The sequence below is a fragment of the Chiloscyllium plagiosum genome, unplaced genomic scaffold (assembly GCF_037043375.1).
Source record: "Chiloscyllium plagiosum isolate Xiang-an unplaced genomic scaffold, Cpla_swu_hap1 HiC_scaffold_11, whole genome shotgun sequence".
NCBI lineage: Eukaryota > Metazoa > Chordata > Chondrichthyes > Orectolobiformes > Hemiscylliidae > Chiloscyllium > Chiloscyllium plagiosum.
The window spans coordinates 55,317,408-55,389,496 of NW_028270149.1; the positions used below are offsets into that span (position 1 = coordinate 55,317,408).

Here is a 72,089-nt window from a genome sequence, read left to right on the forward strand (position 1 = left end):
AGGTAAACAAACTTTCCACATCTACTCTGTTAAGCCTTCTAAGAATCTTAGATGTTTCAATAAGGTCTCATCTCTTTCTTCTTGTATTGCTAGACTCCAGTAGGTATGAGCTCAATCTTAACCACTCCTCATACGAAAATCACTCTATATCCAAATCATCCTTGTGATACTTCTCTAAGCTTCTTCCAATGCCAGTATATTTTTCCTTAGATTAGTGGATCAGAACTCTTCAAAGTAATCCAACTGTGGTCTGAGAAATTTCTTATATCGTTTTACCAAGACCGCTTTTTTTTATACAACATTCTCTTTAAATTAAAGGCCTAAAGCCCGTTTGTCTTCACTCTTACTCTTTGGTACTTTGTTATGATTGATGCACTAAGACGTCTTCGAATTCCTCAATAATGCAGCTTTCAACAGTCTTTCCCCCTTTAAGTAATATTCAGCTCATCTGTTCTTCCTGTCAAAGTGCATAACTTCACACTTTCCCACATTGTACCATCTGCCAATCTTTTACCAACTCAATAACCTGTCCAAAGTTGGGGGCGGCACGGTGGCTCAGTGGTTAGCACTGCTGCCTCACAGCGCCAAGGGCCCAGGTTCAATTCCCACCTCAGGCAACTGTCTGTGTGGACTTGCACATTCTCCCCGTGTCCGCGTAGGTTTCCTCCAGGTGCTCCGGTTTCCTCCCACAGTCGAAAGACATGCAGGTCAGGTGAATTGGCTATGATAAATTTGCTCGTAGTGTTAGGTGCATTAATTAGGGGTAAATGTAGGGGAATGGGTCTGGGTGGGTTGCTCTTTGGAGGATCAGTGTGGACTTGTTGGGCCAAAGGGCCTGTTTCCTCACTGTCGTGAATCTAATCCCTGTGTCGACACCTTGTGCCATCCTCTCTATTACTCTTCACACCTATTTTTTATGTAATCCACAAATTTGGCAGTCGGACATTCACTTGCATCATCCAAGCCATTAATATATGTTGTAAATAGTTAAGGCCTCAGCACCCTGTGACACTTCACTGGAGAAAACTTAGAGGAGATTTATGGAAATAATTTTTCGTCCAGAGGATGGTTGGTTTCTGAAACTCAGTGCCATAAAGGGTGGCAGAGTCTAGAACTATCAAGACATTTAAGATGAGCACTTGCCCAAGCATACGAGGCTACAGGCCAAGTGCTGGAAAGTAGGCTTACAATAGGTAAACGCTTGATGACAGGCATGAACATAATGTGCTGAAGTGCCTTTCCTGCACAATAAAAACTCTATGACTCTATGTGAACCAGGAAAGAAGAAACTAACTTCAGGTTCCAGAAGTAAATTGAGTCCCGAGAAGGAAAGGTGAAAATAATTATTTTTATGGCAATATTGTGGATGAGGAAGTTGACAGAAGGCTGAAAACATTTCTTGGATTAAATGAACATTGTTTTCACTGTTTAATATTATATATATAAATTGCTGACAAATTCTTCTTAAAATATTCTTCAAACTGCCAACACAGTCCAAAGGTTCAAGACCTATAAGTTGTAGGTGCAAGAAATTTTACTGAATGTAATCATTTTGAAGATGAAACAAATTTTTGTTATACAAACAAAAATATTTTAAAAGTATACAAGTGGTTCAATGCCTGTGTTTTTCAGTTAAAAAGGGAAAAAGCAAAAACAATAAAAGACAGCCATTTTGATGCAGAGGGAAACTGATCAGGAAGAACAGTATAAAGGCATGAATCCTCAATCATAGTTCTTTATTTCACAATCTTAATTTGATGAAAAAAGTGTCAATTTAAAGAGTTTTTATAGTTTTCAAATATTTGAAAACTAAATTGAAATCTTTATTGTAAGACCATATTTACAATTTAAACCTCTTAAAAAGTTTCAAATATTTAAAAATTACAAAGATATAATTTTTAACACTGAAGGTGTTTTAATGTAACAGCTTATTACAATTTTATCCCTTAGTAATGGCTCTTATTTTACTGTATCAGTAATTAAAAATTTATTACAATTCCAAAAAATTCTTTACCACAATATTCTCCAATGAATTTTAAAGCAATTGAAATGAAATCATGCTTCAACTTAAAGTCAAAAAGCTAAAGATACTGTAGAATTTTATAAAAACTTAAAAAGCCTTCAGAATTTAGAGTGAGAAGTTTAAATTAAATAAATTAATGGAGAAAGTTATGATACCTCCAGGCAGATCCAAGGTTACAGATACTTCAGGTACAGAATTTTCTTGGTGAGCGTTGAAGAAATAATTCATGAGATACAGAATTCCTTCAGATAAATAAAACCACAAGCAGAACAAGTTAACACACTGTTTTGTTCTGTACCACCAGTAAACAGACAATGCTATTAACATAAAAGCATTTAAAAGGAGACTGATAGCTCTGATGATGTATTTATAGCATCTGACAACTATTTTACTTTGAGACCAAATTATAAAATTGAAAGAGTAAAATTCAATAAAGGACAAGTTTCCAGGATAATGTGTTGACAATTTCTTCAATGAAAAGATTCTTAAGGATGTTACCAGGATTGGAGGTTTGAGCTTTAGGGAGAGCCTGAATAGGCTGGGGCTGTTTTCCCTGGAGCATCGGACACCAAGAGATGACTTAATGGAGATTTATAAAATCATGAGGGGCATAGATAGAGTAACTAGACAAAGTCTTTTCCCTAGATTGGGAAGTTCAGAACTAGAGGGTGTAAGTTTAGGGTGAGAGGGAAAAGATTTAAAAGGGACTTGAGGGACAACTTTTTCACACAGAGTGTGGTTCATATATGGAATGAGCTGCCAGAGGAAGTGATGGAGGCTGAATACAATTACAATATTTAAAAGACATTTGGATGGGTATAGGAATAGGAAAAGTTTAAAGGGATATGGGCCAAGTGCTGGCAAATGGGACTGGATTAGATTAGGATATCTGGTCAGCATGGACTAATTGGACTGAAGAGTCTGTTTCTGTGCTGTACATCTCTATGACTCTGTGACTCTATAACTTTATATCCTGCCTGATTCTTGTGAATAGGGAACACCATAATCTAATTAACTATATAGAGACAGAACGGTCACCAAAATTTCTAATCCATCTCTTTCAGTTCTTTTACAATCAAAGGAAGTTCTTACACTGGAAAAGTCTATCAGGGTTGTGTTATCAGCTGAAATTCAGAAACAAACACAGAAAAATCTGAGGAATGGAAGGACAAATTTACTTCAGAGGATGATCAGAACTTATCAACTGTGTAAGGGCAAGCATTCTAAACAATCACACAACAAACCAATGCAAAGAGTGTCCAAATCCTTTGCTGCTGGGAGATACTGTACAAGATGTGGTACAAAGAAACCACATAAACAAAAGTTGCATTCAACTCTATCACAAGAATGTCACTTTTGTGAAATAGTGGGGAATTGTCAAAAAATGTGCAAAAACCAGGAATAATCTTTGAATAACAGAAACAGTGCTAGTTATGTCAACAAAAACGTAATATTTTATACCCAAAACCATTAGAAAATGTTGACTCTCATAATATACTTCCATTAGAACATTTTTTTTTGGTGAAATACATCCTTTAGAAGAAATGTTTAAGCCATTCCTATGGGAAAATAGGTGACTCATCTGAACAAGACATCACAGACCTCATCTATGTCAATAAACATCTAAGCTTGATGCAGGAGCAAGTTTCACTGTGTTATCTGACAAAAACCCTTGGTTGAAAAACATAAAACTTAACTTACTGATCTGATATTACGTAGACTATGTAGAATAACACCTAAGTCTGATCAGCTGTTTAAAGTTTCTTTAAAACATAAAAATCATCAGTTTGTACAACTTGTAAACGTATAACAATCAGCAGAGGAGACTGTGTGAATTTCTGTAGAGTCACAATAGAAGCTGGAGGTCCCCTGGACAATGGGTTTCAAGATGCCCTCGACATAGCCAGATGGGGGAGCACTTCAGCAGTCAAGAAAATTTGGCTTTGCCTCTTCGGGTGACCGTCCTCCAAGGCGGACTTCGAGAGACGCAACAACGCAGAGTTGCCGAGCACAGGGTGATAGCCAAGTTTGGTACCCATAAGGATAGCCTCAACTGGGATATTGGGTTCATGTCACACTACAGGTGAACCCACTACACTATACACACACACAGTTACAGACCCTTAAACCTCTAATGCATCGTCTGAGCTGAGATGTCACTTTTTTAATATACTGATAAAGCTGTAAGTTGTCTCGGGACTGTGACTTGAAAGAAGTTCTGGAATTTACATATTAATCAATCGAAACTTGCATTCCCATTCTTTTTTTTCTTTTTTTTACCCATGGTGTGTGTGAAGTCCCTGTTTATTTAATTTTTTTTCACAAAGTGCACGAATCTTTATTCAAATTCCACCACCAGGAAGATAGGAAAACACCCGAGTGGCCAGTGACAAGCACTGTCCTTCACATCAAAGGGCAATGCTGCGTGATCAAACAGTGAAGGGGAGGTCAGGGATTAAATCAAAATAGAGTTGGCATTCCCATTCTAAGTGATTAAAGACTTAACCGCAATCTAGATTTGTTCAATATATCACATCAGTTGTATGACACTTTGATCTCTTACTATAATTTCTGTGACCTATGATCCTGCCCCACTAGTTACCTGACGAAGGAGCAGCGCTCCGAAAGCTTGTACTTTCAAATAAACCTATTGGATTATAACCTGGCGGGGTGTGATTTTTAACTTTGTTGTCCAGCACCCTCACCTCCACATCAAGAACCTAACAGACAGATAGCCTCTTCCTCACGTACCAGGATAAAATTCCTCCAAAATTGTAATTATCAATACAAATGATAATTAACATTATGTATTTTCAATTTCCTCTACATTGGGTTAATCAGATTTTATCATCTGCATTTGCTCAAATAGCTTTATTGCGTATTGTTTTAATAAATTCTGCATTGAGGACTCCAGCTGTGTCTCAACTGCAGGGTGTGATTGGCATTATGCGTCAGTAGATGGTGGTGTGTGCGGAGTTCTCCATGGTCTTGTCGTGGTTCTTCTTTCTCCTGCCTCTGTTGTTGTCCAGGAAGAGGAGCTGCTGCAAAATGAAGTGAGTAGGAGATTAAATTGATGTAGTTACTAGTTTAACAAACAGCATCACTAAAGAAAGCAAATTCCCCGTCTGGTATGGCCGTAAGAGGTTTCTCTGAGGTGGTAAATGAGCAGTGGCAGGATCTTTCTATTTTAAATGTCCACCGTTTCTGAAAAAAAAATAGAGCCTGTTTTCAGCACAATTCGTTAATTCTTGGATTTATTTTTGGTAAAAGACTAAAGACAATTACTGACAGTGGTTTGATCGGAATAAAAAGTTACCAAAGGTATCTGAGCTGAATTGTTTGTCAACAGAAGTTTGATCATGATATGAATCAGTCGTTAATAAAACTGTGGAAAGATTAATAACTTGGAATGACCACAAATGTGAATAAAACGTTAGTTGTTGCTTTGTCAGCCACTGTGTGGCCTTTGGAACACCCTCTGCCTTGACATCTTTCTTTCAACAATCTCCCAAAAGCCTTTCTGACTGTTTATGTTTCCTGTTACCCTTCCCCTTTCCATCCTCATTATCTTTTCCTTTCGCATGTGAAGCATTTTCATGGATTTTCACATTATGTGAATAGTATTGTAGAAATGTGGATTGTTAAATCACGAGCCAGTTGGTCTGGTCAATAAAACAACACTCAGCACTAATTTAGTGGGGTTTTGGAAGGCTTTAAAGATGAAGTACAGAGCTTGGTAAAAGTGGCAAACAAAGCAAAAGGGATAAATGCAAATCCAGTGGAGAAAACAGTGAGCTTCTTCAAGCTGGGCACTTGTGGAAGAGAAGTAAACTAAAACAAAAGGAAGCTCATTTAGGAATTCAAAATAACATCAGAAAATGTTGGAAATAGTTCTGTTTTCACATTTAAAATGCAAGTGAAATGTGCCATCAACTTTTTGTTCAAGAACTCTTTCATTTTGAAATGAAGATAGTTGCACCCAAATCAACTGGACAACTCTATTATAAATGTTAGTTGTTTAAGTGCATATAGTCTGGGAAACGCCAATCAGCAGTCTGTACTCAACCGAGCAATGTTCAAATACCAGTTTGGGCAAATAGCCACTTTAAATGAATATGTTTATAATAATTTATTTCTGGAAAAACTCAGCATCTGTGGAGAGAGCTTCAGTTCTGAAAAGGTCACTGGACCCAAACGTTAACTGATTTTTCTCCAAAGATGCTGCCAGCCCTGAGTTTTTCCAGTAATTTCTGTTCTTGCTTCTGATTTCCAACATCTGCAGTTCTTCATTTTAAAAAAAAAAGCTGGTTGTAGAATCAGAGTGTAATCTATGGAAATTTCCTTTGTTAGAATGTGTTTTTCCCTTTCAGTATGTGCAAAAATGCCTTTCATTCATTCATGGGATGTGGGAATCCCTGGCTAGGCCAGCATTTACTGCCAATCACCAAATGCCCTGGAAAAAGTGGGAGTGAGCTGCTTCCTTTGACTGCTGTGCTTCTTCGGGTTTCTTCCACTCCACCCCAGTGCTGAGAAGGTGTAAATTCCAGGGCTTTTGACCATTGACAGTGAATCAAGAGTGTGGTGCTGGAAACGCACAGCAGGTCAGGCAGCATCCAAGGAGCAGGAGCATCAATGTTTTGGGCAAAAGCCCTTCATCAGGAAAGGGCTTTTACCCGAAACATTGATTCTCCTCCTTGGATGCTGCCTGATCTGCTGTGCTTTTCCAGCACCACACTCTCTACTCTAATCTCCAGCATCTACAGTCCTCACTTTTGCCAATGGCAATGACTGTTACATTTTTCCAAATCAGGATGGTGTGTGGTTTGAAAGGGAACATCCAGGTGGTGTTCCCATGCGTTTACTGCTCTTGTCCTTCTAGATATTAGAGGTCAGGAATTTGGAAGGTACTGTCTAAGCTTTTTGGCAAGTTGTTGCAAGTGCATCTTGTAAATGATACACACTGCTACAATTGAACATCAGTGGTAGAAGAAGTGAGTGTTGAAGATGTTAGATGCGGTCCAAATCAAAGAGGCAGTATTTGGACAGAGGCTACCTCCGTGTGAGGAGTTGCAAACAGTGCTGAAATTGTGCAATCATCAGTGAAGGATCTGACTTCTGACATTTATAATGGAGAAAAGGTTATTGAAGATGGTTGAACCTGGGATGCTACCCTGAGTAACTCCTGTGAATGAGTTGATTGACCCTAACAACCGCAACCACATTCCTTTGTGCGAAACAGCAGGGAGATCCCCCACCTGATTCCCATTGATTCCAGTTTTACTGGGGGTCCTTAATGCTGCACACAGTCAAATGCTGCCTTGATATCAAGTGAAGTCACCCTCGATTCCCCTCTGGAGTTCAGCTCTTTTCTCAATGTCTATTGGAGCCCAAACTGAGCATCAATGAACATATTGTTGTTGAGTAAGTGCTTTTTAAATCACTGATGATGACAGTGCTTTCTATCGTTTTGATTGAGGATAAATTGATGGGGTGGAATTAGCCGGGTTGGATCTATCCTTCTTCTGGACTGGATGGAGCTGGGAAATTATACACATAGCTGGATAGATCCCATTGTTGTAGCTGTACTGGAGGAGTTTAGCTAGGGGTGCTGCTAGTTCTGGAGCACAAGTCATCAGTAGTACTGCTCAAATGTTGTCCAGACTAATTTCCTTTGCAGTGTCCGGTAACCAGTTGTGTTTTGACATCATGTGGAGTGAATTGATGCTCCACATGATGTCAAAACTGGCACATGTAATGCTGAGGACCTCAGGAGGAAGCCAAGATAGGTCATCCACTCCATATTTCTGACTGAAACTGTAGGCAAATGCTTACCCTTCACACTGATTATTGGGGATGGAGATCCTGGTGGAGCTGCCTCCTCCAGCGAGTTGTTAAATAGTCCACCCCATTCATGACTGGATGTGGGAGACTACAGAGCTTAGATCTCAAGATGGATGCACGTACTTCAGCCTTGTCTTTTCCTGAGTCATTGTCCCACAGTCCAGTTGAACAACTGCTTGATTCTCAATTTCAGTTCCAACAAAGAAGAGACAAGGTGAGGTAAAAGTAACTGCCCTTAACATCCACACAGCATCTGACCAAGTATGGAATTAAGCATCCTTGGAAAATCTGGAGTCAATAGGAATCAGATGGCAAATGTTTGCTGGTTACCAATCATATCTGGTTGTTATAAGTCAAACATCACAGACTCAGGGCATTTCTGCAGGAATTCCTGATGGGAGAAATTTACTAATCAATGTGTTCATACATGTTATTATATGTCTCTGGAGCAGATGAGACTTGAATTCCTGAAGGTAAACATTTTAATCAACTTGTTCAGGCATGGTATTACACAATTTGGGAGCAGGCAGGACTTCAACCCAGGCCTTCTGGTCCGGTGGCAGGGTCACTTCCACTGCAGCACAGGAGCTCCCAAAGATGATGAAGGTCTTTTCTTTCTTCCTTGCTAAATATTTTTAATCAGTCAGTCCAGAGATACGATTATACATCCCTGGAGTAGGTGAACTTGCACCTGGACTTCCTGGTTCAGAGGTACGGGCAGTACCACTGCACCACAAAGTGCTAATTACCGAGGTTGGTGCCCTGAGCCCAGCCACCTTCAGCTGCTTCATCAATAACCTTTGCTCCATCACAAGGTCAGTGGTGGTCATGTGCAATCATCAGTGTTCCAATGTTTAGCACCTTTCAGCACACTTCAGATACTGAAGTGTCCATATGCAACAAGATGTCAACAATAACCAGAGATGGACAGATAAATGGTAAATAACATTGACACCACAAAAGTATAGGGCAGTGACCATCTTTGACAAGAGAGGATTCAACTTTCTCCCCTTGACATTCAATGGAATTCTCTCAATGACTGCCGACTATCACTATCCTGCAGATTACCTTTGGCCAGAAGCTAAAGCAGGTCAGCCAGTAAATACTGTGGCCATAAGAGCGGGTCAGACACTAGGAATTATGCAGAGAATGTGATGGAATACTCTCCAATTGTCTTGTTGAGTGCAGATCAACTACACTCGAAATGCTTGACATCAGACAGTATGAAACAGCAAGCTTGATGAACACTCCATTCATCACTGCCAACATTCACTCCTTTCACCATTGCACAATGGCAACAGTGTCGACCAGCTATAAGAAGCACTACAGTAACTCATCAAGGTTCCTCTGGCAGCACTGTCTAAATCAGTAGCCTCTACCACCCTGAAAGACGAGGTTAGCAAATACATGGAAGCCGTGCCAACTGCAAGTTCCCCTCCAAACCACACAATATCCTAATTTGGAAATGTACTGCCATTGCTTCACAGGATCAAAATCCTGGAAATCCCTTCCTAACAAAACTTAAATATCCCTACAACTTTAGGAATGTAGCAGTTTATGAAGGAATCTAGGGATGGACATTAAATGCTGGCCAGCCAGCAATATCTCACCCCATGAACAAATAAAAGGAATACATGATTTTTTAAAATCAGACTTTGTAGAAGTTAAATACAACTTGCTTGGCTATTTCAAAGAGCATTCAGCATTATATTGCTGAGTTAATGTAGTTTACGGAGGGAGGATGGCAGATTTTCTTTCCCCAAAGTACATTGGTGAACCAGATAGAGTCACAGAGTCATAGAGATATACAGCATGGAAACACACCCTTCGGTCCAACCCGTCCATGCCGACCATATTTCCCAACCCAATCTAGTCCCACCTGCCAGCACCCGGCCCATATCCCTCCAAACCCTTCCTATTCATATACCCATCCAAATTCCTCTTAAATGTTGCAATTGTACCAGCCTCCACCACTTCCTCTGGCAGCTCATTCCATACACGTACCACCCTCTGTGTGAAAACATTGCCGCGTAGGTCTTTTTTATATCTTGCCCCTCTCACCCTAAACCTATGCCCTCTAGTTCTGGACTCCCCCACCCCAGGGAAAAGACTTTGTCTATTTACCCTATCCATGACCCTCATAATTTTGTAAACCTCTATAAGGTCACCCCTCAGCCTCCGACGCTCCAGGGAAAACGGCCCCAGCCTGTTCAGCCTCTCCCTATAACTCAAATCCTCCAACCCTGCCAACATCCTTGTAAATCTTTTCTGAACCCTTTCAAGTTTCACAACATCTTGTCTGATAGGAAGGAGACCAGAATTGCACGCAATGTTCCAACAGTGGCCTAACCAATGTCCTGTACAGCCACAACATGACCTCCCAACTCCTGTACTCAATACTCTGACCAATAAAGGAAAGTATACCAAACGCATTCTTCACTATCCTATCTATCTGCGACTCCACTTTCAAGGAGCTATGAACCTGCACTCCAAGGTCTCTTTGTTCAGCAACACTCCCTAGGACCTTACCATTAAGTATATAAGTCCTGCTAAGATTTGCTTTCCCAAAATGAAGCATCTCGCCTTTATCAAAAGTAAACTCCATCTGCCATTTCTCAGCCCATTGGCCCATCTGGGCTCGATCCTTTTGTAATCTGCGGTAACCCTCTTCGCTGTCCACTACACCTCCAATTTTGGTGTCATCTGCAAACTTACTAACTGTACCTCTTATGCCAGCATCCAAATCACTTATGTAAATGACAAAAAGTAGAGGACCCAGCACCAATCCTTGTGACATTCCACTGGTCACAGGCCTCCAGTCTGAAAAACAACCCTCCACCACCATCCTCTATCTTCTACCTTTGAGCCAGTTCTGTATCCAAATAGCTAGTTCTCCCTGTATTCCATGAGATCTAACCTTGCTAATCAGTCTCCCATGGGGAACCTTGTTGAATGCCTTACTGAAGTCCATATATATCATATCTACCGCTCCGCACTCATCAATCCTCTTTGTTACTTCTTCAAAAAACTCAATCAAGTTTGTGAGACATGATTTCTCACGCACAAAGCCATGTTGACTATTTCTAATCAGTCCTTGCCTTTCCAAATCCTGTCCCTCAGAATTCCCTCCAACAACTTGCCCACCACGAACGTCAGGCTCACTGGTCTATAGTTCCCCGGCCTGTCCTTACCACCCTTCTTAAACAGTGACACCACGTTAGCCAACCTCCAGTCTTCTGGCACCTCACCTGTGACTAGTGATGATACAAATATCTCCGCAAGAGGCCCAGCAATCACTTCTGTAGCTTCCCACAGAGTTCTAGGGTACACCTGATCAGGTCCTGGGGATTTATGCACCTTTTTGCGTTTCAAGACATCTAGCACTTCCTCCTTTTGTAATATGGAAATTTTTCAAGATGTCACCATCTATTTCCCTACAGTCTATATCTTGCATGTCCTTTTCCACAGTAAATACTGATGCAAAATACTCGTTTAGTATCTCCCCCATTTTCTGCGGCTCCACACAAAGGCCACCTTGCTGTTCTTTGAAGACCCTATTCTTTCCCTAGTTACCCTTTTGTCCTTAATGTATTTGTAAAAGTCCTTTGTCTGAAGAGATGGAACTGAGATAATAGAGTGATTTCCAAAGTTAGAAATAGGTCGTCTGGTGATCAATATACAAGTAGTTAGCCCAAAATGATCTATCATGTCCTTTGATTCAATTGGTATGATAAAAGCTTCTATCATTGGAGATGTTCCATCAAGTAACATTTGCAAACACCAATACCAAGGCAACAACCATTTCCAATAAGGGACGACTACCCCTTGATATTCAATGGTGATACCATCCACCATTAACAACGTCTTGGGGGTCACCATTGGTATTGAATTGGACTTCCCACATAAATATTGAGGCTGCAAGAGCAGGTCAGAGGCTAGGGATACCTTGGCAAGTAGCTCACCTCTCAACTCCCCGCAGTCTGTGCACCATCTACAAGGCGCAAGACAGGAGTGCGATGGAATATTCCACACTTGTCTGAATGAGAGCAGTTCCAACAACACTCAAGAAGCTTGACACCATCCAGGACAAAGCAGGCCACTAGATTGGCACCACATCCACAAGCACTCTCTTCACTATGGTTCAGTAGCAGCAATGTATACTATCTAAGATCCACTGCAGAAATTCTCCAAAGATCGTTAGACAGCACCTTTAAACTCACGATACTTCCAACTGGAAGGACAAGAGCAACAGATACATGGGAACACCATTGCAAGTTCCCCTCCAAGCCACTTGCCATCCTGACTTGGAAACATGTCACTGTTCTATCACTGGGTCAAAATCCTGGAACTCCCTTCCTAACCGCATTCTGGATCTAGCTGCAGCCCATGGACTGCTGTGGTTCGAGAAAACTGCTCACAACTACGTTCTTCAGGGTAGCTAGGGACAGGTAATAATACTAACCTAGCCAGCAAAACCCACATCCCACAAACTAATTTTTGAAAGAAGAGCACTTGGACATGGTAAATTTTTGTTTTATTCAAGCACAATAATCTTGGTACACCTTATAATCAAGTTGTTCTGTTTTTCTACCCCTGCATTTAGTCCACTCACAAAAGTGAAGCTCATCAATGAGCTAAATGCAAGGGAGGCGGAGTTGGGAGTTCAAGATAAAGTGTCCTGGCATTCAGAGTACAAGGACAGTGCATGGATCTTTCTGGGTAAGTGAAACCTTTTCCAGGTTCCAATTGTCTTTGTTTTAGAGGCTCTTGTAACCTTGTGTCCCATAGGATTGCTCATTTAAAATCTAAATGTGATTGGATTTCTTTTATTTGATACCGGTGAACTTCAGGTGTACCAATTTTGTTTTAAATTCCAAAGCTGAGTGGGCAGGACTGAAGCAGATTTCCTATATAAGGAGATTAATAGTAATAGAGTTTCTGTGTGATGGGGGTTACTTGTTATCTTTCCCTGTGCACTACGATTCTGAATATGTAACTCCGTTTCAGGCACATTTGAGCACACTCTTCATGTAAGGCCGCACTCCTGATTTCACTCATGAACCTCCACGCAGACAGTCACCCAAGCGTCGAATTCAACCCAGGTCCCTGGCGCTGTGAGGCAGCAGTGCTACCCACTAAGCCACTGTGCTGCTCCAAATTTCCTCTGTGTTATCTTTAGAGAAAGTGTTTACTTCCTGTAATATGACCAGACCAAATAAACAACTTCAGCTGTGGCCAAACCATTCTACTATATATTTCCATCAATACATCCCTGCTCTTGTATTCAGTGCCAGTAAAGGAAAGCACCCATTTGCTTACTTTACCAATTTATCCACTTGTCATTTCACCTTCAGGAACCTGTGGACATGCATTTCAAGGTCCCTCATTTATTGTTTATTTCCTTCATTTGTTTGGCGTCTCCAAATGAATTAGCCCCCACTCCTCGAATTAAATTCCACTCACTACTTTGTGCCCCGTCAGTCAAACCATTAATACCTTCCTGCAGTCAACAGCCAGCCTCTTCACTGTCAACTACATGGCCAATTTTTCAGTCATCTGCAAATTTCCCAATGATGCTTCCTATATTTCAAGTCTAAATTATTAATATATACCACAAACAGCAAGAGACCGAAAGCTCAGCTCTATGGAACACCATTGGAAACAGCTTTCCATTCGCAAAACCATCCGTCGACCATTACCCTTTGTTTCATGTCACTGAGCCAATTTTGGATCGAACCTATCACATTCTGCTACATTGCGAGGGCTTTATTTTTTCTTAGTAGTACCATGCAAGACTTTGTTGAATGCCTTACAAAGCACTGCACTGCCCCCATCAATCTTCCTTGTTACCTCTTCAAAAATTCAATTACATTAGTAAGGCAATAATGGCTATCCCTAATCAATCCATGCCTTTCCATGTAACAGCTAATTCTGTTTTTTTCAATATTGATTCAAGTAAGCTATCCACCACAGAGATCAATTTGACCAGCCTATAATGATTTGGCTTATCCATTGCATCTTTTTTGAACAATAGCAATATGTTTGCAGACCTCCAATCTTGCAGTACCTCGCCTGCATCATGAGAAATTTAGGATATGATCGTCAGAGCATCCACCACTTCCTCCCCAGTTCCATTAACAGCCTAGAATACAATTCATTCAGACCTGGATAAATATAATTTAGCAATTAGCTTAACTTTAAAGCCTTGGGGGGATTGTAGTTCCTTAAAAATGGTAATTATATGTTCTCTATTAAAATATTTGTTATTAATAAAATGGCTAAAGTTATTTTGGTTACAGAAATGGTTGTACCATTATAAACTTTAATTCACTTCTGCAGTAATCTGGTCCTATCTGTTTCACTTTGCGATATTAAAAGCATTTATTGCTTACTTCTTCTGTACCTCTTTCATTTCTCCTCAATTTTTTCTAACTATCCCATCCATTTTTTTATAAACTTATATAATATTTCTCATAATTCTAAAACATTTTCTGCTGGATTAATTTGTCATGACAAGCTCTAAATGTCTCTCTGAAATAAACAAGATTCTTTTTGACTTCTCCAACCAAACTTCTTTCTCTGCTGAAAACAACCTACTTCCTTGACCAATTCTAATAATAAAAAGAGCCAAGGCACATACAGCCTTTCTAATACCATACAGTCAAAGGCCTTCACAAATTTACCTGTCAATCAGTTCTGCCCCAAAGTTGGAATCCTTCCATTCTAGTCCTAGATAATGAAAGTTCTTCAACTCTTGTTGAATCTAATGGAATTAGCTGGGTCATGGGTTGATTTCTCCGAGACTACAAAGAACTCCTTTAAGATAATTGAATGGATGGTGTCTCCTTGTAAAGAATTACTGCTGACAGTGCAACTTCTGTGAAAGGAGAGTTTTTACTGCTGTTCACTGATGTCAAAAAGTGTTCTCAGTTTAACAATTTAGATGCTTAGCAATTAGAAGATGGTTTAAAGATTGAAAATCAAAACTGGATTTAAATATTTACTTCGCTAACAGTTGCTTTGTTCTGATCCTGCACTTGTATATGGCTTTTGTCATCACGTTTAAAAGTGTGAGTATTATTAACCCCATGGTAGTCTATATATTTCACTCCTTGCTGAATCTTGCTGAATCCAACTCTGGTGTGCAGAAGAACATAAGAAATAAGAGTGGGTAATGCCATTTCACCCCTCAAATCTACTCCTCCCATTCACTTAGATCAAGGCAGACTTTTTTATCTCAGCTTCACTTTCCTGCTTGATTCCCATATTCCTTAATTCCCTTTTTAAGGATCAAATGCAAATCAAAGTAGCCTTGAATAGAAATTTTAAATCTAATATCAATATTATAAAAAAAGGAGCAGGCAAGGTGAGGATTTATGAATACTGGCCTGCCCCTATTTCCCTACTACCTGCTGTGCCAGCTAGCCCACTCCTTCCTTGTAAAATTCCATGTTCCTTGCCTCTTGGCTGCTCACTGGCATCTTTGTAATACTATCTCTTAATCAATAATTTGCAATAATCATTAAAATAGAGGCAGGTAGGAGGAGAAAACAAAAGATAATTTGTGAGCTGCCATAGGAGTGTAAGTGGTAATGGGATCTTAACCATTCCTAATGCAGAACAGCACTCCTTTTCGTAGGCATTAGGGCTTTGGTGAGGTTCACAGCCTCAAGTACAATAAAGTGCAAAGAGGGTTTGGTAACATTATGAAACAGCACTGATAGAGCTCATTCTTGTTAAGAGTTAATTCTTGAAATCCATGCCATGACCCACATTTTGTAGGTGAAAGGGAGGACTGCAGATGCTGGAGATTAGAGTCGAGCGTGTGGTGCTGGAAAAGCACAGCAGTTCAGGCAGCATCTGAGGAGTAGGAGAATCGATATTTCGGGCAAAAGCCCTTCATTCCCTGGGGTGGGGGGAGTCCAGAACTAGAGGACATAGGTTTAGGGTGAGAGGGGAAAGATATAAAAGAGACCTAAGGGGCAATGTTTTCACACAGAGAGTGGTACATGTGTGGAATGAGCTATCAGAGGAAGTGGTGGAGGCTGGTACAATTGCAACATTTAAAAGGCATTTGGATGGGTATATGAATAGGAAGGGTTCGGAGGGATATGGGCTGGGTGCTGGCAGGTGGGACTAGATTGGGTTGGGATATCTGGTCGGCATGGACGGGTTGGACCGAAGGGTCTATTTCCGTGCTGTACATCTCTATGACTCTATCATTTTGTAGCTCACTTACTGGGTATTGCTTCAGTTGGGCTGAGTGAAGCATTCTTGGAGAAGGGGAAAGTACTGAACATTGTGCGTTTTACAAAAATGCTTAAAATATTCTGAAGTGTTTATTGCTTTGAGTGAAAACTACTAATGTATTTGGGAGATGGATGTAAGGATTCAAATGCCAATAATAAATCAAAAATAATCATAAAGTTAGATTTTGTATATTGGAACTATAAGACCATAAGATTTAGGAGCAGAATTAAGCCACTCAGCTGGTAGAGTTTGCTCCCCCATTCGATCGTTGTTGATATGTTTCTCAACCCCATTCTCCTGCATCCTCCCTGTAACTCCTGATCCCCATACCAATCAAGAACCCAAATACACTCAATGACTTGGCCTCCACAGCTTTCTGCAGCACAGTGTTCCACAGATTCACCAACCTCTGGCTGAAGAAATTCCTTTGTCTCAGTTCTAAAGGGTCACCCCTTTACTGTAAGAGTGTGCTATTGGGTCCTAGTCTCTCCCATTGATGGAAACATATTCTCTATGTCCACTCTATCCAGGCCTCTCAGTATTCTAAAAGTTTCAATTAGATTTCCCCCCCATTCTTCTAAACACTGAGTACAAACCTCAGAAATGCTTCACGGATACTGCTTCTTATAGTGCTGAACATAATCACTACAAAACCAGTCACTGTGGGCTTCTCTGTTCAATGTCACAGGTGGAAAACATCTGCCAGTTAGATCTAGAGTCATATACATGAGCAAAATGTTTTGAATATCTTCATGTATTAACAGCCTGGACTATGTAATCAATTGGTTAAATAATATAAATTTCTATTGGAAAATGTGTGTGACTAACAACCTGAGATCTTGTACTTATTAAACTGTGTACAGTACTGAATATATAAAATTCTTGGTTATGGTAGTGCCAGCATTAAATGTAAGAGTATGATTTTCCATGTAAGTATGCTCTGTTTTCTTTTTCCTAGGTGGCTTGCCCTATGAATTAACTGAAGGAGACATTATCTGTGTGTTTTCACAGTAAGTTTTATGTTTCCTTGCCAATTTCGCTGATGTTAGATACTATGCTGATTGGAGCTTCTCAAGTATGGCTCCACTTGGGTTCCTCAACTAAGTGACCAGGCTATTAAACCATGGGTGCAGCACCTCTAAATTCAACCAAGTCATTTTTAATATTTACCCCATACATTCACAGCAGAATCTGTTGGCTCATGGGGAGTAGAAACTCTTAACCAGTTTCTCTCTCTCAGAGGAGAAAGTGAGGTCTGCAGATGCTGGAGATCAGAGCTGAAAATGTGTTGCTGGAAAAGCGCAGCAGGTGAGGCAGCATCCAGGGAACAGGAGAATCGACGTTTCGGGCATAAGCCCTTCTTCAGGAATGAGGAAAGTTTGTCCAGCAGGCTAAGATAAAAGGCAGGGAGGAGGGACTTGGGGGAGGGGCGTCGGAAATGTGATAGGTGGAAAGAGGTCAAGGTGAGGGTGATAGGTCAGACTGGGGTGGGGGCGGAGAGGTCAGGAAGAAGATTGCAGGTTAGGAAGGCGGTGCTGAATTCGATGGATTTGACTGAGACAAGGTGGGGGGAGGGGAAATGAGGAAACTGGTGAAATCTGAGTTCATCCCTTGGGTTTGGAGGGTTCCTAGGCGGAAGATGAGGCGCTCTTCCTCCAACCGTCGTGTTGTTGTGGTCTGGCGATGGAGGAGTCCAAAGACCTGCATATCCTTGGTGGAGTGGGAGGGGGAGTTGAAGTGTTGAGCCACAGGGTGGTTGGGTTGGTTGGTCCGGGTGTCCCAGAGGTGTTTTCTGAGACGCTCCGCTTCTCTCTCTCAGACACAGTAGTGTGGAGACCAGTTGTATTAGCTGAGGCCAACTAGCAGTGCACACCACTGGAAATTGAACCTGAAACCTTGACAGTCTATTATAAGAGCTTACTGGAGGCAAATGGTCTGCTACATTTCCAACATCACTTTATACTTCAAAAGTATTTCATTAGCTTTAAAGTATTTGGACCACGAAAGGCCATTTATATTTGCAAGCCTTTTTTCATTTCTCAAAAGCATTTTCATGAACACATGCTTGATTTTAGTTTATTATTTCAGGCTGGTTAAAAGTATGGCTTTGTGCCAGTAGGTGGCATAATGTTACAGCTTTAGCATCATCATGCAGTTTGAGCGCAATGTTGTGACCTGCAGGACCTTGGAATCCAGGCGAGTACATTAGGGGGTAACACCAGAGTTCACCAAATACTGAGAGAAACTGAGAACATTTAGAATAGTGTGAGAAGACACACAAAACTAGGTTGTATTTGAGGTTTATTTGAGCTCACAAGCTTTCGGAGCAGTGCTCTTTCATAAGGTAAAGCACTCTGAAAGCTTGTTATTTCAAATAAACCTGTTGGACTATAACCTGATGTCATGTGACTTTATCCACTCCAGTCCAACACTGACACCTCCACATCATGAGCATAGAGAGTACTAAGTTAATAGGTGGAGCCGGAGTAAGGGAGAAATTAAAATATTCTGAATCAGCACTACACGGCATATACATGAGAGTTTAGTAAATAAGGTTGGCAACCTATGCCCGTACCTCACCAATTTGGAATTATGTTGTGGCGATTATGCAGACCCTGTTGAAGGAAGGGCAGGACATAGGAAACTAAGTAAAGGTTGGTGATCTTGGTTAAGGAGAGCATTGCTGTATTGGAGAGATAGATGTCATGGACGGGTCAAATACAGAATCAGTTGGTTAGAGCTAAGGAACAAGAAGGGTGCATTGCTTAATATAAACTACAGGCCACCAACTTATGGAAAACATGTAGAGGAACAAATTTACAAGAAAATTACAATGAGGTGCAAGCATTGTAGAATGGTTAGAATGGGGAACCTTAATTACCTATACATGGACTCGGATAGTGGGAGTGCAAAGAGGGAAAAGTGTTTTTAAATTGTGTACAAGGGAATTTTCTACAGCAATAATTGTTAATTCCAACACAAAAGGAAGCAATATTGGACCCGGTTCTTGGGAACAAGGTACTCCCAGTAGATCAGGGGTCAGTGAGGGATCATTTAATGGATAGTACTCAATGTATCATAAGGTTTAGAATGACAGTGGAAAAGGACAATGGACCATCAGAGTAAAAATTATTATTAGGCAGAACCTTCGGCGAAGCAAGAACAGAGTTGGGTGATGAAGTCTAAGATTGCCTGGGGAACCTGTAGCTGAACAGTGAGCTACCCTTGGAGGAGATGGTTCGGATACTGTTCATATCATTATGTTTTGCTTCGATGGAGGAGAAACTTGTAGAAACACTAATTTGGGAAGGAATTAATAGCTACATGGACAAATTTGGGTTACTTAGGGAGAATCAATATTTCTTCATGAAAAATCATTTTTAACTAACTTGCTGGAGATCTTTGAAGAGGTAACAGAGAAAGTTGATAAAAGTAATGTTATTGATGAAGAACAAAGAACTGCTGGAGATCTGAACCACAAAAAGAAATTGCTGGAGAAATATAGCAGGTCTGGCAGCATCTGTGGGAGGAAAGCAAGCTGTATGTTTCAAGCCTGGTCACTGATGTGCCATGCAATAGATTTGTTAGAAATGCTCAATCTCATAGAATAAAAGGGGCAGTAGCAACATTGATGCAAAATTGGATGAATGACAGGAAGCTGAGAGTAATGGTCAATAGATGTTTTTCATGCTGGAGGAAGATTTGTAATAATGTTCCACTGAGGTCAATTCTAGGATCCTGCTTTACTCAATTATGTATGAATGATCTAGATCTTGGAAAGGGGGGACAATTTTAATATTTGCAGATGCTACTAAACTCGGAAACATTGTAAACTATGAAGAGGACAATGTAGAACTTCACAGCAGCATTGACAATTTTTTGGGATGGCTGGAAAGGTGAAGATATGAGAGGTGATGCATTTTGTTGGAAAGAACATGTAGAACAGTACAAACTAAAGTTTTCTACTTTTAAGGGTGTGGAAGAGCAGAAAGACCTGGATGGAATATGCGTGAGTCAGTAACGGTAACAGGACAGAAACAGCAGTTAATAAAGCAGACAGTCTCCTAGGGCTTTATCAAGTGACCAGAGATATTCAAGACTGGAGATTAATGGGGAGAAAAGGTAAAAGAGGCTGATTCCTTGTGAGAAAGCTGAGCTGCTGTTTTACTAAACAGGAGAAGAAATATTTACAGATGAGATTGCAGTGGAAGATCTGGTTAGTAGCAACCTCTGATAAAACTACCATAAGAAAGATGGCTTAAACTCAGTAAACTATTAACATTAATTTGATAGGTATGGCGAGATTGTTAACATCAATTTAGTTCGAGATAAGAAGACTGGAAAATCAAAAGGCTTCTGCTTTATCTGCTATGAGGATCAGAGAAGCACCATTTTGGCTGTGGACAACTTTAATGGAATCAAGGTGGGTATGAAAGTAGACAATGGAATCATAGAAAGATGAACAATAGGAGTTGTCTCACCTCTTCCAGATGACCCATTTGCAAAAGCTGATGATATGTTTACTTTTTTGACTTTTGGTAAGTTGGCCTGTAAATTGAAGTAAATAACAAGACCAAAGTACAACGGATTAAAGTATCCATTTATAAAATGAAGACCACCTTGTGAGCAGAATGTTAATTATAAAATAATTACATTTAGAAATACATAAAATCCAAATGAGCTTTTGCATATATCACAATACGTTAGTGCTTTGCCTAATTTAGTGAATATATGTCTGCTTTTCTTGTAACACTATATAAAAGAAAGTAAGAATGTGTAAGGTGCCACCAAATGCCCCGTTCCTCCTAGTTCCTGCAACTGATCATGTAGTTCTACTTGATAAATTCTTCCCTTCACCTCCCCACTTTTAGATGAATTTTCCTCATAATTCTAGAGGCAATTGACTCAGTCTGGCTTGTTCAGAGGTCAGTGGCACGTTCAAGAAGCTTTTTCCAAGTGGCCATTGTATCTGTGATCCTTGGTACGTAAAATAGAGGTTGACCTTTATCTTCATACACAAGTCCTTCCAATGGCTGACATCTGGATACCTGAGTGAGCCCTGGCTGAGACCAATTATAGCTCCTCTGTTGCCACTCCAATCAGCTAACTCATGGTGTTATGATCAAGTGGATCAAACTTGGCACCTTTTTGTTGATTGAATGCATAAAGAATCTGGATTCAAATATCCACTAGAATTTGAGGCTTCTGAATTACTGTTTTTTTGGTTTGTACATATAGTGTGTTTTGAAATGGATTGGCAATGCCACCATGGGACAATACTTGTTTATAGTTATAATCTATCGATTTTGCAGTCTCATTACAAGACTTTTTAAAATGAAATTGAAATCAGTTCACCAATACATTGACATCTATTTTAATAAAAGTGTCACATGTCAGCATTAATACAAGGAGAAAGTTGTTTTTATTAGTTTTTAAACATATTAAGAGTTTCCTATCCTTTGTAATTAAGGAGGTAACAACTGTTCATTTCTTCTGTTACTGTTTAAATAATCAACTTCAATTTATACGTAAACATTCTAGTATGGCAACCTAGAAATCACCATACTTTGAGACCAGATACACAAAAGGTTTGGGATGCAGTAAGCAATATACCTCTATTTTTCTGCCTTCAGCATTCTCCTTCATCAGACACCATGTTCTATTTTGTTGATACTATTATGAGCACATTTCTTTGAACTTCCTTTTTCATGTAACTCCATCTACTGCATCTACCATGCTCTTTAATCTCTTTCTGTTGGAATGGAGATTCATTGCAAGGCTATTGTGTAGAATTTTTCTTTCAGATTGTTACATTGAAATATGATTAAAGCTGATGTCATGTGTTATATAACATTTTTGCATGGTGTCTTCAACATCTTGAACTTTCCTGTGATTCATGTCACATACTGTGGCTGTGTATTTCAGTGAAGTTTTGTAAACTTGGATTGAAAGAATATCTTTTTGCTATATCCCACTATTATGTGGGGGTTAAAGAATTTAATAAAGTTCTTGCTGTTTTATTACTATTTCAACTTTTATAATCCATCACATGATTGTGTTAGTATGAATAAGAGTATTTTTTTCTATGTTCAAATCTGCTGGTATTCTAAGTACACAAGGGGTGATGTTCTAGTTCAGCCAACCATGTGGAATGACCATTCTTAGTTGTGAAAGAATGGGCTAGAATAAATGGAAACAACTTTTTTCCAGTACTTAAGTAAACAAAAAGCCATAGGCACTTGAAAGATTTTGGGAATGTGGTAGGTAAGTAATCAAGAAGAGAACTCTCTACTATATGGACTACTTTGTTTGTGTAACTTGTGTCTATCTCCTGCATTTAGATTAAGGGAAGGACCATCCGTGTTGACCATGTAGCCAATTACCGTCCTCCAAATGATGGAGATGATGTTGATTCTGTGACTAAAAAACTGAGAGATGAAGGCTGTGCACCTAAAGCACCTCCATCAGCACCAGATTCCTCAGAGTCCTCTGAAGAGGATGTTAGCTCAGTGCCAGCTAAGAAACTGAAGAAAGGTATGGGTCAGCTCAGGGGTTGGGATCTTGTCAGAATTTTGGGTTTGAGCATATTAGATGATAGATGTTTGGATTACTAATTTACAGAAACACTGTCACTGGTGTACCGGTTTTATTATGTGGAATTGTTGTAACTGCAGTCTGAAATTTGAAGAATGTCAGTAGAGTTATAACACTTAGAGATTGGATTGATTTTGGAATTAGGTGATGCAACGAATTAGTAGCTCAACTTTTCACCACTAGATTGCGTCAAAATCCAGTCTAAACATGGGATGAAAATCCTGTGGTAGCACACACTAAGAGACCTGCATCAAATATATTTGGCCAGTCCCAGTCAAAATCCAAGCCAAATGGAGCACTGCACAAAAGAATGCTAATTCAGCGTAAACTAGCAACCTCGGCCAGAAAGGTTTAAAAAATGATCAGCGTGAGAAATGAAATGCATATGTTTGGTGGACTGCTGAGGTTGGCACACATTGTACATTTTCTATGTGTTATCCCCTATCTGAGAGTCCTTCATACTAATTTAGAGAGGTGCTTAGAACGGAGTAAGTCGATCCCTTGAAATTTAGATTATCCCTTTTGGTGAGCCTCAATTCACAAAATGTTATTTATTCTCCAGAAAAGAAAAAGAAAAAGAAAAAGGAAAAAAAGGAGAAAAAAGTCAAGGTAAAGAAAGAAGCTGCCTCCAAACAGTTCATCAAGAGCTCTGGCCGAAACCAATCACCTCCACCCCCTGTAAGAATCAAGAGAGAAAGAGAGGATGTGGAGTATGAGAAATATGCCAAAATGAACCATGACATTCATTGGGATGGCAGTGTGGACCGCAGGAATGAAGAAAGAGGAAAAGGAGATGCAAGGAAACACACAGATGGAGCTGATGAAATGAGAACCAGAGAGAAACACCGAGAAAGGAGCCGACCTAGAAACTCCGAGAGAGAAGAAAAGCGAAACGATGATCAAAATGGTAGAGGATCTGGCAATGAAAGGTCAGAGAGAGACATAAGACACACACATGGTGATGGGAGAGAGTTGAGATATGATGAGGAAAGGCACAGTGGACAAGAGAAAATGCGAAAAGAAGACAGGATTGACAGTAAGAATGATGATCGTGATAAGTACAAGAAATACAATCGCAGTAAGAGAGAAGAGCGGGATTCACATTGTGACAGCATGAAGCATAAAGAGTGGAGATTTGAACATGACAAAGTCAACCTTAACAAGGGAAGATACAATTACAGAGACAGTGACCATAAAAGAAACTGAGCAGTTGGACGTTTTCTACAGTTAAACCCAATACACCTCCCCATCTGAAATCTATGGACAAAATAAAGTCCCAGCAGTTAATTACCGAAATAAATATTCTGAAATTTGCTGCTTTGCTGCGGCTTTTTCTCCAACTATTTCTTTGTATATTTGGACTATTTTTGCAATGGAGAGTATTAAACAACTTGTAATGCCTGTTTTAGCCACTGGTGATTTTTAAAAATAAATTTTCAATATGCTTATTTTGTGCTTATTTCGAAGATGTCAAATGAAACAGGGTTTTGTTCTTATTGCATATAGCTTGCTGTTCTTCGTGCAAAAGATTCATCTTTGAGTGGTGACAGCCTTTTAAATTGTGGCAGGACATCCAGCCAATCCCACGCCTGTTCTTGCTCCATGTTCTCAAGCAGACACTTTCCAGCAGCAGGCACAGGATAACAAGTGGCAGTGGGAATACTAGCTGATTTTCTTTTAGCATTTTTCCCTGCCTTACATGCAGGAGATAATGAAGCAATTGTAGTTTTGCAACAGCCAAATCAACAAAGACCTTGGCATTGAAACTGTTCCTTGGTCGACATGGCTCTGATCCCCACTATCTGTGCATTTATCTGTCTAGCTTTGTATATTTCTAATGTTATTTTAAGGTGACATTCCTGATATTCAGAATCATCAATTTAAATAGAAACTTTTTCCATGTTTTATTTTAAGTGGGGATATCACGACTTACCTCAAAGGTTCCTAGTTGTGCAGCACATTTTTAAAAAGAGAATGAAAGGAATGAGTGGATAACATTAGACCTGACAGTGCAAGACTGTCAATTAATTGTTACTGATTCCCTGGAATTCTCTTTCAGTTGTCATTATTGATCTGTTTTGGGGAAACTCCAGGGTGTAGAAAGTTTGGAACAACGGAAGCGATAGATTGGCCGATGAACTTACTGTAAGAAGAGCATTATTAAATAAATTAAATTTACAAGCTACTCTGAGCAGTGGATTGTTTGTCAAAAGATGCTGCCGACTGCACTCATGAATTTAACTTAAATTACATTTTCAGAATTGTTCATTATTCTTTTCCTTCTCCAGTAGGATTCACTACCTCTGCCTGTTACACTGATGCACAGGTCATGTGCTTGCCTTCCCAAGCTGAAGAAGGGTTTCTTTGTTGAATAAAGAGTGGTGCAGTAATGGTGTGTGAAATAACCCCACAGAGGCCAGTATCCTGTCACCAGGTTACCTTTTATTTACACATGGTGAACCCTTGACACTGATCCAGCTTCCTCAGAATGAATAGGATGTCTGACAGTCTTGTTCTTATCTGTCAGATAGGGCTCCCTGATTGAATCAGATTAGCTGCCCCAATCAGGGAACTAATAATCTATGAGGTTGACCTGGCTGACCTCACTACCATCACCCACAATGTGGATCTCTTGTTTAAATGCTGCTCAACACTTAATTTGAAAGTATATTGTTTAAGATGTATCTGTTTAAGCTGAAGTTCCACTGGATAGCTGCTGATCTGCAACTTTGAGCAAGTTTTCTTTTTTATGAACCTATTACTTTAATAAAAAGCCCTGTTGCTCAAGTTGGAAAGCAGTGTGTTCTCTCTGTCTTCTAAGAGGAAGTAAAAACGTTGTTTGATTTGAGATTCCAGTAATTGGCAAGTTGTAGGCCCGTAAGCTTTCACTGTCCATGACTGTCACTAACCTCATCTCATCTAGGATTTCCACCTCCTCCCAACAGCATTCCAAACTCTGTAGAGGTCCATTGTTTCTGTAGGTTCCTGCCCCACAGAATTTATTTATTCCTACTTTGACATCATCTTTTGTCCCCTTGTCTGGTCCCATTTACAGCCATGATCCTTCTGCCATGTTATAGTGGTTTGAGTATTTCCACTTTGCAGCATAAGCTGCCCCCCTTCACCATGGATGTGCAAACCCTCTACACACCCATGACCCATTAGGAAGGTCTCAGGGATGTCCAGTCCTTCCTTGAAAGAAGATCTAAAGCATCCCCATCAACCATGACACTGCTCCACCTGACCAAGATTGTCCACACTTTGAGCTACTCCTTTAACTGATTACACTTTCTTCAGATCAAAGATGTGGTTAGGGATATCTATTTCAGCACGAGTTATGCCTGTCTCGTTGTGGGGTATGTGGAACATTCCTTGTTCCAATCCTACTTGGGTCCATCCTCATCACTCTCATTGACATCATTGGTGCAGCTTCCTTCTCATATGGAATTAGAAAAAAATAAATTTCTCTACCAATTTCTATGCTTACCACACTTTTTCACCTGGCTCATTTCTGACTCCTCCTTCCCCTTAGTCAACATCTCTGTTTCCATTTCTGAGGCTAGGCTATTACAAACCCACCAACTTCCACAGTTACCTGGACTGTACATCCTCACACCCTGCTTCCTTTAACAACTCCATTCCATTTCCCCAATTTTTCTACCTCCATTCTGCATGTGTTATAATGATGCCACTTTATGCAAAGAGGCCTCAGAAATGTCCACCTGACAAGGGCAGCATTTATTGCCCATTATTAAATGCCCTTCAGAAGGTGGTGGTGTGCTATCTTCTTAAACAATGGAAATTCTTGAGGGAATGCTTTGGTTGGGATGAAGAGTAATTTGGATTTGAAACACTAACTCTCCCTTCTTCCCACAGATGCTGCCACAGCTGCTGAGTTTCTCCGGAAATTTGTTTTTTTTTGTTCATTTCATGATCTCGCAAACACAGTTTTGTTTCATGTTTTTATGTCAGCTTTTGTGTTATCAGGGACAACTGTGTGACATCTCCCGTGCCAAATAGCGCTCATTGAATATAAAGTGTCTATCCTTTACATGAGGAATTGTCCTAATCCTATGCCCCTGCCCCCTTTCCATGTCACATTATTCCAATTTCCTTAAATTGCTTGCCTAACATATTTTTAAATGCTAACACAACCTCTGATTCAATCATTTACTTTAGTAGTGCATTCCTCAGCTTTGTAGCCCTTTAATCAGAAACATTGGGACACATTTCCAAGGAATGGCAATTAGATTGCCACATGTTGCTCCTACGTTAAGGAAGAGCTCTGTGTTTTTGACAGGAGATTCTGATCAGGGCTTCTTCAGGAATGTAGAGGGCCATTGTGTGCAGAATAGTCAGAGAAAGTTAAATCATGCCTCCTTTTCACAGCAGTCATTTGCCGTATTCTGTAACTTAAAGGTCAAGCACAGGCACTTTGACACAATGTACGAAAAGGTAAATACATAGGATAAGTATACATTCAGGGCACTAGGGTGTAATGTAGGAAAGGAGTCACATAAGTGTGGAGTGTTTTGGGTGGATTGTTATACTTTTCATCAATCTCCTGACTTCTATTTATGTCTATTAATTTTACCACTGTCTTAAGGATAACAGCTTGAAATTTTTGCTCAACCATTCTGGTTTTCACAAAACATTTTGTCCAATGTTGGTGTAACCAGGTAAAATATTACAAGTTTAACTATAATTTGCCTTCAGTATAACTTGATTTTCTACAGTCTTTTGTACAAGTTTCTAAAACACGGTGCTAGAAGCAGGCCTTAATTCTCAACCATACGTTGATTGCATCCTGAGGAAGAACTAATCACTGTTGGGAGGTTTCACTAATTCTGCTCATTTGCAGAATTTAAGGGAGGCTTTAAAAATTAAATTGGTTCTCCTGGTTGCAAAATCATTTAAGAAAGATATGTTTTAACGGCTTTTAAATAAGACAATTATTTTAATTTACTAAGAAACTAGAATGACTATACTCTAAATATACTGTTGTTTAAATCATACTTCATTCAGTTTCCACTGACAAATAAATTTAGGAAATTTCTTTAAAAAGTCAGATTTTAAAGAAAGTACATTTTGAAATATTGCCCAATTGTACTGGTTTATGAAAAAAATTACAGTGGATTATGATGGCATTCATTAGTCTTGCGAGACCATGGATCTATACCTGGGAAGTCGTGCTTCAATCTTTGTTGGTAGAGCAGCATCTGTTGTGGCTGTTGAGGCCCAGACAGGAGTGCCTGTCTCGGCTGCAGCAACTGCACTTGAAGGTGCTGTCCTCCAGTGTTGTCTTGGTGCTGTTTTGTCGACGGATTCACTTTTCTTCAGCAGCAAACCTCAGCTCTTTTTAGATGTCTGCGTAATTCCAGCCTCCAACAAGAGCAATTGTTTGCAATGTCCTCTCATCTCTCAACATTCATGTTCAGTGACTTCATGTCTCTCTTGCAGACATCTTTGAAATGAAGATGGGGCCGCCCTTGTGCTCTCTTGCCAGAGGCCAGTTCCCTGTACAGCAGGTCTTTCGGCACCCTCCTATCTGACCTGTAGTGTACGTGGCCCAGCCAGTGGAGACGGTGTTTGAAGCAGGGTGAAGACGATGGGTATCTGGGTGCGGGCCAGGACCTCATTGGTGACTCGGTCAGTCCACTTTATGTCCAGGATGCGTCTCAGGCTGCGAAGTGGAAGGCGTCAATTTTGTCTGGAGTAGAGGCTCCAGATCTTGCTGCCATGAAGCAGCGTGCTGAGGATGCAGGCCCTGTGGACTGGGACCTTGGTGTGTGTTGTTAGCTTTTTATTCTCCCAGACTCTCTTTGTCAGCCTGGCGAATGTTGACGCTGCAGGTCTGATCCGTCTGTTGATCTTGGAGTCTAGGGAGAGACTGTCCATGATGGTGGAACCAAGGTATATAAACTTGTGGACTACCTCCAGCTCGTAGTTGTTGATGGTAATAGCAGGGGTGTGCTCAATGTCTTGACCCAACATGTTGGTCTTCAGGCTGATGGTCAAGCTGAAGTCCTGGTAGGTTCTTGAGAAGCTGTCAATGAGGCATTGCATTTGCTCTTCTGAGTGTGTTCCAGTGCCACATAGTCTGCAAACAACATGTCCCTGATGACTACTTCATGAACCTTGGTTTTCACCCTCAGCTGGTACAGACTGAAGAGCTTCCCGTCTGATTTGGTGTGGAGGTAGACACCATCAGTTGATGTTCCAAAGGTGTGCTTCAGCATGACTGTGAAGAAGATGCCGAACAGGGTGGGGGCAAGCACACAGCCCTGCTTCACACCGCTGCGAATGTTGAAGGCCTCCGAAGAAGAGTTGTCAAACTGAATGACGCCCTTCACGTCTGTGTGGAATGACTGAGCTATCCTGAGAAGCCTCGGGGGACAACCAATCCTGGCAAGGATTTTGAACAGGCCGTCTCTGCTCACAAGGTCGAAGGCCTTCATGAGGTCAATGAAGGCAATGTAGAGTGGTTGTCTTTGCTCTCTGCATTTCTCTTGTAGCTGTCGAAGGGAGAAGATCATGTCGAATGTGGAACATTCTGACCTGAAACCGCACTGAAATACAGGATATACTGTCTTGGCGATTTTCTGCAGTCTGTTCAGGACCACGCAGGCAAAGACCTTCCCAATGCTGCTCAACAAAGAGATTCCCCTGTGGTCCTTACAGTCACCTATGTCCCCTTTGTTCTTATATAGGGTGACAATGTTGCAGTCTCTCATGTCTTATGGCGCTGCTCCCTCTTTCCAGCAGTGGACTCTAAATGAAAATTTCAGGAAGGTGAAGCACTTTATAAAACTAGGCAATTTGCGCTTGAATCAGCAGTTGCACTTAAAGCAGAGATTTTGCCCCAAATTACTTAAAATTAATATGGCATGGTGTTTCACATTTCTTAACTGACATTTTACAACCGAGGCAGGAATTCATTGTTTTCTAGCAACTTTCCTCCACAGATCCCAACAACTTGAAATTGAAACAGGTTACTATAATGCCAATTATATAACACTCAGACTGTCAGGTTCAGTATTAAGAATAAGTCAGCCAGGTTTATTAAGTCAACAACAAATAAATGGCTTAACACCAAAAAGAAACTTAAACAATAATGCAAAGGTTATTGACTAACAATTTGGATGAAATAAATATATACATCCACTCTTAAGAAACTATCACAAACAGAAATGTGAGAACAAAAAGAAACTGAAGGGTGTTAACTTTAAAATATTTTCACCAAGTAATCGTTAAACCCGTGAAAGAAAGATATGCCCAGGCTTATCGTAAATGGTGATCTGACTCTGCTGGTATTCAGCTATTGGCATTGGAGTGTCTTCATGAACCTGTTGTAATTGGCTGAATTTCCTTCGCTTCAGGTGGTTGAGTAGATTACAAGAAAATTCTCTCCCTGAGAGCTAAAGATGACCTTCAATGGATTTTCAGCTCAGTTCTGTTGGGAATAGTAACAGAGAGAGAGCATTGAGCTGTTGGTCTTCAGCAGATCAATTTTTTCACTCAATTCAAAAATGCAATAGTCTTATCCTGCTCTGATACTGGGCCATGAGCCCTCTTTTTGCAAAGACTGTATATCTCAAATGAGCTCCTTGCAAGTGCAACATCGATGCTGTTGTAGCCAATGAATCTTTAGCCAAGTATTCTGTGTCTATGGATTCAAAATATATATTTATATGAGTCCATATAAATTTTTTTTTTAAATTTGGATCAAAATTTTATAACGTTCAAAGCACTCAATGCAGTTCCACAGATTTTGAAAGACCAGTATTTCACTTAAATGGCAGCTGCTTAATTTTCATAAGAAGATAAGAAATGGATGTTGAAGAAGACCATAAAGCCTATGGAGCCTGCTTTGGCGTTCAGTTTGATCATAATTGATCCAATACTTAAATTCTATGTTCAGCATCTGCTTTCCATATTCCTTGCTTCCCTGAGAGACCAGAAATCTGTCTAATTCAGCATTAAATATATTGAATTCACAACTCTTGTTATAGTACCCCAAAGATCCACAGTCATTTCACTGAAGAGGTCACTCCTCATCTGCATCTGAAATAATCAGACCCTTAACCTCATTATGTCTGCTTGTTCTATGTTCCCCAGCCAAGGGAAGCAATGACTCAATATCTACCCTTTCAAGTCTCTTCAAAATCTTTGCTGTTTCAATGCAATCTTATTCTTCTAAATTCCAGAGAATAAATTTATTCAATGTTTCAGCAGAGGCCAACGCTTTCATCCCAGCAACCAACCTAGTGAACCTTTGCTATACTTTCCCTGATGCAGGTATATTCTTCCATAAATATGCAGGGCAAAATTGTACATAGTATTGCGGTATTCTTGCCATGCAATCATAACAGAACTTCTTTATTCTTATGCTCCAATATTCTAGCAATAAGAAAAAAATTGGCATTTGTTATCCTAATTGCTTAATGAGCTTTCATTCTAACTTTCAGTATGAGTACAAGACTTCCTGAATGTCAACATTTACAAATTCCATACCTTTTAAAATACTCTGCTTTTCTTACAATGAAAGTGAATAACTTGCAGCCTTCACCTTGTTTCCCACTCGCTAACCCTGACCGTATCTTTTTTGCAACCTCCCCTCACAGCTTATATTCCCACCTGACTTTGTATCATCAGCAAACTTAGATATATTGCACTCTGTCCCTAATCGAAGTCATTAACATAGATTGTAAATCACTCAGGCTCCAGCATTGATCCTTGCGGCACTCAGCTCGTCGCAGTTTGCCAATTTGAAATGCCCCATTTATCCTGTTCTTCCATTAACCAATCCCAGATTGAGTCTTTATTTTATATATTATTCTTCTGCTATTTAATTTTTTACTATAAATTCTGTGTCCTGCTCCACAAGCTACCTGACAAAGGAGCAGCGCTCTGAAAGCTTGTAAACCTGTTGGACTATAACCAGGTGTTGTGTGATTTTTAATTTAATCATTTGTATGGCAACTTATTATGAAAATCCAAGTATCTCTTTAATCTTACTAATTACATCCTTAAAAACCTCTAATAGTTCTTTCAAACACTTTCTCTTTTGTAGAACCACATTGACATCTTATAATCAAATTTTGCTTTCCTTACATTGTTAAGATTTTCAAAATAGTAGTTTCCAGTGTTTCTCATTGACTGAATAAGACTACCTGGCCTATAGTTCACTGCTTCAGAAAGCCAAAATGTGGCATTGAGATAGAAATAGCAGGCTTGAATGGCCTGGAGATGGAGTTGCTGCCTGGCTTGCTATGGTCTTCCAGCCTCCTGCTTGTCTACCTTGAATTCCAGCATTTGCTTTTTTTTTTCATCTCTACTCCTATTCCTAGTTTCTATGTTTTCTGTCTGCCTCCTTTCTTCAGTAAAATGTTGTATTTGAGAACTTCCAAACTGCTGTGGCTAGTCAGAATGCCTGGGAATTTTGGAAAATCATATCAGTGCATCCACTGTCTTTTTATTACCTCTTTTAGAACCTTAGGTTGTAGGCCATCAGGTTCAGGGACCTTATGGAATTTTAGTCCTTTGTATTCATCCAGTATTTTTTCTCCACTGATACCAAATGTTCTGTCATTACCCTTTATTTCTGTGAAGAATAACAGAATAATTGTTTATTCTCTCTGTCATTTTCTCGTTCTCCATCTTTCTCCTGTCTCCTTGTCCCATTTCTCACTTTTTTTTAGCTACTAAACACAGACTACCTACTGTTCTGTACAACATTATAAGCCACTTCCTTTAATCACATATTATCCTTTCACATGCTTTGTAAGTCATGGATGGATCTTCCTCTCTGAGATTTTGGCTCTCAATGGAATGTGTTTTGTTAAGCATTTAGTCATTTTACCCAACCAACAATGGCTAGCTTTCCCCTCATATATATATATATGTTCTTACATTCTACATATATATATATATATATAAGTACTGGGAGCTGGAGGAGGTAGTTCAGCCCCATGAGCCTGCTCTGCCATTTGATACAATCATGGTTGATCTCACCTGGGCTTCAACTCCTCTTTTCCACCCACTGTCCATAACCCTTCAGCCTATTACTAATTAAGCATTTGTCTACCTTTTCCTTAAATTTACTAGGCGTCCCAGTATCTACCACTCTCCGGGTTACTGAATTCCAAAGATTTGTGACCTTTTGAGCAAAATAATTTCTCCTCATCTGTTTTAAATCTGCTACCCCTTATTCTATTGTTTTAGATTGTCCCACATGAGGAAAAATCATTTCTAGGTCTATTTTGTCAATCCTATTTCGCACCTTATATACTTCAATAAGATCTCCTGTAATTATTCTTAACTTCAGAAAGCATAGGTCTAAATACTGCTCCATCTCTCTTCATAAGACAAACCCCTCATCTCTGGAATAAATCCAGTAAACTTCCTCTGAACTGCCTCCAATGCAACAACATCCCTCCTCAAGTAAGAGGACCAATACTGCACCCAATATTTCAGTTGTTGTCTCACTAATGATTTGTCCAATTAAAGCATCATGTTCCTACTTTTATACTCTATTCCTTTAGCAATAAACACCAAAATCCCATTTGCCTTCATTATTACCAGCTGTACCTGCATGCTAGTTTTCTGTGATATGTGCATGAGGACATCAGATTGAAGTTTCTTTCCATTTAGATAATAAGTTGCCTTTCTATTCCTTTGGCCAAAATGGATAATCTTATACTTATCTATGTTAAAGTTCATTTGCCAAATTTGACCCATTCATCTAACCTATCCTTTTCCATTTGTAAATTTTTTTATTTCTACTTTGCAACCTAATTCCCACTTACTTTAGTGTCAAATGCAAATTTGGTTTTCTTTTTTATAAGCACCAATAATTTCTTGTTTAATGCTCTGTCCAACAATATAACTCCTGTTAGGGGGTCTATAAACTTGCTATTCTTAATTTCCACCCATACCGCTTGTACTTCCTGATTATGTGTTCAAAGATTCTTTCTCATAATGTTCTTATAATCACTTATGTCATCCTTTGTTATTAGGGCCACCCCTCTTCCTCTTCCATTCTGCATGACGTGTCAACATGTTTTATAGTCTAGAATATTTATTTTGCATCATTGTCACCTGATAACAATGTCTGTATTATGGTAACTGATATAAACCATTTATTTATTTATTATTTCAACATCTGACATTCCTGTTTGTTTTTTTCAGTGAACAGGATGTCTGATACTCCTGTTCTTTTTTTAAAATTTTTTTTTCTACCCATGTGTGTGTGTGTAGGTGTGAGACACAGTGAGAGACACAAGGTGCACAAATCTTTATTCGGTTTCCACCACCAGGAAGAAAGGAAACACGCGAGTGGCCAGTGACAAGCAGTGCCCTTCACATCAAAGGGCAATGCTGTGTGATCAAACAGTGAAGGGGAGGGCAGAGATTAAATCAAAATAGAGTTGGAGGGGGAAATGATGCACTACACTCCCTGCGGCACCCACCTCTCCCTGAACAACTCCAGGGGGTTGGTGGACACCGCGTGCTCCTTCTCCAAGGACACCCGGGCTCTAACGTAACTGTGGAAGAGGGGCAGGCAGTCGGCCCTAACAACCCCCTCCATGGCCCGCTGCCTCGACCTGTTTATGGCCAGTTTGGCCAGGCCCAGGAACAGACCCACAAGGAGGTCTTTAGACCTGCCCTCCCTCCTCCGTACCGGGTGCCTGAAGATCGGGAGCGTGGGACTGAAGTGCAACCAAAAGCAGAGGAGGAGGTTTCTGAGAAAATCAAAAAGGGAGTGCAAATGCCCACACCCAATATATACATAGTCCACTGATTCTACAGCACCACAGTTGGGCTGGGAGTCCGTAAACCACCGCAATCTGTGGTTGCAGGGGACCGCTGCGTGCAGTGCCCTCCACCCCAGATCCCCTAGAGAAAGGAGGAGGACTCCCATGTAGAGAGCCCTCCACTGGGGATCCCCACCTCTCTGAGGCAAATGGGCACGCCAAGGCGTGTCCGGGCAGTGGATTAGAGAGAAAAGGTGGATGGTGTGCAGCAGCAGTCAATATAGGGCCTGCCTGTTTATGTCCTTAAAAAAGGGACAAAACTAAAATTCTGGAGTGGGCCACAGGTTTCCGGGGGGGTGGGGGAAAAAAAAAAAGAGGAGGTGGCCTTACTAGACATCTACTGCTGCCGTGCTCGCTAGCCACTCAAACCCGCGAGTACGGAGGTGCGGATTCTTGAGCAACGGCTCCCTGATGACAGCCGCTATTCCTGCCGGAGGGTAGGCGCGACACGATTCAACCATGTTCCAGACAGTGATCAGGTCCTGGTAAAAGACAGGCAGCATCCTGAGGGCAACCTCTAAACTGTCACGGTCGACAAACAGAAGCTGCATGTCATAGTTGAGGTTACACACCTGTTGGAACACACGTGTCGCCAGGGCACACCACATAAAGGCATCGCTGCAAGGTCTGAAGGCGGAACGTCGCGACCTGGGTGCGGACACACACCAGCGACTGGCTGCCCTCCTCAATAGGGAGACTCAGAACCTGCGCAGCGATCCAGTGCATCTTTTTGTCCCAGAAGAAGTTGATCAACATTCTCTGGATGTCAGCGACAAAACTAGGAGGAGGGACCAAAGTGACCAGCCGGTACCACAGCACAGCAGCCACCAGCTGGTTTGTGACATGCACTCGACTCCTGTAAGATAGCACTCGGAGCAGTCCTGTCCAGCGGCCGAGGCGAGCCGAGACTTTGGCCTCCAGCTCTTGCCAGTTGGCCAGCCAGGATTCCTCAGCCGGGCTGAGGCAGACCCCCAGGTAGAGGAGATGGGTGGTACCCCAGCTGAACCCCCGTAACTCCTCCGGCAGAGAGTCCACCCACCACGGACCGACCAGTAGTCCGGAACATTTGGCCCAGTTGATCCTGGCGGAAGACACTGCCGAGTACACGGCCTGGCACTCGCGCATCCTCCCCAGGTCAGCCGGTTGGGTGAAAGTGAGGAGCACGTCGTTGGCGTAGGCCGAGAGGACCACCCCCGTGCCCGCGCCGCACAGAACCAGCCCCGACAACCTCCTCCGCAAGAGGCGCAGGAAAGGCTCCACGCACAGGGAATACAGCTGGCCAGATGGGGGCAGCCTTGACGTACTCCTCTCCCGAAGCGAAGGGCACCGTCAGGGACCCATTAACTTTAACCAGACACTCTGCGGCGGCATACAAAAGTCGGATCCGGGTGATGTACTGCGTCCCGAACCCGAATGCCCGCAGAGTCTCGAGCAGGTACTCGTGATCGACCCTGTCGAACACCTTTTCCTGGTCGAGAGACAGGAAGGCACTCGGCAGACCATCCCGTCGATAGAAATGAATCAGGTCCCGGACCAGGTGGACGTGTCGTGTATCCTCCGGCCCGGGACCGTGTAGGACTAGTCCGGGTGAATCATGTGGGCCAGCACGGAAGCCAGGCGAGAAGACAACACCCTGGCAAAGATTTTGTAGTCCGTGCTGAGGAGGGAGAGCGGACGCCAGTTCTTCAAAGAACGAAGGTTCCCCTTCTTTGGCAGCAGGACGATAACTGCCCTGCGCCAAGAAAGGGGCAGCTCTCTGGCATTTAGTCACTCCCCCAGGACCTGTGCATAGTCGCTCCCAAGGACATCCCAGAATGCCCTGAAGAACTCCAGTCAGCCCATCCAGCCCTGGGGACTTGCCCTTCGAGGGCGCCGGTCAGCTCCTCTAAAGTGACAGGAGCATCAAGCCTTCCGGCGTTCTCCAGGCCGAGCTGCGGCAGGTCCTCCCACAGAACTCTGCGAGCATCCTCGCTGGACGGATCCGGAGAGAACAGAGCCGTATAATAGTTTCGGACGTGGGCCCTGATGCCCTCCGGATCTGAGATGAGGGACCCGTCGTCGGCCAGCAGCACAAGGAGCTGCTGATGGGTGCCACGCCTTTTTTCCAGCGAGTAGGAAAAAAGGGGAGCCGCAGTCCAGGTCCTGGAGGAGCTGGATCAGCGACCTCACATACGCAGCCCGAGCCCCTACGAGCTGCCGGTCCCGGAGCGTGGCCTTCTTCTCTTTGTACGCCCCTCACAGGGCCGGGTCAGCGTCGGGCTGACCGAGGCGTGACTCCAGGTCGAGCATCTCCTTCTCCAACTCCTCGATCCTGAATTTCCGCCTCTTTGTCAACCCCCTCGCGTATCCTGACAGACAACGCAGAGGTGAGCCTTGCCCACATCCCACCATAGCCTCAGGGAGGGGAAGCTTCCCCGCTTCCTTCTCCAGCCGGCCCAGAAACGACGAAACGAGTCCCAGAACCGCTCATCCTCCAGCAGCAGGTTGTTAAAGTGCCAGAACGCGGACCCGAGCCGGGCGCCAAGTGGAAGGAGTTCCGCCCACACCAGGTGATGGTCCGTGCACCACACCTGCCGCATGGAGGCCGAGGGAAAACAGAGCCGTACGCCCCCGAAACGTACAGGTGATCGATTCTGGTTGCTCTGACCCCAGGCCTCACGAACGTGAAGGCGATGGATTTGGGATGGATTTGGGTGAGGGGACTCATGGAGACCCCCCCTCACTTGCCACTCCAGGAGCCAGGTGGCTTCATCTCCCGGGGTAGTGTGGGTTTCTTGCAGGAAGCAGACCGCATACCTCCCGTCCCGAAGGACCGAGGGGGTCTGGATACTGCGCTGTGACTCCCCGCTGCCGTTGATGTTGAGGCTGGCTATAGTTGTCTTCATGTCGGAAGCATTGTGCAACCACCACCAGTACAGTTAAAAACTATATGCATTTACTGGGAGGACGAGGGAGGGGCACAGAAGTCCCTCGCCTACACCAGGAGTGCCCCCAGAAGTTCCTGACTTGCTTTCGCTCATTAGCGTCGAGCCCAGGTGCCTGGCGAGCAGCATGGGCCGACCAGTAAACTCTTTCAAGGAGCTCCAGTGGTCGAGCGGCAGTTGGGTTCTATCCCGGTGACTCAGTTTCCTCAACAAACTGAGAGTTCCTTGAGGGGTATGAGGGCGAGATCGATGGGGGGCACCTGGGACTCAAAAACGTCACTGGAGACAGACTCCACGTAGTCCCCAGTGTCCACCACCGGTCCCGAACCCTTCTCCGGGAAGTCACCCTCAGTCACCGACCCCTCCCTCACCGTGAGAGTGGGGGCTGGTCTGGCACCACCAACTGGCCTCAAACCTCCGGCGACCCCACCCCCAGGGTCACCAGCGGTACCTTTCTCGGTGCACCCCTTTCTGGAATGCCCCGAGTTCAGGTCGTCAGGCGGCAGAGGCTTAGGGCCCCGCTCATCTCCCGACACCGGGACACCCGGCTCCTCGGGGCAAAAGGTCCTCCCCCAGGGCCAAGGCCCCCTGAAAAATAGTCTGGGAGGGAGGAATGACGATAATACCTTCCTCCCCTCCACCACTCGACGACCCAGCAGACAGTTCCCTGTTGTCACCCGCACCGCCCTTAAAGTCCTCCCCAGGGGCCAGTAGAATCACAGCAGCAGAAGGTCCTGCTGCAGGCCAGTGTGGGACAGGCAAGAGACACTGTAGGCTCATCTTCTGGAGAGAGCAGCACCACTGGCACATTCCCAGGATGTCTCTCTCCTCCAAGGGCCAGCACCTCTTCCCCAGAGAGGCAGGAGGGAATTTATGGGCCTTCCCCTCCCCACCTGCCTTGGTGGTCACGGGGCCCAAGGTCTCTGCCCCCCAGCTTCTCCCGAAATACTATTGGCTGGGGGAAGGCAGGGAGCGTGGCCAGGGTGGGGAGGGTCAGCTGTGTCACTTCCTGCCCTGCCCCTGGTTTATCAGGTGATGGTGGGTGGGGCAGAGGCCTAGTTCCCTCTCCAAGGCTCAGAGACACAGCTGCTGCAGGAGGGAAGGCAGTGATGGTTTCCCCCAGGTTAGTGCAGGGGTGTGGCTGGGCTTGGGCTCAGGGGCCCCCGGGCCAGAAGCAGACGTTGAAGCCCCAGGGGTTTCTGTAACGGGGTGGGTGTGGGGTCAGTGGGTGCAGCAGGGCTGGGATCAGGTATGGGTTTGGGGGTCAAGGTTCCCATGCCAGGGCAATGTTGTGTGGGGGTGGGGAAGGTCATGGACTTGTTTTGGGGGAAGGTGATAGGGTGGAGTCCACGTGGATGGGCCTGGCGTGTTGCGTCTTCTTTAGCGCCTTCCGTCCGGCCGGATGCTCATCCCCCTCCTGCCAGAGGCTGAGGCATTGGAAGCCTCTGGCTTAGCTCCCGCTGCTGGGGCTTATTGTGTTGACATCAGGGTAGGGGGAGTGGGTGTGGCCACCCTCAGCCGTTGGTGTGGGCTGGGCAGCCTTCTGGGTGGGGCAGTTTTTTCTTATGTGCCCCACCTCACGGCACAGGTGGCACCGCACGTCGTCCAGAAGACGCGGTAGGCCGTGCCATTGTGGAGGAGGGTAAACGAGCCCTCGGTGACCTTCTCCCGGGCCAGGCAAATGAACACTTGGCGTCGGAAGGAGTAAATATTGCAGAGGGCAGGGTCCTTGAGACTGAGCAGGAGTGGTTGGACACCCGACCGGATCTCCCCCAAGGTGTTGAGGTGGGGAAGAAGGAGCTCACTGGCAATGAAGGGCGGGACGTTGGAGATCATGTCCCTCTGGGCCATAACCTCCAAAGGGTCGATGGGCAGGTGTCCCGCCCACAGTGAGTCCCCTCTCCATGGCCAGGTGGACCGCCTGCTCGGTCTTGAGGATAAAGACGGCCTTCCCATACATCCTGGCCGCAGCGACGATGGCCAGTGGGCCGACCACACTAGTCATGGCCTTACTGCAGGCATCGATGGTCATGTTGGGGTGGGGATAGGCCTTGACCCCCAGGCATTTAGTCAGGTGCCTGAAGGGTGTCGGGGTTGCAGCCGGGGTTGGAGCAGCCATGTCTAAGGCAGCGGCTACCCTGGTGTAGGTGCGGCTGGGCCCTGCAATTTTGGGACTCGCAATGCTGTGCTGCTAAATGTTTGTAGGCCCCAGGAACCAGCCTGCAAGTCCCAAGCAGCCCAGCAGTGAGGCAGGCCCCAGGCAGTAGCAGCAGAGGCAGGTGCAGGTGGGGTCCCAGAGATGAGCAGTGGGAGTGGGCCCCAGGCAGCAGCAATACTCCCTTGACCTGGGTGAGGCTCTGGCGGCAGCCGTGGAGTTAGGCCTCAGGCAATAGCAGCAGTTGGGGCAGCTGTAGGCAAGGCCCAGGCTGCAGCTCCAGACACAGGCCCAGGCCTCAGAACTCGCATTTTCTTTTTCTTCTTCTTTTTCTTCTCTTTCTCCCCTTTTTCCTCTTTCTCTTCTCTCTTTCTTCTCTCTTCTCTCTCTTCTTCTTTCTTCCTTCTCTCTTCTCCTTCCTTCTCTCTTCTCCTTCCTTCTCTCTTCTCCTTCCTTCTCTCTTCTCCTTCCTTCTCTCTCTCTCTCCTTTCTTCTCTCTCTCTCTCCTTTCTTCTCTCTCTCTCTCCTTTCTTCTCTCTCTCTCTCCTTTCTTCTCTCTCTCTCTCCTTTCTTCTCTCTCTCTCTCCTTTCTTCTCTCTCTCTCTCCTTTCTTCTCTCTCTCTCTCCTTTCTTCTCTCTCTCTCTCCTTTCTTCTCTCTCTCTCTCCTTTCTTCTCTCTCTCGTTATGCACTGGCTGTGGGCCAGCCAGTCCCAGAATCAGTCCCTCTTCTCCTGAAACAATCAAGAGGAGAATCCTTGAACACTGGTCCAACTCTTTCAGAGCCAGCTCTGAGTGAACTGAAGCAATGACACACCTGTTTATTTTGTGCACGAATCTTTATTCAGTTTCCACCGCGAGGAAGAAAAAGAAAACACCCAAGTGGCCAGTAAAACTAATATTAATTTTTTTCTTTTTTTTAAGCAGGATGTCTGACACTATTGTTTATTTTTTTTTAAAAACCCCACACTATCACCTAACTGCGGTAGTGCTTATTTTTTCCCCAGCACCCATGGTGTGTCTCTGTGTAGGTGTGAGATACAGTGAGAGACACAAGGTGCATGAATCTTTATTCGGTTTCCAACACCAGGAAGAAAGGAAACACCCGAGTGGCCAGTGACAAGCAGTGCCCTTCACATTAAAGGGCAATGTTGTGTGATCAAACAGTGAAGGGGAGGGTAGGGACTAAATCAAAATAGAGTTGGAGGGGGAAATAATGCACTCCACTCCCTGCGATGCCCACCTCTCCCTGAACAACTCCAGAGTGTTGGTAGAGACCGCGTGCTCCTTCTCCAGAGACACCCAGGCTCTAACGTAACCGCGGAAGAGGGGCAGGCAGTCGGCCCTAACGACCCCCTCCACGGCCCGCTGCCTGGACCTGTTAATGGGCAGTTTGGCCAGACCCAGGAGCAGACCCACGAGGAGGTCTTCAGACCAGCCCTCCTTCCTCCATACCAGGTGCCCGAAGATCAGGAGCGTGGGACTGAAGTGCAACCAAAAGCAGAGGAGGAGGTTTTTAAGAAAATCAAAAAGGGAGTGCAAACGCCCACACCCAATATATACATGGTCCATGGACTCCACAGCACCACACTTGGGCTGGGAGTCCGTGAACCACCGCAATCTGCGGTTGCAGGGACCGCTGCGTGCAGCATCCTCCACCCCAGATCCCCGAGAGAAATGGGGAGGACTCCCACATAGAGAGCCCTCCACTGGGGATCCTCACTGCCCGTTGGCAAACGGGCACGCCAAGGCGTGTCCGGACGGTGGATGAGGGAGAAGAGGTGGACAGTGTACAGCAGCAGTCGATACAGGACCCACCTTTTTACGTCCTTAAAAGGGACGAAATTAAAATTCCGGAGGCGGCTCAGGTTGTGGGGCACAGGCTTATGGGATCTTAGGGCCAATGTGAAATTCCGTCCGGGCTGGGGTGAGCGCGGACGGGATCCCACCGCACACTTTAGCATCCTCCAACTGGTGCACTACGTCGGGTCTGAGCACTGCCATTTTAAGACGTCAGATGGCAGTCTACCACTGTCCTGCTCGCAATGTCCTGTGGCAGCGTCCAGCCCAGGCCCCGGGCACCCAGCACGTCCCCGACCCTGGTCACCCTCGCTGCTACGGCCCTCCCCTCCGACAGCCACTCGAACCCGCGAGTACGGAGATGCGGATTCCTGAGCAACGGCTCCCTGATGACAGCCGCTACTCCTGCCGGAGGGTAGGTGCGATGCGATTCGACCATGTGATCAGGTCCTGGTAAAAGACAGGCAGTGTCTTGAGGGCGATCTCCAAACCGTCACGGTCGACGAACAGGAGCTGCGTGTCGTAGTTGAGGTTACGCACCTGGCAGAAAAAAATACGTCGCCAGAGCACACCACCTAGGAGGAGGCTCGATGTAAAGGCATCGCTGCAAGGTCTGAAGGCGGAACATCGCGACCTGGGTGCGGACGCACACCAGTGACTGACCGCCCTCCTCAATAGGGAGACTCAGAACCTGCACAGCGACCCAGTGCATCTTTTTGTCCCAGAAGAAGTCGACCAATGTTCTCTGGATGTCAGCGACAAAGCCAGGAGGAGGGACCAAAGTGACCAGCCGGTACCACAGCATGGCGGCCACCAGCTGGTTTGTGACATGCACTCGACTCCTGTAAGATAGCACTCGGAGCAGTCCTGTCCAGCGGCCTAGGCGAGCCGAGACTTTGGCCTCCAGCTCCTGCCAGTTGGCCAGCCAGGATTCCTCAGCCGGGCTGAGGCAAACCCCCAGGTAGAGGAGATGGGTGGTACTCCAGCTGAACCCCCGTAACTCCTCCGGCAGAGAGTCCACCTGCCACGAACCGACCAGTAGTCCGGAACATTTGGCCCAGTTGATCCTGGCGGAAGACACTGCCGAGTATATGGCCTGGCACTCGTGCATCCTCCCCAGGTCAGCCGGGTCGGTGAAAGTGAGAAGCACGTCGTTGGCGTAGGCCAAGAGGACCACCCCCGTGCCCGTGCCGTGCAGAACCAGCCCTGACAACCTCCTCTGCAAGAGGCGCAGGAAAGGCTCCACACACAGGGAATGCAGCTGGCCAGATGGGGGCAGCCTTGACGCACTCCTCTCCCGAAGCGAAGGGCACCGTCAGGGACCCATTAACTTTAACCAGACACTCTGCGGCGGCGTACAAAAGTTGGATCCGGGTGATGTACTGCGTCCCGAACCCGAATGCCCGCAGAGTCCCGAGGAGGTACTCGTGATCGACCCTGTTGAACACCTCCTGGTCGAGAGACAGGAAGGCACTCGACAGACCAGCTCGTCGACAGAAATGGATCGGGTCCCAGACCAGGTGGAAGTTGTCGTGTATCCTACGGCCCGGGACCGTGTAGGACTGGTCCGGGTGAATCATGTGGGTCAGCACTGAGGCCAGGCGAGAAGACAACACCCTGGCAAAGATTTTGTAGTCCGTGCGGAGGAGGGAGAGCGGACGCCAGTTCTTCAAAGAACGAAGGTTCCCCTTCTTTGGCAGCAGGACGATAACTGCCCTGCGCCAAGAAAGGGGCAGCTTTCTGGCATTTAGACGCTCCCCAGGACGTCCCAGAACGCCCTGAAGAACTCCACAGGCAGCCCGTCCACCCCGGGGACTTGCCCCTCGAGAGCCGGTTGAGGGCGCTGGTCAGCTGCTCTAAGGTGATGGGAACGTCAAGCCTTCCGGAGTTCTCCGGGCTGAGCTACGGCAGGTCCTCCCACAGAACTCTGCGAGCATCCTCGCTGGACGGATCCGGAGAGAACAGAGCCGTGTAATAGGTTCGGACGTGGGCCCTGATACCCTCCGGATCCGAGACAAGGGACCCGTCGTCGGCCAGCAACGGAGTTGCTGACGGGTGCCACGCCTTTTTTCCAGCGAGTAGAAGAAGAGGGAGGCGCGGTCCAGCGTCCGGAGCCCCGACGAGCTGCAGGTCCCGGAGCGCGGCCTTCTTCTCTTCGTACACCCTGCACAGGGCCGGGTCCGCGTCGGGCTGACTGAGGCGTGACTCCAAGTCGAACATCTCCCTCTCCAACTCACCGATCCTGGATTTCCGCCTCTTTGCCGACCCGCTTGCATACTCCTGACAGAATACGCAGACGTGAGCCTTGCCCACATCCCACCATAGCCTCAGGGAGGGGAAGCTTCCCCGCTTCCTTCTCCAGCCCGCCCAGAAATGACAAAACGAGTCCCGGAACCGCTCGTCCTGCAGCAGCAGGTTGTTAAAGTGCCAGTACGCGGAACCGAGCCGGGCGCCGAACGGAAGGAGTTCCACCACACCAGGTGATGGTCCGTGTACGACACCTGCCACATGGAGGCTGTCGGAAAACAGGAGGCGTATGCCCGCGAAACGTACAGGCGTTCGATTCTGGACGCTCCGACCCCAGGCCTCACGAAGGTGTAGACGATGGAGTTGGGATGGAGATTCTGCCAGACGTCCACTTGACCAAGTCCCCCAACCTCCTCCCCGATGCCCAACCACTGCAGGCACCGCCGTGGTCCCTGTCCTTGAGGATGCAGTTAAAATCTCCCCTGAGGACGATGCACTGGTTCTCGTCGATGGCGGCGAGATGAGCGGACACTTCTCCGAAGAAGCTCGCCTGCCTCGGCCCGGCCAGGGGAGGGTAGACGTTTACCAAGTGAAGCACCGCGCCCCCCCAGCCGAACCGTCAGGTGAAGCAAACTGCCTGGCACGGGCTCCCTGACCCCCAAGATCTCTGGCTGAAAATGCGGGGCCAACAGGATAGCCACCCCACCAGATCTGCGGGGGAGGTGACTCATGTAGACTCCGCCCCCCCCTCCCCCCCCCCCCGCCACTCCAGGAACCAGGTGGCTTCATCTCCCGGGGTAGTGTGGGTTTCTTGCAGGAAGCAGACCGCATACCTCCCGTCCCGAAGGACCAGGAGTGTGTCTGCAATATGCGCTGTGACTCCCTGCTGCCGTTGATGTTGAGGCTGGCTATAGTTGTCTCCATGTCGGAAGCATTGTGCAACCACCACCAGTACAGTTTAAAAACTATATACATTTACTGGGAGGACGAGGGAGGGGCACAGAAGTCCCTCGCCCTCACCAGGAGTGCCCCCAGGAAGTTCCTGACTCTCTTTCGCTCGTTCACCCCAGGGTGACCAGCGGTACCTTCTTCGGCGCGCCCCTTCACGGAATGCCCCGAGTTCGGGTCGTCGGGCAGCAGAGGCTCGGGACCCCGCTCCTCTCCCGACTCCAGGACGCCTGGCTCCTCGGGGAAAAGATCCTCCCCCAGGGCCAAGGCCCCCGGAAAAACAGTCTGGGAGGGAGGAGTGAGGATAACACATTCCTCCCCTCCACTGCTCGACAACCCAGTGGAGAGTTCGCTGTTGTCCCCTGCACCACGGCCCATGTGGCCTTTAAAGTCTCCCCAGGGGCTGGTGGAGTTATGGTTTATCAGGTGATGGTGGGCGGGGTAGGGACCCAGTTCCCTCTCCGGGTCCAGAGACACAGTTGCTGCAGGAAGTGAGGCAGCGGTGGTTCCCCGCAGGTTAGTACCAGGGTGTGGCGGGGCTCAGGCTCAGGGACCCCCGGGCCAGGTGTTGTAGTGCCAGGAGCAGGTGTTGAAGCCCCAGGGGTTTTTGTAACGGGAGTTAGGTGTAGGGTCAGTGGGTGCAGCAGGACCCGGATCAGGTACGGGTTTGGGGGTCAGGGTACCCATGCCGGGGCAACGCTGGCACAGCCACGGGGTCATTGTCGTGCCGGGGCAGGGCAGGTCGTGGGCTAGTTGTAGGGGAAGGTGACAGGGTGGTCTCCCCGTGGGCGGGCCCGGCGCGTTGGGTCGTCTTGAGCCCCTTCCGGCCGGCCGGATGCTCACCCCCTCCCTGCCAGAGGCTGAGGCATTGGAAGCCTCTGGCTTAGCCCACACTGCCGGAGCTTGTGTTGACTTCGAGGGATGGGGAGTGGGTGCGGCGGCGCCACCCTCAGCCGTTGGTGTCGGCTGGGCAGCCTTCTGGGTGGGTCAGGTTTTTCTTATGTGCCCCATCTCACGGCACAGGTGGCACTGCACGCCATCCGCCGTCCAGAAGATGCGGTAGGCCACGCCCTCGTGGAGGAGGGTAAACAAGCCCTCAGTGACCTCCTCCTGGGCCAGACAAATGAACACCTGGCGTCGGAAGGAGTATACGTGCCGGAGGGCAGAGTCCTTGAGACCGAGCAGGAGCGGTTGGACACCCGACCGGATCTCCCCCAAGGTGTTGAGGTGGGGGAAGAAGGAGCCCACTGGCAATGAAGGGCGGGATGTTGGAGATCATGACCCTCTGGACTGTAACCTCCAAAGGGTCAACGGGCAGATGTGTCCCGCCCACAGTGAGCCCCCTCTCCACGGCCAGGTGGACCGCCTGCTCAGTCTTTTGGAAAAAGACGGCCTTTCCATACATCCTGGCCGCAGCGACGATGGCCAGTGGGCCGACCACACTAGCCATGGCCTTACTGCAGCCCTCGATGGTCATGTTGGGGTGGGGATAGGCCTTGACCCCCAGGCGTTTAGTCAGGTGCTTGAAGGGGGTCGGGGTTGGAGCAGCTGCCCCAAAGGCAGCGGCTACCCCGGCGTAGGTGCGGCTGGGTCCTGTAATTTTGGGACTCACCATACTGTGTTGCTGAATGTTAGGCCCCAGGAACCAGCTGTGTTGTTACGTCCAGGTGAGGCCTCTGGCAGTGGCAGCAGCAGCAGGTGGAGGCAGGCCTCAGGTCGCAGCAGTGGAGGTCTTGGGAGGGTCCCAAAACAAGCCCAGGTAGGCCTCTTGTTGCAGCAGTGGTGGACGTCCTGGGGAGGGGTCCAAGGCGAGTCCCAGGCAGCACCAAATAGAGTCCCAAGCAGCTGTCATGGAGGCAGGCCTCAGAAAACAGTAGTGGTGGAGGCAGGCCTCAGGCAAGCCTCAGGCAGCACCAGAGTGAGTCCCAGGTATGCCCCTGGTGGCAGCGGTGGGGGCAGGCCTGTTGTGGGTGTCCTCAAGGCAAGTCCCAGGTAGCAGCGGTGGAGGTGGGCCACCAGCAGTAGCAGTGGTGGAGGTCCTGGGAGGGTCCCAAGGGGAGTCCCAGGCAGCAGCAGTGAGGCAGGCCCCAGGCAGTAGCAGCTGGGGCAGGTGCGGGTGGGGTCCCAGTGATGAGCAGTGGGAGTGGGCCCCAGGCAGCAGCAATACTCCCTTGACCTGGGTGAGGCTCTGGCAGCAGCCGTGGAGGTAGGCCTCAGGCAATAGCAGCAGTTGGGGCAGCTGTAGGCAAGGCCCAGGTTGCAGCTCCAGACACAGGCCCAGGCCTCAGAACTCTCATTTTCTTTTTCTTCTTCTTTTTCTTCTCTTTCTCCCCTTTTTCCTCTTTCTCTTCTCTCTTTCTTCTCTCTTCTCTTTCTTCTCTTCTCTCTCTTCTTCCTTCTCTCTCCTCTTCTTCCTTCTCTCTCCTCTTCTTTCTTCTCTCTCTCCTTCTTCCTTCTCTCTCTACTTTCTTCTCTCTCTCCTTTCTTCTATCTCTCATTATGCACTGGCTGCGGGCCAGCCAGTCCCAGAATCAGTTCCCCTTCTCCTGAAACAATCAAGAGGAGAGTCCTTGAACACTGATCCAACTCTTTCAGAGCCAGCTCTGAGTGAACAGAAGCAATGACACTCCTGTTTATATCTGTCAGTCAGGGCTCCTGGGTTGGAACAGATTAACAACCCCAATCAGGGAACTCATATTCTGTGTTCCACCTCGCTGACCATGTTACAATCACTATAGTCAGAATTCTCAATCTTTCTTCACCTGAGTGCTGTTGCTCCATTGTTAGTTCAAAGCTATTTTCCTGACTGACTGTATTTGCTAATATATTGTTATGTTTGTACAACATGCCCCTTCCTGTCATACTCTGCTTACCATTACATCATCACTACCTGGACTATTGTCTTGTCCTTTCTAAATTACAAAGCCTCTCCTCACGAGAACTCTTCCCTTCTCCCCCAGCCCCCAAATGTTTAGTCAAAGTTCTCTCAACAATCCTTATATGGCTCACAAGGATACTGATGATGCACCTTAGTTAGGCTTGATCCTAACCACAGCACACCCAAGCTCCAATAGAGGATCGCAGTACTATGATCAGTAATGGTAGTAGTAGCTGATATTAAATGCACCTTCATGCATAGTCATAGAGATGTACTGCAAGGAAAGAGACCCTTCGGTCCAACCTGTCCATGCCGACCAGATATCCCAACCCAATCTAGTCACACCTGCCAACACCCAGCCCATATCCCTCCAAACCCTTCCTATTCATATACCCATCCAAATGCCTCTTAAATGTTGAAATTGTACCAGTCTCCACCACTTCCTCTGGCAGCTCATTCCATACACACGTACCACTCTCTTCATGAAAAAGTTGCCCCTTAGGTCTCTTTTATATCTTTCCCTTCTCACTCTAAACCTATGCCCTCTAGTTCTGAACTCCCCAACCCCAGGAAAAACATTTTGTCTATTTATCCTAACCATGCCCCTCATAATTTTGTAAACCTCTATAAGGTCACCCCTCAGCCTCCAACGCTCCAGGGAAAACAGCCCTAGCCTGTTCAGCCTCTCCCTACAGCCTCAAATCCTCCAACCCTGGCAACATCCTTGTAAATCTTTTCTGAACCCTTTCAAATTTCACAATAGCTTACTGTTGGATTGTTTAATTTAAAAAAAGACAGCCTTAGTTCTGTGATGACAGTGAAGCTGTCAGCATTGTTATTCTGTGAAACTGTCAAATTTATTAACTGCTTGTGCAGATTCTGGAAGCTGAGTTAAATATGGTAATTCAAAAGTTAATGGCAGTCATTCCCTGCTCCTCCACAGCTGCGATAGCCATTAAAACTTATGAAATTGACATAAATTTCAACATTTTATACTCCCTGTGAAAGCCCTTCAAAATGTTTAGTCTTGTCCAGTGACACAATACCGGACTTTTAATTACTTGCAGTATCATAATTTCTGCTGACCAGCACCATTGGATCTGAAAGATAATCCTACAATTGTGATGTCAAATGTCCCATTCATGATTTAAAAAAACTATAGATTTGTAAAATAAAATCAAAATTTTGGGTCAAATGTCCCAAAGATTGGTGGATTGTAACAAACAGAATGTCTGTGTGACTGTTCACAACAACAAAGGTGCAAGTGGGTACTGCAGATGCTGGAGATTAGAGTCAAGATTAGAGTGGTACTGGAAAAGAACAGCAGGTCAGGCAGCATCCAAGGAGCAAGAAAATCAATGTTTTGGGCAAAAGCCCTTCATCAAGAATGAGGCAGGGTGCCTTGGGGGTGGAGAGATAAATGAGATGGGGGGGGCTGGGAGGGAAGGTAGCCGAGAGTGCAATAGGTGGATGAAGATGGGGATGAAGGTGATAGATCAGAGAGGAGGGTAGAACAGATAGGTGGGAAGGAAGATTGGCAGGTAGGACAGGTCATGAGGATGGTACTGAGCTGGAAGATTGAAACTGGGGTAAGATGGGGGGAGAGGAAATGAAACTGGTGAGGTCCACATTGATGCCTTGGTTGATTGGTTCTGAGGTAGATGATGAGGTGTTCTTCCTCCAGGCGTTGGGTGGTGAGGGAGTGGCGGTGGAGGAGGCCCAGGACCTGCATGTCCTTGTCAAAATGGGAGGGGGAATTGAAATCTTTGGCCATGGGGCGGTGGGGTTGATTGGTGCGGGTGTCCCGGAGATGATCCCTAAAGCATCCTGCGAGGAGGTGTCCAGTCTCCCCAATGTAGAGGAGAGCACATCGGGAGCAACGGAAACAATAAATAACAGGTGAAACTTTGATGGATGTGGAAGGCTCCTTTGGGGCCTTGGATGGAGGTGAGGGGGGAGGTGTGGGTGCAGGTTTTGCAATTCCTGTGGTGGCAGGAGAAGGTGCCAGGAGGGGAGGGTGGGTTGTTGGGGGGCATGGACCTAACCAGGTAGTCACGGAGGGAATGGTCTTTATGGAAAGCGGGTAGGGGTGGGGAGGGAAAGGTATCTCTGGCAGTGGGGTTCGCTTGTAGGGGGTGGAAATGGCGGAGGATGATGCGATGTATATGGAGGTTGGTGGGGTGGAAGTTGAGGACCGGGGGGCGGGGGGGGTTCTGTCCTTGTTGCAGTTGGACGGGTGGCGTTTGAGGGCAGAGGTGCGGGACGTGGATGAGATGCGCTGGAGGGCATTTCAACCATGTGGGGAGGGGAAATTGTGGTCTTTAAAGAAGGAGGCCATCTGGTGTCTTCTGTGCTGGAACTGGTCCTCCTGGGAGCAGATGTGGTGGAGTTGGAGGAATTGGGAATACGGGATAGCATTTTTGCAGTAGACAGTGTGGGAGGAGGTGTAATCCAGGGAGCTGTGGGAGTCAGTGGGTTTATAGAAAATGTCAGTCTTAAGTTGGCCATCGTTGATAGAGATGGAGAGGTCCAGGAAGGGGAGAGAGATGTCATAGATGGTCCAGGTGAATTTAAGGTCGGGGTGAAATGTGTTGGTGAAGTTTATGAACTGTTCTACCCCCTTGTGGGAGCACAAGGTGGTGCTGATGCAGTCATCAATTGTAATGGAGTGGTGCCAGTGTAACTCCAGAAGATAGACTGTTCTACGTAGCCGACAAAGAGACAGGTATAGCTGAGGCCCATGCGGTGAACATTTCAACTCCCAGTCCCACTCTGCAGAGAACATGCAGGCCCTGGGCCTCCTCCATCACCACTCCCTTACCATCCGGCACCTAGAGGAAGAACACCTCACCTTCCGCCTCGGAACCCTTCAACTCCAAAGCATCAATGTGGACTTCACCAGCTTCCTCATTTCCCCTCCTCTAACCTTACCACAGTTCCAACCTTCCAGCTCAGCACCATACTCATGACCTGTCCCATCTGTCAATCTTCCTTCCCATTTACCCGCTCCAGCCTTCTCTCTGACCTATCACCTTCACCCCCACCTCCATCCGCCTGTTATAATCTCAGCTACCTTCCCTCCCAGCCCAACCCACATCCCAATTATCTCTCCACCTCCGAAGCTCCCTGCCTCATTCCTGATGAAGAAGGGTATTGCCAGAAACCTAATTTTTCCTGCTCCTCGGATGCTGCTTAACCTGCTGTCCTTTTTCAGCACCACTCTAATCCTGACAAGCAAGATACTGACTGAACCAACCAGTTCAAACTCAAAACTCTAAACAGTGTCCAACATTAGATTTGATTCTGTAAAAGAGCAATGTTTGCCAAATAATCTTCAGTGTGAGAAGCATTACAATGACTGCCATTGCTCCTTGCTGTACAGCTACATATGTTAATGCTTATAACAGGGCTCTGTACTTTTCAAACAAAAAGAACATGTACAAATACTCTCCCTCTTTCAACACCACAAAAATAGGTGATAGTCATTTTCTGGTTCATTTCACAAGGTAATTCCTTGACAAATCAAAGTTAACCTGTCTGTTTTAAAATTTAAATGAGAATTGGTAGTTAATTGCCATTCATCATTAACTGGTGCACTCTTCATGGCAGTGCCTCTACCAATCAACATTCTCATACGATATAAATGTCATTTTCCCTTTACTTTGGTATTTCTTTCAAATTCCCCTCAGAAGTACAGGATGAAAAGTTTAACAAAATATATTTATTTTCAGTAGTACTCAGTTTCACATTACAATGGCTATTTAAAATTTAATAGTATAATAATTAATGTATTTAAAGTCTATTTCTGACATTTCAGTTTCAGCAATTATCCTAATTTATTGTGCATTCTGTGACCTTTCAAAAAGTGAATGATAACATCTGCTTATCATCCCTTTGAAATCATCATTGGTTATTTCACCTGTTTAATAATATTGTTGTTGTTGAATGCCAGAGATCCCCTAAGGGCTGTTGGGAAAAGTGCAGTCTGTGTCACAAAAGATGTTTATAGATAGGTTTTTTGAGGTCAGTGGAGAGTACCATCATTTCACCACTGGTCATAAAATGCAAGCCATAGGTACTTTTTACTATCAATATTCTTTTTTGAATAAACTCTTATCACAACACTAGCATGAATTTCACCATCTCCATGATATTCAATGATATTATCATCACTGATTTCCCCACTATCAACATCCTGGCAGTTACCATTGATCAGAAACTAAACTAAATTAGTCATATAACTCCTGTGGTTGCAAGAGCAGGTCAGAGGCTAGGAATCTTGAGTGAGTAATTCACTTCCTGACTCCCCAGAACCCATTTACCATCTACAAAGAACAAGTCAGTAGTCTGATGGAACACTCAAGAAGCTTGACACCATCCAGGACAAGACAACCTGCTTGATTGGCATCGTATCCACGAACATTCAGTTCCTCCACCAGCAGATTCAGTTACAGGAATGTGTATCATCTACAAGATACATTGCAGAAATTAACAAGATTTCTTAGACAGCACTTTCATATCACCATTGTCTTCTGCCTGGACAAAGGCAGCAGATTTATAGGAACACCACCAGCTGCACGTTCTGTCCAACCCATTCGCCATCCTGACTCGGAATTAATTTGGTGTCTTTTCAGTTGCTCGGTCAAAATTCTGGAATTCTCTTCCTAACTACATTGTGGGTGCAGCTGTGTCAAGTTCACTGCAGAAATTCAAGAAGACAGCTCATCACTACTACTTCCTCAAAAGAAACTAGGAATTGGCAAAAAATGCTGGCCCACAGACCATGAATGAAGAAAAAGCTTCTGAAGGTGTTCCATCTCTTGACCCTTATTTATTTAAATGTTCTCAGTAGAAAGAGACCTTCCATTGTGTCCCTGGACTGTTTCTTTAATGCTCACAATTAGATATAACATTAATGTAAGAAGAAATCCTCTTCACATTGTGCAGAAAGGAACCTGACATTTAAAAGCAATTATGTTAATTAATGTTCATCAACATCCTATGAAACATGTTTTCTAGCATATGTTCAAGCAAGCACATTAATAAGTATTTGGAAAACAAAAGCAATGTTAAATTTGAAAAATGGATAAATTGATAAACATATTTTGTGACAGTGATACACTTTATATAACTGATCTGCTAACTACAGCTCTTTGTATCAGCTTCATGGATTTATCAAGATTAAATTTAGCTTCGATGGAAATGAAATTGCCTTGTGTTAAAGCTTTGCATTTTAAATGAATCAAAGTGAATCACTTAGTGAATCAAAGAAATAAAAATGAAAAATTCAAAGTTCACAATATAAAAGATCTAAGACTGTGGACTTCGAACAGTTATATTTTGTTGAAAAGCTGTCCAGTCAACGGCAAATAATTGCAGCTTATATGAAGTTTAACAACAGCAAAGTCTTTTAAGACTGAAGAAACAAGGAAACGTACATTGTCCAAATCTGGGAAATAATTTGACCAGTACTTGACTTTTAAAGATGCTTCTACTGATCTGATGCTTCCCTGTATATAAAACGTAGAAATGAACTTTTAGCCGCGTGTCTGCATTGTCACTAAGATTGCCTATTTCCATTTGTGCAATATTACCTGTCTGTGCCACTGCTTCAACACATCTATTATGTACATGAATAGGAAAGGTTTGGAGAAATATAAGCCAGGGCAGGCAGGTGGGACAAGTTTTGTTTGGCATGGACTGGTTGGACCAAAGAATCTGTTTCCATGCTGTATGACTCTATGACTATGACAACTATTTCATTGCACTTGCAGATTGATACTTACCTTCCACCTTCTCTAAAGTTGAAGTAATTCAAACCTCTGTTGTTCATGCACTGGCTCACATCAAGTGCCATTCAACCACCACCCCTGTGCTCAGCGACTACATTGACTCCTAGTTAAGTCACAGATGACAGTCCATACCTGTGATTACATGCGGAGAGTTCCTAGTTTAAATCATCCCACTGTAGACAGTCATCAGGTATATTTATCCATAATGGGGGAAATAAAGCTAACTGGGAAATATTTCTATCAAATAATTGACTTCTAATAAGAACCCTTCACATACTGGAAGGAATACTCCATTTTTTATTAGCATTCCTTGTTGTGTCTTGCTGGTAAGCAAACAAAGGAAAAGCAGCTACACTGAATTCCACTTCCTTGAACATTTCACAAAAGAGTTGATCATGACCCCTTTCCACTTCAAGATCATCAAATTTCCTAAATTTCTACCTGCGAGCCTTCACATTCAAAGAATCTCTTCCACTAAATATACCACATCAAGTACAATGCCAACACTAAACACTGTCAGCATTCCAAAGGCACTGTTCTCTCTGACATCTTGCTCCATTCCTCAACCACTTCCATTATCACGTTCCCTTTCCACTTCGCCTTCCCATGCAATTACAAGAAGGGTAACACTACCCTCTTATTCCCACTATCTCTTCACCATCCTAGGCACAAGCACTCATTTCTGGTGAAATAGTGATTTAATTGTGCTTCTTTCCACTTGGTATACTGTATTTGCTGCTCACAATTAAGTCTCCTCTACAGTGGGGAGACCAAATGCAGAGGGCATGGCTGTTTAGAACACCTCCATTCAACCCAGAAGCATGACTTTGAGCTTCAGTTGCTTGCCATTTTATTCACCATCTTGAGATCCTACTTACTTTTCAGTCCTCAGCCGTGCTGTTCCAGTGAAGCTCAATGTAATCTCAAGGAACAGCATCTCATCTTCCAGTCTTTTGGACTCAACATTGAGTTCAATAATTTAAGACCGTAAAATCTCTACCCAATTTCGATTCTGTTTTTTTGCCATGCCCAGTTTGAGTCTTCTTAATTGTTTCGCTTCCTTTTGGCAAAACTGTTCATTTTTAGCATCAGTGTGGAGAAATATTTCTCTTTTTACTGCTAAGCACACCTTATTGCTCTTTGCTTATTGTTCCATGATGTCTTTCATTTAATCTCCCCAAATGTCTATTTTGTTCAAGAACTTCCTTCCCTTTTCCCTGCCAATATTGGTAAAAGCTATCATATTTTTACCCTCCTTTAGTTCTGAATAAGATTTATATTCAACTCAAAGCATTAACTCTAATTTTCTCTCCACAGATTCTGCCAAACCTGCCAAGTATTTTCAGCACAACCTGCTTTTATTTCCGGTATTCATGTGCAACCCTAATGTAATGAAGGCTACCATTAAGGAAGGCCTATTTAATTTCTTGTTGCAGCTGCATGCTTACATTTTGGACTCATTTGTAAGGACATCCAGATCCCTATGCAATACCTTTCAATTGAAATAATATTCTGCTTTTCTAATCTTTCTGCCAAAGTGAAAAACCTCAAATTTTCCTACATTATATTCCATCTGCAATTTTTCATCCACTAACTGAACCTATCTGTATCCCTTTGCAGATTCTTTGTATACTCTTCACAACTTCTTTTCTTACCTATCTTTACATTGCTCCCTGTGATGTAACTAATCTTCATCACCCAACACCATATATCACCCCAAATATCATAAGCTCTTATCTTGAGCTGGGTTAGGAGAAACGGTGATGGAGCAGTAATATCACTAGATTAGTAATCCCGAGTAGTGCTCCATGCTCAAATTCCATCTTAACATATGAAATTTAAATTCAATTCAAAAATATTAGAATTGAAAGATAGTTTCAGTAGTGAGCATGAAACTGTCTGAAAAACATGGCTGAAGAAGTGTTACTGAACCCAGAATGCTAACTCTGCTTTCTGTTCATAGATGTTGCCAGACCCAGCAATTTCTGCTTTTGACCAGAATAATATCCTAATACTGTGATAGTTGACCTCCAAGAGTCACAGTCGAGAGTGTGGCACTGGAAAAGCACAGCAGGTCAGGCAGCATCCAAGGAGCAGGAAAATCAACGTTTCGGACAAAAGCCCTTCATCAAAAATGAGGCTGGGAGCCTCGGGGGTGGGAGAGATAAATGGGAGGGGGGTGGGGCGGGGGGAAGGTAGTTGGATGGAGGTGGGGGTGAAGGTGATAGAGTCATAGTCATAGAGTCATAGAGATGTACATGGAAACAGACCCTTCGGTCCAATCCGTCCATGCCGACCAGCTTTCCCAACCCAATCTAGTCCCACCTGCCAGCAGCCAGCCCATATCCCTCCAAACCCTTCCTATTCATGTACCCATTCAAATGCCTTTTAAATGTTGCAATTGGATCAGCCTCCACTACTTCCTCTGGCAGCTCATTCCATATGCGTGAAAACGTTGCTTCTTAGGTCTCTTTTATATCTTTCCCCTCTCACCCTAAACCTATGCCCTCTAGTTCTGGACTCCCCAACCCCAGGGAAAAGACTTTGCCTATTTACCCTATCCATGCCCCCCCTTAATTTTGTAAACTTCGATAAGGTCACTCCTCAGCCTTCAACGCTCCAGGGAAAACAGCCCCAGCCTGTTCAGCCTCTCCCTATAGCTCAAATCCTCGAACCCTGGCAACATCCTTGTAAATCTTTACTGAACCCTTTCAAGTTTCACAACATCTTTCTGATAGGCAGAAGACCAGAATTGCACACAATATTCCAACAGTAGCCTAATCAATATCCTGTACAGCCGCAACATGACCTCCCAACTCCTGTACTCAATACTCTGACCAATAAAGGAAAGCATACCAAACACTTTTCACTATCCTACCTACGCGCGACTCCCCTTTCAAGGAGTTATGAACCTGCACTCCAAGGTCTCTTTGTTCAGCAACACTCCCTAGGACCTTACCATTAAGTGTATGAGTCCTGCTAAGATTTGTTTTCCCAAAATGCAGCACCTCGCATTTATCTGAATTAAACTCCATCTGCCACTTCTCAGCCCACTTGCCCATCTGATCAAGATCCTGTTGTAATCTGAGGTAACCTTCTTCGCTGTCCCCTTCACCTCCAATTTTGGTATCATCTGCAAACTTACTAACTGTACCTCTTATGCTCGCATCCAAATCATTTATATAAATGACGAAAAGTACAGAACCGAGCACCGATCCTTGTGGGACTCCACTGGTCGCAGGCCTCCAGTCTGAAAAACAACCCTCCACTACCACCCTCTGTCTTCTACCTTTGAGACAGTTCTGTATCCAAATGGCTAGTTCTCCATGAGATCTAACCTTGCTAATCAGTCTCCCATGGGGAACCTTGTTGAATGCCTTACTGAAGTCCATATAGATCACATCTACCCTCTGTCCTCATCAATCCTTTTTGTTACTTTTTCAAAAAACTCAATCAAGTTTGTGAGACATGATTTCCCACGCACAAAGCCATGTTGACTATCCCAAATCAGTCCTTCCCTTTCCAAATACGTGTACATCCTGTCCCTCAGGATTCCCTCCAACAACTTGCCCACCACCAAGGTCAGGCTCACTGGTCTATAGTTCCCTGACTTGTCCTTACCACCCTTCTTGAACAGTGGCATCACGTTGCCAACCTCCAGTCTTCTGGCACCTCACCTGTGACTATTGATGATACAAATATCTCAGCAAGAGGCCCAGCAATCACTTCTCTAGCTTTCCACAGAGTTCTCAGGTACACCTGATCAGGTCCAGGGGATTTATCCACCTTTACCTGTTTCAAGACATCCAGCACTTCCTCCTCTGTAATCTGGACATTTTGCAAGATGTCACCATCTATTTCCCTGCAGTCTATATCTTCCATATCCTTTTCCACAGTAAATACTGATGCAAAATACTCATTTAGTATCTCCCCCATTTTTTTGCGGCTCCACACAAAGGCCGCCTTGCTGATCTTTGAGGGGCCCTATTCTCTCCCTAGTTACCCTTTTGCCCTTAATGTATTTGTAAAAACCCTTTGGATTCTCCTTAACTCTATTTGCCAAAGCTATCTCATGTCCCCTTGTTGCCCTCCTGATTTCCCTCTTAAGTACACTCCTACTTCCTTTATACTCTTCTAAGGATTCACTCGATCTATCCTGTCTATACCTTACATATGCTTCCTTCTTTTTCATAACCAAATCCTCAATTTCTTTGGTCATCCAGCATTCCCTATTCCTACCAGCCTTTCCTTTCACCCTGACAGGAATATATTTTCTCTGGATTCTTGTTATCTCATTTCTGAAGGCTTCCCATTTTCCAGCCGTCCCTTTACCTGCGAACATCTGCCTCCAATCAGCTTTCGAAAGTTCTTGCCTAATACCGTCAAAATTGGCCTTTCTCCAATTTAGAACTTCAACTTTTAGATCTGGTCTATCCTTTTCCATCACTATTTTAAATCTAATAGAATTATGGTCGCTGGCCCCATAGTGCTCCCCCACTGACAGCTCAGTCACCTGCCCTGCCTTATTTCCCAAGAGTAGGTCAAGTTTTTCATTTTCTCTAGTAGGTACATCCATATACTGAATCAGAAAATTGTCTTGTACGCACTTAACAAATTCCTCTTGATGTAAACCTTTAACACTATGGCAGTCCTTGTCTATGTTTGGAAAGTTAAAATCCCCTACCATAACCACCCTATTATTCTTACAGATAGCTGAGATCTCCTTATAAGTTTGTTTCTCAATTTCCCTCTGACTATTAGGGGGTCTATAATACAATCCCAATAAGGTGATCATCCCTTTCTTATTTCTCAGTTCCTCCCAAATAACTTTCCTGGATGTATTTCCGGGAATATCCTCCCTCAGCACAGCTGCAATAGTATCCCTTATCAAAAATGCCATTCCCCCTCCTCTCTTGCCTCCCTTTCTATCCTTCCTGTAGCATTTGTATCCTGGAACATTAAGCTGCCAGTTCTGCCCATCCTGAGCCATGTTTCTGTAATTGCTATGATATCCCAGTTTTATGTTCCTAACCATGCCCTGAGTTCATCTGCCTTCCCTGTTAGGCCCCTAGCATTGAAATAAATACAGTTTAATTTCTTAGTCCTACCTTGTCCCTGCCTGCACTGACTCTTTGACTCGCTTCTGTTCTCAACTGTACCAGTCTCAGATTGATCTCTTTCCTCACTATCTCCTTGGGATCCACCCCACCCCAACCTTACTAGTTTAAATCCTCCTGAGCAGAGGGGGAGAGGATAGGTGGGAAGGAAGATGGACAGATAAGACAGGTCATGAGGATGGTGCTGAGCTGGAAGTTTGGAACTGAGATAAGGTGGGGGAGGGGAAATAAGAAAACCAGTGAAATCCACCTTGTAGCCATGGGGTTGAAGGGACCCGAAGTGGAAGATGAGGTGCTCTTCTTCCAGGCGTCAAGTGATTAGGGAGTGGCGATGGAGGAGGCCCAGGACCTGCATGTCCTTGATGGAGTGGGAGGGGGAGTTGAAGTGTTTGACCACAGGGCGATGGGGTTGGTTGGTGCAGGAGACCCAGAGATGTTCTCTGAAGCAGGTAGGTTGTTGGGGGATGTGGACCTGATGAGGCAGTCATGGAGGGAACAGTCTTTATGGAAAGTGGATAGGGGTGAGGAGGGAAATATATCTCTGGCAGTGGGGTCCGTGTTTAGATGGCGGAAATGGCGGAGGTTGGTGGGGTGGAAGGTGAGGACTGGGGGGGGCTCAGTCCTTATTGTGGTTGGAGGGGTGGGTTTGAGGGCGGAGGTACAGGAAGTGGATGAGATGCGCTGGAGGGCATCATCAACCACGTGGGAGGGGAAATTGCTGTCTTTAAAGAAGGAGGTCATCAGGTGTGATCTGTGGTGGAACTCGTCCTCCTCGGAGCTGATGCGGCAGAGGCAGAGGAATTGTGAATAAGGGATAGCATTTTTACAGGAGGCAGCAAAGGGACAGGTGTAATCCAGGTAGCTGTGGAAGTCGGTGGGTTTTTAGAAGATATCAGTGTTGAGTCGGTCACCATTGATGGAGATGGAGACGTCCAGGAAGGGGAGGGTGATGTCTGAGATGGACCAGGTGAAGTCTGTGTTAGGTATAACTCCAACCAGTAGACTTTTCTCCCTGATTCCCCATTGTCTCCAGTGTTTTGGACATGATCTTGATCGATATGATCTCCTCTTGACAAAGCCATCCTGACTATCCTTGATTAATCCTGATCTCTCCACGTAGAGATAAATTCTGTCCTTCAGATTTTGTTCCAAAAGTTTCCTTACCGCTGATGTTAGACACAATACCCTATAGTACTTTGATTTATCACTAACACCCTTCTTAAATAATGAAACCATATTAGCTGTCTTCCAATACTTTAATACTTCTCTTATGCTCAGAAATGATTTGAAAGTTAATGTCAAACCCTCTACAATCTCCTCCCTTGCATCTCACACCAAACTAGCATACATCACATCTGGGCCTAGTGCTTTATTCAATCCTAAGCCTGCTAAAGTTGCTAATACCTCCTCCCTCTCAATGTTGATTTGTTTAAGTTTACCACATAGGTACAGAAATCAGAAAGGTTGACTATGTCATTTTTCTCACTAGTACAGATACAGAGCAATAAGTTTTTTTAAAATTTCATTTAAATCTTTGGGTTCTTAAATTGATTGTTACTTTGATCCCTAATAGGTTAATTCCTTCCCTTGTTATCTTCTTGTCTCTAATGTACTCATAAAAAAGACTTTGTAGTATCTTTTATTTTACCCATTAGAGTTTTCTCATGTTGCCTCTTTGTTCTTCTGTCTTTGCTTCCATGCTTTTGGCTATCTGAGAGCAACTCCCATTATTAGTAGTGTGGCCAACTGCAACTTAAAAGTCCCAAAAATCCAAAGCTGCTTTTCAATCCAAGCCACCTCATGCCAGCCTGTCTCACAGAAGTATCAAATACAGTTCCTCCAAACCTTAGGTGATTAACCATGTGTAACCAACCAGGGAACACCACACATTTCTACTATTGACCTCCAAGTTATGAAAACGAAAACACCTCCTGCATATTCTGCAAACAGCAGTGTCCAAATCCACTTTTCCCAATTTATATTCAGAAAATATATATAGTTTTTAGACTTAATTATCATTGGCTGTCTATTTGCCATATGAAAAAGTTATTTAAATTAATTTAACAATTAGTTATCCTGAAAATCTGACACTTATTGCACTTGAAGGACTAGCATGTCAAATTATACTAGACAATATGCTTTAGTTTAAAGAAGCACTATTTTTGCACTATATCTATGAAGAAAGTTTTCCTTTGTGCATGTCAACCCCATTCTGTCTTTGGTTGTCACCATAATTGTTACTTTTGAAAAAACCCTATCATTTGTCAGTACTGAATAATATTGAATCATATTACCTTTGAATAAAACGCAGACGTTCAGGTGGATGATTGAACATGTTTAGAACAGGAAAATAGGCTGTGAATCATCTAACCTTTAATGTGAGTTAACCACAGCAAAAGCTTCAGATTATTAATGAAATGATTATTTGAATCACAATAAAATGTCAAAAAGAAATTTAACACTTTAGTTCCAAAATAGAATTCAATTCAAAGATATTTAAAATAACAAAAGACAATGTACTTTCAAAAGTATTAAATCTGTTGTGCTAAATTTTTTAAAATATTTATATTATGGATGTAGGTTTGCTCGCTGAGCTGGAAGGTTCATTTCCAGATGTTTTGTCACCCTACTAGGCAACATCTTCGTTGGCCTCCGGACAAAGCACTGCTGATGATTCTTGCTTTCTATTTATATGTTTGGATTTCTTTGGATTGGTGATGTAATTTCCTATGGTGATGTCATTTCCTGTGGTGATGTCACACCCTGTTCTTTTTCTCAGGGAGTGGTAGATGGGGTCTAACTCAATGTTTTTTTTGATAGAGTTCTGGTTGGAATGCCATGCTTCGAGGAATTCTCGTGCGTGTCTCTGTTTAACTTGTCCTAGGGTGGATGTGTTGTCCAAGTCGAAGTGGTGTCCTTCCTTATCTGTAATGAAAACAACAACAAACTGCCATTCCTAGATGTCACAGTAGAGCAAAAAACCAATGGGGAGCTTCAAACCACCGTCTACAGGAAAACAACACATACAGACCAAATATTGAACTACAGAAGCAGTCATCCTAATATCCATAAACGAAGCTGCATCACAATATTATTTCAACGAGCCAACACACACTGCAGCACAGATGAACTATGCAGAGCAGATGAAAAATCACCTATACCATGTATTCAAAAACAGTGGGTACTTAATGAATACAGTCTGCCGATTTCTCAGCGACAAACCCAAACAAGCAGACAAAACTCGTTCACAAACATTAGCCACTTCTCTTCTACATCAAAGACATCTCAGAAATGACTGCCAGACTACTCAGACCTCTTGGCATCGTGGTAGCCCACAAACCCACCAGCACACTAAAACAGCAGCTCATGAACTTAAAAGACCCTATACAGACAACAAGCAAAACTGATGTCATTTACAAAATACCGTGCAAGAACTATAACAAACACTACATTGGACAAACAGGCAGAAAACTAGCCACCAGGATACATGAACATCAACTAGCCACAAAATATCATGACCCACTCTCACTAGTGTCTCTATATACAGGTGAGAAAGGACACCACTTTTACTAGAACAACACATTCATCCTAGAACAAGCCAAACAGAGACATGCACGAGAATTCCGAGAAGCATGGCACTCCAACCAGAATTCTATCAACAAATACATTGACTTGGATCCCATTTACCATCCCCAAGAAATAGAACAGGAATTGACATCACCACAGGAAATGACATCGCCAACCCAAGGAACCCTAAACACATAAATAAAAAGCAGGCCACACCACCAGTGCTTTACCAGAGGCTCATTGATGATGTTACCTAGTATGTGACAAAACATCTGAAAACGAACCTTCCAGCTCAGCGATCAAACTTACATCCAGAACCTCAACCTGAGCTACAAATCTTCTCAAACCTCACTAATTATGTACCTGCATGCCTAGATCCCTCTGTTCTACAGCAACAACCAAGGCTCTACACTTGTTTGTTGTATGAAAACGCGTATTTATCCAGATTGAACTCTATCTGCAATGTTTCAGCCAATTGACCCATTTGATCAAGATCCTGTTGTAATCCTCGAAAACCTTCTTCACTGTCTACAATTCTGCCAATTTTGGTGTTATCTGCAAACTTACTAACCATACCATGGTTCAATATTCTCAACCAAATCATTTACATAAATGACAAATAAAAGAGGAGCTAGAACCGATCCCTATTAAACACCACTAGTCACAGGCCTCCAGTCCAAAAAACAACCCTCCATCATTACTCTCTGTCTCCTGCCATTAAGCCAATTATATATCCAATTGGTAAGCTTACTTTGAATCCCATGTGACCTGACGTTAGTAATTAGCCAACCATGCAGAATCTTGTCAAATGCATTACCAAAATCTTAATAAATAACATCTACTGCTCTGATATCATCAATCTTTTTGGTAACTTACTCAATAAACTCAATTCTCACACAAAACCATGCTGACTACCTTCAATCAGTTTAGCCTCTCTAAATGTCCATGAATACTATCTTTAATAATCACCTCCAATAATTTACCCACAACCAAAGTCAGACCACAAGTCTATAGTTCACCCAGTTTCTCCTTACAACCTTTCTTCAATGAAGGTACAACATTAGTCACCTTCCAGTCATCAGGCACCTCACCCATAGTTGTAGATGATGCAAATATTTCTGCAAGGGGTCTCGTAATTTCCTCTCTTACTTCCCACAATGTTCTGGGATACATTAGATCACATCAGAAGATGTATCCACCTTTATGTTCTCCAAAACCTCCCAAACTTCCTCTTCTGTAATTTGAAATGTTATTAAACCATCAAAATTTATTTCTCTGCGTTCTTTAGACCCCACTTCTTCCTCCATAGTAAAAACTGGCATGAAATATTCTTTTAATATTTCTCCCATTTGCTGGACTTCAACACAAAGATGACCTCCTTGATCCTTAAGCGGCCCTAATCTCTCTCTAGTTACCCTCTTGCTCTTAATGTGTATTTGTAAAGTAAGCAATTGGGAAAGCTAATAGAATGTTCTCATTTTTGTGAAGGTTAATGAGTATGAAAATAGGGCAATTATGCTTCAATTATACAATGCACCGATGAGACTACATTTGCAATACTTTTTGCAATATTGGCCTCCTTATTTAAGGAAGGATGTAAATGTATTGGACCCAATTCAGACGTTCACTGAACTAATATCTGAAATGAGTAGGTTAGCTTTTGAGGAAAGCTTGAAATTTCAACCTTTGCAACTTGAAATCTCGTATCATTTAGAGCTTACAAGATGAAGAGGTGATTTGATAGAAATTTGATAAGATCCTGAAGGGTTTTGATGGATGGATGTGGAGAAGATGTTTCTCCTTATGGCAGAATCTAGAACAAAGGGGTCACTGTTTACAATTAAGGGACCATCAAGTCAACATACATGAGGTGAATTTTTTTGTTGTCCCAGAGGGTCAACAGAAGTAGAGCCTTTCAATATTTTTAAGGCGGAGGTGGATAGATTCTTGTTAAGTAAGCGGTGAAAAGTTACTATGGATAGATGGTCAAGTGGATATGAGGATATGATCAGAGCAGCCATGGTCCTATTGAGTGGCAGAGCTTACTCAAGAGACTGAATGGCCTGCTCCTGCTACTTGTTCTTATGTTATGAACTTTTACTTTTTAACCAAGACTGAGTCAACTTCTGCAGAGTACTTTGTGCGAGCATCTTTCCACATTGGGATGACATAGCTTGACTAATACCAATAAGGAGAATTGGTCGCACCAAATAAACCCATAGTGTTGACAATGTAGGCCATTTACATCAAAAGAGCACCAACAACACTCAACAAGTTTGACACGATTCAAGACACCCAATCTATTCCCTTCAACGTGCTCTCCCTTTACCACCAATGCACAGAAGCAGAAATATGTTCCATTTACAGGATGCCTTGCAACCACACACCAAGGCTCTAGATGTTCTTCAGAGCGATGTTGTCCAAATAAGGCTGTGCCCTTTTAAATGTCTAATTTAAAAATAAGCTTTAAGTCATTTTTGCTACTTAAGTTAATTAAAACATTGATCCACATTAAATCTACAAAGAAATTTACTTCTTACATTAACAGAATCTGCTGATACCATGGTTGTACAGAATTAATTAACAGCCCCTTAATTCATTTGTGATCATGATTCAAGCATACAATAGAATTTTTTAGCAATTATAGAATCACATACCAAAACAGCAGGAGTAAAGTTTTGTTCAATCAGAAAAACAGGCTGGTATGAACATCAGATGACCTCACCTTTACATTAACAATGCAACCTAAATACTTTTCTAATAGTAATCAGAGATGTGATATTTCTATTACTGCACAATATGGACCATTGCTGCTATCCCCTTTCATTTCAATCTTAAAGTTCTTTCCAAGCTGAAACCAATTCCATCACCTTCATGGAAATTTGATGTTCAGACATCTGATACAGTAGAGTACTTTTCATGGGATAGTACTTTCTGTACGGGACAGTATTCTCTGATCCTTAATTGTTTGCCTCCAAAAGCAATTCTAAGAGACAAAACAACTGCAGATGCTGGAATCCAAGGTACACAAGCAGGAGGTTGGAAGTACACAGCAATCCAGGTAGCATCTGGAGGTGGAGAAGTCAATGTTTCGGGTGTAACCCTTCTTCACGACTGGGGGTGGATGGGGGGGGAGCTGCAGATAAAGGGGGAGGCGGGACAGGGTGGTGAAGCGGATATAGTGAAGACAGTGTTATGGACTAGGTCAGACCACTCAAAACATTCTTAAGCAGGCACTCAGACCATAACTTTGCAATTCATTTCAGTAAGTGTACAGTGAAAGTTACCCAGATTAAGTTAGTGAGGTTGAATACCAGGTTTAAAACAGACAAAAAATGTATTCAAAAGATTATCCAATGAAATGCAAAGAACAGAATAAAGAACCCCTACAAAACTCAGTTTATCCAAACGAGACTTAAGTATGCTGTTCCTTCAGTATGCAAACCCCCTTTAAAACACAGTACAAAAAAGGGTCAGATGCTTACAGGTTGAAGTTAGAAGGGCAGAAGAAAGAGTTTCCACACAGCTCACTGTTGAAATCCCAACTAGTTCTGGACTGAATTAAACTGCTCAGCTAGAGAGCTGACCACTCCCATTTCATTCTACAGGTCACTTCTAAAACATGACCACTTTGGCTTGAAGTGTCATCTGTTTATATATAAACAAAAGGCCTCTTAAAATCCTTTTCATCTCTGTACCAAACCAATCAGATCGGAGCCCGGCCTGGTTTCTTACGTCTCTGAAAAGCATCAAGGACAGAGTATCCTTGAGCCAAGGTATAGCTTTAAGAAAAAAAGGACTCGCTTTGTGACAACAGGTAGAAGGTACGTCCTGGTTGGTCAATGGGATGAATGAATCCGGTCGGTGGCTGGGAGGAGTGGAAGGGAGGGGGAGGGGCTGGGAAGAGAGTCAGGGGATGGGAAGGGAGGTGATTTGATATTGCTGAACTCAATGTTGAGCCCTCTGGACTGTAGGCCGCCCGGGCGGAAGATGTGGGGTAGTTCCTCCAATTTGCGGTTTGGTTTGTTGTGGCAATGGAGGAGGCCAAGGATGGTCATGTAGGAAAGGGAATGGGAAGGTCAGTGACTGGAAGATCAGGTCGGCCCCTGCGGGCCTGGCTGAGATGCACAGCAAATCGTTCCCTAAGTTTATATTTGGTCTCCCCAGTGTATAGAAGACCGCATCGGGAGCACCGGATACAGTAAACTAGGTTGGAAGAGAGGCAGGTGAACCTCTGTCTCACCTGGAAGAACTATTTGGAGCCCTGGATTGAGGTGAGTGGGGCGTGTACTGGCAGGTTTTGTATCCTTTCTACTTCCAGAGTTCAGGGGGTTGATGGGGAGAGTGGCACAATAGTCAGCCAAAGGGATGACAAAACAGTTTGAAACCTATGAACTGTACTCTCACTCTTGAGGAAGATGAGGACATTGAGCAAGAGGAACATCACCTCCTGCTGCAGCATCGGGTGCAACAAACCTGACAGGATTTAATTGATGCAGGTTTCAATTAATGTGCACTGGATATAGTGACCGTTCATTAACTGTAAATCTGTTATGTTTGAAAAACAAGCAGTGCCTATCTATTCTCAGAAGCAAATGCAGCTTTTCTTTGCTTTTTTATTCACTTATGCTAATGCTGCGCTATAGAAGTGAACTTTTCAATTGTTTGAAGGTTTCCAGTACGTGATGCTCCCACATTGAAAAATGAAAAGATGTTAGGCTACACTGGGTGTTTGGAAAGTGTAACATTCCTCTGGACCAGAGGTTTTCAACTGGTATGCTGTGGCAAGGTAAGATGTATGTTGTGAAACTCTTGGGAAGCTGCGCTGCTTCACATAAACTTCTGATACAGTGTGTGTATGGGCATTCAGCACCCAGCATGCGCAGAACATGAAAAATCTGTTCATTATGCAGCACACTTACACATGCACAGACCTAAACATTTGATCTGAGCATGCACAATGATCAAGGATGAGAAGAAGAGGCACACAATTGTTGAGTAACTGTTGACAGTTGACAGGTCTGCCTGTCTAGACACCTTTTCACATTACTATGGAGCTTATGGAGAATATTCTTGGAATCTTCATTTAGTTAGGCAACTAATGTAAGTCCAGAATAGATTCTAAGAAGAAATGGGCAAGTTGTCGTATGCATTATATTGCAATCCTACCAGTAAGACCATAACCAAGAAAATGCAACTAATTGGGATATTTATGAGCAATCAATTCAGCTGAGAAAAGTGGATGTTCCATGGAATTGTTTGATTCATTGAAGTGTGTCCTGATATTGTAAATGTTGGGAAGAACTTGGTTAGGCAGGGCTTAAGTTGGGATGGCACTCAGGATTGGAAAGTGGTTTCTTATCTCTTTATCCTATAGTCACTAAGGTAAACTATTGCCAACTTGGATGAGAATAGCTCATTTGGCACATATTGAATAGAGAATATGCCCATGTTCAATAGCAGAAGGGATGAAGAAAAGCGTTTGTGTATACTTTATCAAAAAATATTTAGTAAATATGAATATGTGTTTTCAATACAACTAACATACTGGAAAGCATGCAAAGAGAGTTTTGTGGGTAATATGGAAAATAAAGAACATGAAAGCATGGGAAGGGTTAAAGCATGAAGACCACTGGCAATCTGTGTTCTGTGGAAGGCAGGATGGAATAACCATAGTGGAACATTCTTATACCAATTAGCAGAGTAAGGTTAAAGCTGAAAGGTCACTGTGGCGTGATGAGATAACACAAGTAATAAAGCAAGTTTCTCTGTTAAGTGTTATTATGACAGGATTGGGACCGTAAATATTTGGGACATGACATTAAAATATCTAATTAATAGTTAATAGAGTCAGCTTTACATAGGAGACTATTGTAGTAGATGGAATAGCTAAATATCTATAATGATAGGTTAGTCTGCAATGGAAGACCATTGTAGCAGAGTTAGCAATAAATATCTAACCATGACATTAGACTAACATTAAGTAGAATGTACAACTAAAGAGATAATGGGAACTAACATCACTGGTTTATTGTGTAGCTAGAGTGAGGTACTTTGATTAATATAGTTGGACATGCTGATAAGCTAACAGAAACATGGTAAAAAAAAAATTAAAATCCACGGACCCTGAGGTTCGTGGGCATTCAAGAATCTGCTTTCTCAGTGTCACAATTTTTTGTTTGCAAATAAAAGACCTACTTCATGAAGAACTCTCTGCGTCTCCTGGTGGTTCTCTATATTTTCTCCACCACAGTAGCTTGTACCAAGTTGACATTATCTTAGTTAAAAATCACACAACACCAGGTTATAGTCCAACAGGTTTAATTGGAAGCACACTAGCTTTCGGAGCGATGCTTCTTCATCAATCACCTGATGAAGGAGCGTCACTCTGAAAGCTAGTGTGCTTCCAATTAAACCTGTTGGACTATAACCTGGTGTTGTGTGATTTTTAACTTTGTACACCCCAGTCCAACACCGGCATCTCCGAATCATGACATTATCTTAGGCAGAAACCAAATTCGGAATATGTTGTGTAGCTTTTCTTCAAAAGATGGAGGAGAAAAGCTTAACCAGAATTCAAATTCTTAGAAGTAGATTTTCTTCTTTGAGATAGGTGGTTGGAATTGGGAATCCAGCAGGTGTTTATGACAGCTATTATATACAAATATTACATTTCTTAGATACCTACATGCCAGGGCTAATATTAAGTTAATGGCTTAGAACAGAGCAGCATGCTTCAAGTGATCCCTGACAAGATGGAGTAAGAGACCGTCAGGTCACATACTGTCATGCAGTGATGATTTTAAAAGTATACCAACATACTGACTGAGAGACATAATATAAACACCCAAGGAACCCTACAGCAGCAATAACATTTGGGGAATAAAGAAAAAACAAGAAAGTGTGAGAGAAACTCAGCAGGTTTCGACAGCACTGCACTTGCACACTTGTGTGCTCATTAGTGACAGAAGTACTCACCTTTACTGGGAGCTTCCACCATTTTACACCATTGGCATCATATTGAAAGACCAGCTGTGCACCGGGTGAAATGCTGCCAGCCATGAATAGCCTTCACAATTAACATGGTGGGAGGGAAACAGAAAAGAAAGATTTATGAGGACACATTGATGGATGGATGATACTTTACTGGAAAAAGAAAATTGCATTCTTAAATGTATTGCACCTTACATCATTTTTGACTGATTGTCATAGTAACAGCAGTTACAAGACTGAAACCACACCAGCTATCTGATCTTAGCACATAACACATTAGAACTATGTCTAAAGAAATACTACTCTTTTCCCAATGCCTACAATATAATTTATTTTTGTGTGTAGGAGCATCACACACTGTAAAGACTTCAAACAATTATTAACTTCTTTTAAACAACAGGAAAAGGGAATAAATAACACGTTTTTGAAAAAGGCTGCATTTGCTTCTGGAAAAAAACAGAGACTTGTTGCTTTTTGAACAACAACAAATTTACAGTCACTGAATGGTCACTGCACCAGTTTATATTTATTGGAACCAGGTGCTGAATGCTTTGTATTGCCCGACGCTGAAGGTGACATTCCTCCTGCTCAATGTCTTCATCTTCTTCTTCTGAAGACTGCTTTAATCAGAATAAGATTCCAAGTCAAGGGTTCATGTAAGGCATTTTATGGCCCTCCTTTTTGAACACCTCTGTGTCTTATAGTAATGAGGATTATGCTAAACTGGCATTTGTTTGTGATTAAATGCTGCCTGCTCACATTACGATGGACCTGTTGTGTTTCTGATCTTCCCCACTGGAACCATGACAAATGAATACAGCTACAAAAGGGTTATTGTGGAGGCTATACAGCATCCACTGGAGGTTGCTGCAATTCCTGGACTTGCTGATGCACTTGTTCCTCCTCAGTTTCTCTGCCCGATACTTGTAGCATGTCCAATAAGATGATAACCTCCTCCTGTAGAAACTCCAATGCACTACCACCTTCTACCCATATATGTTGAGTTTCCCCCTTCACAATTATTGTTCCCTCTGAATCCCAGCATGCTGTCTTAAGCCCAACAATTCAGTTCTCCAATTTGATAACCACAGTCCCTGTTAAACTGCCTTGACTTTGAATAAACATATATCATTGGTCTGACCATGGCCTACCCTTCAACTTGGAATGACAACTTTGACTGATAAGCGAACAAATCCCTGACAGATGTCTTTGCAGATGCCAGACTGACTTAGAAAGAGCTGTGGATGCTGGAACTCTGAAACAAAAACAGAAAGTGACAAGAGTCACCAGACTTGAAACATTAACTCTATTTTTCTCCCTCTTCAGATACTGAGTTTCTCCAACAATTTCTGTTTTTGTGTTTTACTGACTTACCATTTATCCCTGAACAGGTTGCACTACTGTGGCCCAAGACCTGCACTACAATGATATACTGAAATATTCAGTCAGGCACTTAATGACCCAAACAGCTGACTGACTATAACAAAGCCTCTGGATAAAGATCAGATGATGCTCTTGACGGACTGTGGAGGGAGTGTCTGACTAGTGGCAATTCCCTCTGATTTCAATGTGGACTGTTCCCCTTAGAGTCCCAGACATTAGTTTGAAGCACATTCAATATATTGCCACCTAAGCTGCTGGCACACGGTGAACCATCCCTTTGACTGGTCATTGCTGCCAAATGTAGCAGCTGCCTGGTTTTGTGTCTTACTGAAAGGCAAGAAAAACAGAAGTACTGTGATGTTGTAAGCTCTGAACAAGGCAACAATATATAAAGAGGCAAGGTAGAGATGCTGTGAGCATCCAAGCAGGCCCAATATGTTTGAGCCCTAAGAGAACAAACTCAGAGCTCAGAAATGCATCCTGCTGTAATCCATGAGATTTGTTGCCTTTTCCTGTGCACAAAATGACTTGGCAGCAACATTGCAATGAGAAGTGTTGGTGAGTTCCAAAGTGTGGTGTTGAAACATTGATGTTATAAGTGAGTCAGAAATGTAGTAGGGCCCGTGCTTTTCCAATGCCCACTTCTTTGGATGAAGGGTGCAGGCAGTCATGAGAAGTTGGGGACTGCTGGCCAAGATGGAGATTTGGAGGAACAAGCTGCAAGCTGGAGTCATCATATATTCTCCCAGACTTTCATGTCAGGAATGGTCAGCTACTCTTTCTCTTTACTACTGGGAGAAATGGAAAAGTGCACATAAACAGCAGGATTAGGAATTAATTAGATTACTTACAGTGTGGAAACAGGCCCTTCGGACCAACAAGTCCACACCGACCCACCTAAGCACAACCCACCCAGACTTTTTCCCCTACATTTACCTCTTCACCTAACACTACGGGCAACTTTGGTATGGCCAATTCACCTAACCCCCACATTTTTGGACTGTGGGAGGAAACCAGAGCACCCAGAGGAAACCCACACGGGGAGAATGTGCAAACTCCACACAGTCAGTCACCTGAGGTGAGAATTGAACCTGGGTCTCTGGCACTGTGAGGCAGCAGTGCTAACCACTGTACCACTGTGCCGCTCAGAAATTAATGAGATGTTAATGCATACAATTGTACCTACTGCTGCTTGCTAGCAAGATTCTTGTCTCGCTATTAAAGCCTTAGGTGGAAAGTTGGATTTCTTTTTTCAATGTCAAGTTTCTCATTTTCCCAGCGGACTCACCATTGCCCACGTTGTCTACAGGTTTGGAAGGTTCTGCCCTCAGTAATTGCATGTAGTGCCACATTTGGATGGAGAGTGATGTAGATGCTCATGGTTGTGTACATATCTTTGCTGGATTAGTAAGTTAAAGTATAATTTACCCATTTATTTGACGTATCACTTCCCTGTTAATTCATTTAAAAATCACACAACACCAGGTTATAGTCCAACAGGTTTAACTGGAAGCACACTATCTTTCGGAGCAAAAGCTAGTGTGCTTCCAATTAAACCTGTTGGACTATAACCTGGTGTTGTGTGATTTTTAAATTTGTACATCCCAGTCCAACACTGGCATCTCCAAATCATGACTGTTAATTCATGTTTAATAAGCATTGATTCTGCAACGTATTAATGTAAAAGCACAAATTGTGCAACCTTGATGGTAATTTCTTCATTTGGGGAGTTGTTTGGTAATTGGGTTATTTTGATTTACAGG

The 72,089-nt window shown here is 43.9% G+C and overlaps 1 protein-coding gene across 1 annotated transcript; it reads left to right on the forward strand.

Moving 5' to 3' along the window:
* The first annotated feature begins 4,990 nt into the window (after window positions 1-4,990).
* Window positions 4,991-24,156, forward strand: rbmx2 (RNA binding motif protein X-linked 2). Its single transcript, XM_087992074.1, has 6 exons — window positions 4,991-5,076; window positions 12,468-12,583; window positions 17,073-17,124; window positions 20,408-20,537; window positions 22,456-22,648; window positions 23,271-24,156. Exons 1-6 carry the CDS (start codon window positions 5,006-5,008, stop codon window positions 23,912-23,914), a joined length of 1,206 nt encoding a protein of 401 aa, XP_087848200.1. The 5' UTR covers window positions 4,991-5,005; the 3' UTR covers window positions 23,915-24,156.
* The last annotated feature ends 47,933 nt before the right edge of the window (window positions 24,157-72,089 follow it).

Excerpts from the sequence above, each read along its gene's own strand:
- rbmx2 (XM_087992074.1), top strand. The coding sequence starts at position 5,006 with ATGGTCTTGTCGTGGTTCTTCTTTCTCCTGCCTCTGTTGTTGTCCAGG. Across the intron at positions 17,125-20,407 it reads ATTATCTGTGTGTTTTCACA|GTATGGCGAGATTGTTAACA; the intron begins GTAAGTTTTATG and ends TTAATTTGATAG. Across the intron at positions 22,649-23,270 it reads AGCTAAGAAACTGAAGAAAG|AAAAGAAAAAGAAAAAGAAA; the intron begins GTATGGGTCAGC and ends TTTATTCTCCAG.